Below are 72,089 nucleotides of genomic sequence, written 5' to 3' on the forward strand. Positions count from 1 at the left end.
AATAGTGTAATAATTCAATTTAGGAAAATTTAGATGAGGCGGCTCTTTCAGACATCGTTATAAAATACAGAATATGCAATAAATATGCATGTTGATGAGTATGATTTACACAATCTAAATGCTTTTAAGAGGTTGGCAATATCTAATACTAATGAATGAATCACCTCTTCCCAAGTAGTATTTACAAAGCCAGATCGATAAGTCCACTTTTTGAATTTCCCGCCTGCAAACTGAAACATGTCAATACGCAGTGTTGTTTTATTACTATATCTATACATCAAACAATTGCTAACAATAATTTATTCAAACTGCTTAAGTTATTTAAACAACTTTTTTTATAAACATTGAATATATTGATTAAATCTGAATTAACTATATGTAAAAAAAAACTCGCGTGAAGAACAGCAAGGGCACGGAAGTAAACGTATCAATAGTTTGAGAGCTCAACAAGAATTGAAATTTTTATAAAAAAATTCATGTATCTTATATGAAAAAATAATCTAAATACCTTCAATTTCAAACACATATGTACACTTTTTTCATCAAAACAATTAAAAAACTCAATTAAGATTATTACTTCATCAAAAGGTTTGTGATAATCTTTTCAGAATGTAAATAAATGATTCTGTTAATGTAAAACGGTCGATTAAACTCAAATTCTGGTCCACATTTCTTAGAAGCACATTTTAAGCTTTCTCCAAAGCAACCATGGCATCTTAAATTCAATCAGTCACAAAAATCTATTTCTAATTTATTTTCATAAGATGTTGACGGGATTGCCGCGTCAAACGGGATTGATGTTCTTCGTGGATGAATATCGTTATTTTTCTGCAATTTGTACCCTAGTGTCTCTGGATGGCGATAGACTTGCGGAACCATATCGAAATGGTTTTTTTCGGTGTTCATAGAGAAAAGACTATTGTGCAGATTGGGAAATATAACAATAACCTTTAACGAGGAACATCAATCCAATTTAATACCGCAAGAGGAAAATTACTATAAACCTCCAAGGAAAAAAATATGTCCCCTTAAGATGTCTCGGTATACTTCCGCAATCCCGCTTATATCCAGTGGAGTCAGAGCACTGCATGAAAACGTTAGCCCTCCATGTCTATATCCACTTACAACTAAACCACAAACTGAAAAATCTCACAAGATGCTTCCAAGAAAAAGATTCATCCGATTTAAATCTGACAGACCTACAGCATCCAGCCAAAATTTTCCACAAACTGATATAAATAGAGAAAGATCATCCGTAATTTTACCGACATCGAATCAGTATAAGACACCGATTGAAATAAATGAAAAATACCATTTCGATATGGTTCCGCAAGTCTATCGACTTGACGCGGCAATGCCGTCAACATCTTATGAAAATAAATTAGAAATGGATTTTTGTGACTGCTTGAATTTAAGATGCCATGGTTGCTTTGGAGAATGCTTAAAATTTGCTTCTAAAAAATGTGGACCAGAATCTGAGTTTAATCGACCGTTTTACATTAACAGAATCATTTATTTACATTCTGAAAAGGTTATCACAAACCTTTTGATGAAGTAATAATCTTAATTGTGTTTTTTAATTGTTTTGATGAAAAATGTTTACATATGTGTTTGAAATTGAAGGTATTTAGAATATTTTTTCATAAAAGATATATATGAATTTTTTTATAAAAATTTCAAATCTTGTTGAGCTCCAAAACTATTGATACATTTACCTCCGTGCCCTTGCTGTTCTTTACACGAGTTTTTTTTGACATATAGTTAATCAATATATTCAATGTTTTTAAAAAAAGTTGTTTAAATAACTTAAGTAGTTTGAATAAATTATTGTTAGCAATTTTTTGGTTTATAGATATAGTAATAAAACAACACTGCTTATTGACATGTGCAGTGTTGCCGTTTCAAAAAGTAATGGACTTATCGATCTAACTTTGTAATTACTATTTGGGAAGAGGTAATTCATAGTAATAGATATTGTCAACCTCTTAAAAGAATTTAGCTTGTGTAAATCATACTCATCAATATGCATATTTATTGCATATTCTGTATTTTACATCAGTCTGAAAGATCCGCTTCATCTATATTTTCCTAAATTAAATTATTCCGCTTCCAAGAGTGAGACTCTCTTATAACCAATAAGGAAAATGTTCTAATAATGTCACTGATATTGAGGTTCCAATAAAAAATAAAAACAGGAAACAAACATGAATACTGATGAATTACCCAAAGCAAGGGACCTATTGGGTACTTCATTTTGCAAGGACAAAGAAAAACTACTTTACAAAATAAAAATGCCTTGAATTTATTCGTGAAAGTGGGAACAGATTTTTAAAATTTAAAAGCTTTTTATATTTCCCGGTTCAATTAGTTAGTAATGTTGTTCGACTTCGAGATAATGAAGGAGTTAGAGCGGAAACAAAAATTAAAACAATACATATTTTCTACGAAAGGGGTTTTAGGGATCTCAAATATTTGAGTTTATCTACTCGAAAATAACGTTTCCATCAGGGTTATGTAACAAACAATACCAATTTGTTGGGGTTTATCTAAGAGATACAAAAATTTTAAATCTTTCACAATATCCAGTACAAAATGAGTAATTATTGAACTTACCACTGAATTTGGAAGTTGTTCTAATTCAATCTGAGTAATGATAGATATGTAATCAAATTACATATTTTGTTCAATGCCTTTAGTGAGATTACTACTTTAATCAACTGACGATCTTAAATGAAATTATACTCGGTAATATTTTTTTGTTTTGTACAAAACACATAGAGACTTACGGAGAACATCGAAACAGGTGTCAGACAGTCGAATCACAGTGAGTGTGGTAATAGTACTACATGTCTTGGATTTCTCAATGTGAATATTCTTTTTATCTTCATAGTATCTTTTAAGGACTTCTACTTTTGTAATGTGTTCATTCAACAAATTTTCGGCAGCTGTCTGTATGTCCTCAGTGTCGATTCATTGTACAATCAACATGTATACCATAAGTTTTTACATATAATTATTGTATTTAAATATTCATCTTTATTATTCGATTCACTTTCCCCATTTTGTTTTCTATTTCTATTCGAAGTATTATCTGATGTGGAGTTGTCAGTATTGGTATTCGTTTTCTTAATGCTTCTTTTACATATGTCAATTTGTCACTGTGCAATCCAATCAAACGAAGACTACGGAGAAGAAGAAGAGGAGAAGCAAGAAGTAGAAGAAGAGCAGGAGGACGAAGTATAAGGAGAATAGCAGAAAGATACTTTTGAGTGGCGGTGTCGTGATTTTTAAAAAAATTATCTGTCGGAATTCAAATTTCCGTTCTAATTTTTGATAAAAATTTGTTAATTTTCTCAATAAAGTTTGTTGAAAAAATCCAATTTTTGTAAATTTAAATAAATTTCTAAAAAAATCAAATTATATTGTCTTAAAGCGTCATAAATATGAGTAATTCCATGATTAGTACATTGACCACAGATCAAATCATTTTTATGCCCGTTTCCGTCAATTTGATGCCCAATTCCATTTGGCACAAAAATTTCATAAATATGACTAAATTCATTATTCAACTATCAAGCCGATAATTTTTCTTATGTCCAAGTCAATCAATTTTATTTATTTTTCAATAAATACCAATAAAACAACTTGAAAATAGCAATTTTTTTCGCGTAATTTCGATGCACCAATAAAAGATTCTCAACATTTTTTTCCGCCACAATTAGGGTAGAATATTGTTGCGTATCGTAAAAAGAATAGAAAAGAAAAACAGCAGTGAGCGAAGAATTACTTAAACTAAAAAAATTTGGTTGTTGTAATATACTTGTATTGTCTAAAATTAATATTCATCATAATAGAAGAGTGATAGTAAATTGACGAAAGTTCGACTGGGAAAATGTGAGAACCAACCTGGAAAAATCGGGAGCAGACGAGTACTTGATTTTCAATTTTTACTGAACACCCTATTTCAAGAAAAGTTGTGGATTTAACGGATAAAAGTGTGGACAACTGTTGACTCGTTTTTCCTGAATTCTCTGTATCTGAGTTGAGAAGCTTTGTGCATATCCATGTACTCTGCTTGGAATTGAAGGTAAGGTTATTCCAAGTTTCTCAGACAGAACTAAGACATCGAATGAGAACTCTTACGACAGAATAGAGTGCAGGAAAGCACAAACTTCCTCTACCTTCCGTTGAACTATCAAGAGCTTCTAGAAGAGCGGGGAGTGCAGGAAGTTGTTTCATTAAGGTCAAAACGGCTCCAATCGGAGATATGGGAAGTTGCTGTATACTGCAAGAGGTTACATCTTGTAAATTCTGGTTTGGACTTTCTTAATTATTCCATTCATTTTCATCTGCCATTATTGTGAAAAACTCTATATTCTTTTCGATTCGATTTACTTCAGCGTGAATTCTGAAGCTAGATATACTGTTAAATTTCCTTGGCCGAAACAACTCCCAGTTGCATCTATAATTCCATCTTCTATATGATACGTTTTGGACACAACATGAAACCATCATTTAATAATTGGAATAAGCTTAATTGAGGTATAACCTACGAATCGGTTTTTGTTGGCAAAAACCTTGAGGAAGCCTATGGATATTTAGCGTCAGTATGTGAAGTAACTTTTCTTAATTTCAAAGCTTTCCCATTTTCTGAACAATTCTCGCATCCAATAGCAAACAGAAACATCATCTAAATAGTTTTAGTTTGAAAATAACTAGGTATAAGACATCAATCAATCCAAAATATAAGTCGAATTCACTTTATTTACAATCCAAATTACAAATATAATGATATGAATGTTCACTATCTATGGAAATTTAAATACCCGGATTTGATCGACGGTTATTGAACAAAGTCATGGAACATTCTAATCCCGGAGCTTTTGGCGAACATTATCTAATCCAATTGTATTTCGAACTAGAGTTTCCATAGATAATCCAATTGTTTTATCCTAATTTCACAAAATCTGGTTGCAGTTGTGAAGAATCAGCGATCAATGTCCAATTTGGCGGAGAATTAATTGAACTACTCATATTATTGGTTGTTATACTAATAGATGGAGTATTGTCAATATTCTCAGTAGTTCTAGAATCACTAATTTTATTTATTATTTATTCTGCTACTTTTTAATTTTTTTCTGTATCCTTATATTCTGCTTGATTGCGATTGGTTATTTCTACCAGATCACCAGATGCAGACAAATTTAGAATTTACTATATTTAAAATTGGTATTTTCATCTTACCTCTTCATTCGCAAAGTTATCCTCAAAAGCACTTGATGAAGGACTAGATTTTCCACCACATTCACTTTGTGATTGCTCTTCTTCTAATAGACTTTCCGTTGTTAAATTGATCATTAGAGCTGTACGCAATAGCAGAACATTGTAAAATAAAGTGTTAAGACAAACCTGCTAATTTAAAGAAGACTACACTGTTCATATTCCTTTTATTATTCGAAGTCCAGATGATAATTTTGTTTTTTCTTTTGCTGTAAAAACGAGATATTTTTTATGTAGCATATTTGTCTTCTAAGTAGAAAGGTAGAGGATTAAGTTTTAATAAACGAAAGACAAAGAATTATTTTCTTCTATTTTTTTTCAAAATTTATATATTTTGCTTAGAATAGATCTTTTATTTTAATCATAACAACGTTAAGTTCTGTAGGTAGAATTGGTCACAACATTACGCATGCAAAACGCAAAATTATAAAAGTTTTACATTTGTTTTTCTTATGACGGCGAACCGAGGAGAACTCGTTAGGCTCTACGTGGTTTTTGAGGGAGGAAGTGAAGAAATTAATAGAAAACTACAAACCACTCAAAGTGAAGACAACGAATATTGTGGTAAAAATTGTACTGAAAAGCGAAGAAAAGTTTTATGAGCAACTAAGAAGACTATCAGCACCCGAAAAAGAAGAAGTAGATAGACAGATAGAGGAATGGTTAAAAGATGGAATAATCAAACCGAGTTGTTCGGATTTCGCTAGTCCTATTGTACTAGTGAGAAAAAAGGATGGCCGAACCAGAATTTGTTGCGATTATCGGAAATTAAATAAAAATATAATACGCGATAGATTTCCACTTCCCCTTATTGATGATCTCCTAAACAGCTCACAGAGAGCAAGGATATTCAGCACCCTTGAATTGAAAAATGGATTTTTTCATGTACCTGTTGAAGCAAGCAGCACAAAATATACTTCTTTTGTAACGCCGATTGGTCAGTACGAGTTTATGAAATGTCCATTTGGAATGTGTAGTAGTACAGCAGTTTTCCAACGATTCATCGCTCATGTCTTCAGGGAGTTGACTGCTAGAATGTACGTTATATACTATAGTAAGGGAGCCCAAACGGGGATTTCGGGATTTACTAAAGCGCGGCAGATTAATATACAGGGCGATACCTTGTATCCGGTTAAGTACCTCCACCAAATATGAGCCCCATATATAGGGAAGGATAAGCGATCAGATTAGTAAAAAAAAATTGATCATTAGAAATTCTTGAGCGCGTCAGATTAAGGTAGGGTGAGTTAATTACATGCTAAGAAGTGTATTTTCCACTAATCTGATAATTTGAGAGTGACGTAAAGAAAGGGGAAGGCAGCAAAGTTGTAAAAAAAACATCATCTCGACATTCTCGAGCGTAGCCAACTTTTTTTTTTTATTTTGAAAGAAATAATTCAAGGATAACGAAAAATATATAATCTGACGATTTCCGCAAGCCGAAAAAGAAAAATTTTAAAAATTGAAAAAAAATTTTTTTTTATGAGATTAGGCGAATCCCTTTAGATAATCGTCAGATTATGAGACAGCACGTCTAGAACGCAAAGATGAACAACATATATCTTAATCTGACGCGCTTGAGTTTTTCGAAATGGTCAATTTTTTTTGTACATTATAATAATGGCCGCAAGTTTGCGTCAGATCGAAATCGTCAGATAATTGAATGAGAGCATTTTTTGGTGCACTCAACACCCCCTTAGAAAACCTGACGCGATCGATTAAATTTTTTTTTTCATTTTTAACCCTTACGTACAACCACCCGCATCATGCAAATGATCAGATTAACATACGTACAGTATTAAAAATACGTAGGACATTGATGCTATCAATATCTGACGCGCTCGAGTATGTCCATGCAACAGTATTTTTATACATATTTAAAAATCTATAGCCGCTTTCCCCACCGATGAAAAGGTATATATTATATAACATTTTTTTCTTTTTATCATCTAAGCTTTGCAACCTTATAGGTCTCTATGACGCTCGAATAAATCCCCATTTAGAATCGTAGGCTCCCCTACTACTACATGTTATCATCTTGAGTGCGAACGAAGAGGAGGGGATAGAAAGACTAAAACTTGTATTAAAGACAGCTGCAGAATATGGACTAGAAATAAAAAAGTGCCATTCCAAAGAATATGCAGACTTAAAAAATAATAATAAAAGTCCACGAGATAGGAAATTTTTTAAAGAAAAAAACACAAGGACTAGTAAACAAGGAATTTTACATAGCAAGACTAAAAGACAAAATAGAAACGATTAAAAATAATTGTATACCTTGTATATTATGGAATAAAAAGGAAGGAAAGAAAGAATGAATACTTCATCCTATACAAAAGCTAGAAGGTCAGCTAGATACGTATTATGTCGACCAATTAGGACCAATGAAGTGAAAAAAAATTATCAGCACATTTTTGTGGTAGTTGATGACTTTTCCAAATTTGTGTGGCTTTACCCAACAAAATCAACCACGACGAAAGAAGTGACATGTTGTATTGAAAAATAGCGTAAAATATATCACCTCGTCCTGTACGAAAGAAAGGAATGCTTCATCCTAAAATCAACAAAATCAACCACGACGAACGAAGTGATATGATGTCAGCGTAAAATATTTGGAAGCCCGTCAAGGATAATATCTGACAGAGGATCCGCGTTCCGTTCTGAAAAATTCGAATCATATTGCCGAGAAGAAAATATTAAACATGCGTTAACAACTTGTGGAGTCCCACGAGGTAATGGACAAGTGGAAAGGGTAAATAGGACCCTTATACCAGTCTTAACAAAAATCAGTTTGGAAGAGCCAGGAAAGTGGTACAAATACGTTGACAAAGTACAGACTGCCTCGAATTCGACCTATCAGCGAAACATAAGTACCACACCCTTTGAAGTATATACATCTAATCCAAAATTGAAGAGAAAATTTTTAGATCGTCACAAAATTGTTAAGGTTAAAGAAAATGATAGATATGACGTTGTTAAAATCGGAGATCCCAGAAAACAACCCTAGACAACCAAGAAATTCCTTTAGTTATTTATTGCGTTATGCAGTTCTGTGTTGATACTAGGATGTATTGAAAAATTCTTAGCCTACTATAGAACCAAACAAAATTTCAATGTCAAAATATTTTATTACGCAACCAGACCTCCACCTTTTATTACCTCTTCGTTGGGAGAAAATTTACGACCTATTGAACTTTTTTTCAGTTGAGTGGTCAGTAATGTCGAATAGTAATCTCCAGTTATTGTTCTACCCTTATTAAAAAAATCAATCATGATTACTCCATGGCAATCCCAAAAAACTGGAGCAAGAACTTTTCCTGCACATTTTTGGACACGAAACTCCTTAGGTCTGGGAAAACCAGAGTGTCGCCATTCCATTCATTGTTGTTTTGTTGTCATAAACTGTATCGATATTTTCGAGGACTGACACAGGGCTGGCCTTCCCGATCGGTCATCATCTTACCTCGTAAATCTGCTCACCTCTTAACACTTCTAAATACAGGTACTTGATGATGGCTCCATACTTCAATTTTTCGATTTTCACAATTTCGGTGGACATATTTATTCTTTCAATTTATTGCGTAACTCTGGTTTACGTTTTTGACATTAACATTAACATTGACACTTTTAATAAGTTATTGTTCGGTATGCTATGGTAACGCAATATTTTGGTTATGTATGGAACTGGTCTAGGCTACCAACTTATCAATACATGTCGTATAGTTCAAATCAAGTATAGTTCAAGTTACCTACTCGAAAATAACGTTTTCACCGCTTTAGGGTTATGTAACACACAATACCAATTTGTTGGGGTTTATCTAAGAGATACAAAAATTTTAAATTGTTCACAATATCCAGTACAAAATGAGTAATTATTGAACTTACCACTGAATTTGAAGTTGTTCTAAGTCAGTCTGAGTAATTATAGCTAGTATTTCCTTCAAGAAATAATCCATTGATAATTTGCATTTATTACAAATACCAAAAACAGTTGAATCACCTCTTCCTGTAGTTTTTTGTATCTTTCGACCAAATGGATCAAATTCCATATTTTTTTCAATGCCTCTAGTGAGTTACTAATTCAATCAACTAACCATCTGAAATCACCTTTGCATTGAAAAATTTCACAAATCATGCAACTTGGAATTTCGTCAAAATGGTCCAATTACAACTCTGGTTAGCAAAAAGATATCGAAACAAATTATATATCATTAAAAAATCTACACTCTAGCGATATTTATAAAAAAACAAAAGGTTCCTATCACCTTTACTTTTTTTTAAACGCATAAATTGTTATAATAATATGAATATTGGAAAATTGGATTGGATGTAAGTAATTTACAAAAAGTTTTTGTCATAATAGTATAGCAAGTCAGCAATATATAAAATGAGATCGGGAGTTTTTATGACAGCTATATATGTTATTAAGGAATAGAATACTGTTCCCCTATCGTTCTCTCAACGTTTTTGCTTCTATTAGATTGATTTGATAACAACATACTTTCAACTGGTTGTTGAGGAGCTAAAAAAATAAAACATAAGTGTGTGGGTATTGGTCAGAAGAAACGGCATTACCTCACCCAATTCAAACAAACATGTTTCTTGAATATTCAACAACCCTAAAATTCCTTTTACATGGAGTACAATAAACCATTAAGTTGCATTACAATATATTCGCTAAGCTAAATTCACACTCAACCATGTCATATGCATGCAGGACTTTTCAAGAAAATATTTAAAAAAAGTGTTGTTGGGATTGTTTTATCAAATTTCCAAAAATTTTACCTAAATGATAAAATCACTGCAAAAATCTTCAAAACCGGGTGGATGCGGTTCTCTAGTTGCTACTTCAATAATCTAATTCTTTTGTTGTAACTGGACATTAACAGACATTACAATACAAACTTCCAGGCCCAGTTCAGATCAAGCTACCATAGTGGAATTAGTGAATATGATAAGAGTATGTACAATTCTTTTTTATTAGAGGCCATTTTTGTAACTTAGAAATCACGCTCCTTTACCTAAAAATAAATTATTAGTAAACTACTTCCAATATTGGTGTAGTGCATATACTTGTTAATAAAAAAGATATTCAAATACTTGCCAACATCTTAAAAGCATTCAGCTTGTTTAAGTCATATTCATCAACATAAAACATTGTGGTGTGTACGTGAGCATTTTCAAATACACAAGTAAGTATAGATATATTAAGTTCAAAACTCTGACATCAATAAGATGATGATTATGATGGCAAAATCAGATGAAAGAATACGACATGCAATATCAAATTACTTAGTTAAAGGTGTAGAAAATGTGAGAAATAATTGTACATACCTACTATAAGAATCCAAATTTAAAAAATATATACATTTGCAATCAAAATTTACTTCATTACTTAAACTGTATTCACCTAATTTCACGTATAAAACTTAAACATAAGTGAGTTTTACAACTAGATACAAATTCCGTTAATATCATTATAATGAATTCCGAATTTCTTTTGTTTGGAACTTTGGTTTACTTTGACCTTGGACGAATAAAAAAGATGACATGTTTTAATATAATTGATGCCAACTTACAGTAAACCTCAATGTTGTCAAATTTTACAATTTATTTGTTTATTATCTGGATGCATGTTACGTTTCAAAAATATTTATTTATACATCGTAATATTATTAAAAACCAATGAGAATCTGGCTCTAGTTCTCACTCAATTTGGTTAATTGACAATATTCTCCACAATTGATCTAAACAAAGATGAAGAATATAATTTTGGCGAGAATGTTTATGAAAAAAAAAAGCTAGGCAACATTGCTATATATATATATACATATTTGTTTATGCTTTTGATTTATCTAACATAGAATATTTGAATGAAATAATATCAAATACTAGTTTTATTTGAATACAAATTCACTATAGACATGTACCAACAAATCTTCGATACGACGTTTCGTGCCTTCACGAGGCAAACATATAGGTTTTTAATGAGGGTATGCTTATTTATTATAATTATTAGTCAATTTAAGTCAAAAACAAGATGAATGTATTATATGAAGAAGAGCCAAGATGAGGAAAATGATGCTGAAAACAAAAAACATGAAACAGAAAAGTCAAAAGTGTAAAATGAAGAAAGAAAGAACAAGAAATAAGGAAATGAGAAAGATAAAATTATGCCCCATCGCGTCATTTTACAACAAAAACAATCATAATTCATTAACAAGCTCAAAAAATCTTGACAGCACTTTAAATTCATTTTATTGCACAGAATGTTAAAAAGAAAACTTCAGGTGATAGGATACTCGAATGGATTTCGGCTCTGGAATAAAATTGAAATACATGATATAAAAATAATAACTAGGATATTAAAAGATAATGAAGAAACCAGAAGTCAAAACAAGATGAAAGTAATGTGAAGTAGAGCCAAGATGAGGAAAATGATGTTGAAAACAAAGAACAAGAAACAATAAAGTGAGAAATAATAAAATAAAAATAATATTGAGGACAACAAGGAACAGGAAATAAGGAAATCAAAAACCGTACTTCACAATGAAGCAGGAATGCTTTGTGATCACTTCCCATTTCATCACACAGAATAGCAAATAGTCGGGATTGCTTATGCCATGACTTAATGAAAGTTACAACCTTCAGTTCATAGCACAAGCACAATCAGTCGTCCATCCAATTCTTTTTGTCCGTTTTATTTCGTTATCTGTAATTAAATCTTCGAGATATTTAAAGAATTTTTCCCCTGTTGGTTTTGACGATAAAGACTTGCAAAAAAGCAGTTCTTCTTTTATGCTTTAATTGGGATCGAAACCTAACAAAGGCTAATAGATAAGCTTAGCAAGCAACTTCAGTACTTTCATCAAGTTGATGTGAAAAGTTTGTTTTAAAACTGTAACTGTGAATTTGACCGATTTTTTTTGTTTCCTTTTCAGTGAATGAAACTTCCGATTCTACCCTACAGAGTGTTTTGTTCCTTTTTTAGCTACCAATAACGATAGGCAATATGATGCAATTGTAGCTTGTTTATTTTTCTCACCAGAAATTGATTTTTCATTACTGAGTGTGACTTCAAGAATAAGTTCAAATAAGAGGTGAGAATGCTTATAATTTTAACTGAACTTGAATATTACAATCATACATAATTTCGAATTGTATAGGTATGAAGAAATGAAAAATGGAACCAAAGATACGTACAATATTAAGCTCAAACCTGAATGGATGCAATTATGGAGTGAACGTTTGATAGGATTGCACTGTGACAAATTGAAAAGTGTCAAAGTAGCATTAAGGAAATGAATGGCAATATTGAAAATTCCACATCAGTTAATACTTCGAATGGCTAATGAAGATACTAATAGAAAACAAAATGGGGAAAGTGAATCGAATAATAGAGGTAAATATTTAATTACAATAAATATATGTAAAAACTTATGATATACATGTTGTTTGGTTGTTTGTACAATGAATCAACACTGAGAACATACACACATTTGCCGAAAATTTGTTGAATGAACATATTACAAAAGAAAAAGTCCTTAAAAGATACTATGAAGATAAGAAGAATATTCACATTGAGAAATCCAAGACATGTACTACTATTACCACACTCACTATTACACTGACTGACGCCTGTTCCGATGTTCTCCTATTTTCTGTTAGTATCTATGTGTTTTGTACAAAACAAAAAAATATTACAGAATATAATTTGATTTAAGATCATCAGTTGATTGAATTAGTAAACTCTCTCTCTACTCAATAACAACATTCTGTAGGCTAATGTAAAAGGCTTTTGTTGGGTGACGGGATGGTTAAAAATGTTTTTGATGAATTTAAATTTGAAAAATCTGTCCCCACTTTCATGAATAAATTCGACGCATTTTTTTATTAAATTAGTTTTTCGCTACCACAAAGTCTTTGCAAAATATAGTACCCAATAGGTCGTTTGCTTCGGGTAATTCATCAGTATTCATGTTTGTTTCCTGTTTCTTTTTTATTGGAACTTCAATACCAGTGACATCATGAGAACATTCTTCTTGTTGGTTACAAGAGTCTTACTCTTAGAACCACTTAAAGTTTCAAATGAGTGTAATAATTCAATTTAGGAAAATTTAGATGAAGCGGCTCTTTCAGACATCGTTATAAAATACAGAATATGCAATAAATATTGATGAGTATGATTTACACAAGCTAAATTCTTTTAAGAGGTTGACAATATCTAATACTAATGAATGAATTACCTCTTCCCAAATAGTAATTACAAAGCTAGATCGATAAGTCCATTACTTTTTGAAATGGCACATGTCAATAAGCAGTGTTGTTTTATTACTATATCTGTACACCAAAAAATTGCTAACAATAATTTATTCAAACTGCTTAAGTTATTTAAACAACTTTTTTTATAAACATTGAATATATTGATTAAATCTGAATTAACTATATGTCAAAAAAAAAACTCGCGTGAAGAACAGCAAGGGCACGGAAGTAAACGTATCAATAGTTTGAGAGCTCAACAAGATTTGAAACTTTTATAAAAAAATTCATGTATCTTATATGAAAAAATTATCTAAATACCTTCAATTTCAAACACATATGTAAACATTTTTCATCAAAACAATTAAAAAACACAATTAAGATTATTACTTCATCAAAAGGTTTGTGATAACCTTTTCAGAATGTAAATAAATGATTCTGTTAATGTAAAACGGTCGATTAAACTCAGATTCTGGTCCACATTTTTTAGAAGCACATTTTAAGCATTCTCCAAAGCAACCATGGCATCTTAAATTCAAGCAGTCACAAAAATCCATTCCTAATTTATTTTCATAAGATGTTGACGGGATTGCCGCGTCAAACGGGATTGATGTTCTTCGTGGAAGAATATCGTTATTTTTCTGCAATTTGTACACTAGTGTTTCTGGATGTCGATAGACTTGCGAAACCATATCGAAATGGTTTTTTTCATTTATTTCAATCAGTGTCTTATACCGATTCGATGTCGGTAAAATTGCGGAATCAAGTCGCTATGATCTTTCTCTATTTATATCAGTTTGTGAAAAATTTTGACTGGATGCTGTAGGTCTGACGGATTTAAATCGGATTAATCTTTTTCTTGAAAGCATCTTGTAAAATTTTTCAGTTTGTGGTTTTGTTGTAAGTGAATATAGATATATTTTCGAGATCAAATCTTACTTTCTTCTTTCTTGGAGGGCTTACGTTTTCATTCAATGCTCTGACTGACACTGAAGATTGACGGTATTGCGGAATTATACCGATACATCTTAACTAGACATGATTTTTTCCTTGGAGGTTTATCGTTATTTTCCTAAATAAAAAGTTTATGAAAATAGATAAGCTAGGCAACATCGCTATGTATCTGTATTCGTTTACGATAAAATTGTTGCCTTTGTTCACTAAATACTGAGAAAGCATTTTGAATAGATTTGTTGGAGTGAAATATTTTTGAGTGTTTAGATATTGTTCAAGTGACATATTAGTCTTAGTTTTAAATTTTTAGAAAATCTTTTTATATTTCCCTATTCCAGTCATATGGTTAAGTTAGTTACCTACAAAACTCCACAGAATAGGATACTCAAAAATTGTATATCGACTCTGGAATAAAATTGAAATACATGGAGATGTGGAATTCGGTGAATAATATAAAGTTGAAATCATTACTCGGATGTTGAAAGATATGAAGAAAGCAGTAGTCAAAAACAAGATGAAAGTAATGTGAAGAAGAGCAATGATGAGGAAAATGATGCTGAAAACAAAAAACAAGAAATAGAAAAGTCAAAAATGTAAAATGAAGAAAGAAAGAACAATAAATAAGGAAATGAAAAAGATAAAATTATGCCCCATCTCGACATTTTACAACAAAAACAATCACAATTCATTAACAAGCCCAAACAATCTTGACAGCACTTTCATTCATTTCATCGCACAGAATGGCAAAAAGTCGGGATTGCTTAGGCTTCACTGTATTATCAATCGCCGCTGGCTAATTTCTTTTCCTGTTCAAGGTCAAATGCCTTTAATTTGATAGTTAATCTGCAGTTTTGTCATTTTTCAGTTTTTAGGAAAAAATAGATTAGATAGTTACGAATTTTTATCGTATTCCTACGTCACAATCGTTGTGAAGAAGTGATTCATGAGTAAAAATGCAAATAAAAATTGAAAACATTATTTTTTTGGCCAGCTTATATAATATCAATAAAATACTTTATCAAAATAAAAAACAAACAATATTATTACCTTTGCATAAAAAAGTACCAACTCAATACTCAACAAAAAGTATATCTATCAGTTGTTCTACAGTTTACAGACTAGGTACCTAATCATTATAATTACCTAATTATTATATAATCTTTCTGGCTTTCTGAGTGGCAAATTTATCAATAATTTCCGTTAAACCTATTTTTTCACAGATTTCGAATTTAATTTGAAGAGATATTTTCTTTAAAGAGCCACTCTATTTTTCAGAATACTCGTATTTTTTCTTTGCCTTCATCAGTGTATTGAAATCAGAACTGCTGAGATTTCCTGCAAAGTTTCTAATTTTGTTGGAACCTTAATATCAATGACATTATAAGAACAATTTTCTTGTTGGTTACAAGAGTTATTCATACTTTCAGAAACACTTAAAGTTTCAGGTGAGTGAAATAATTAAATTTCTAAAAATTTGGATGAAGCGGATCTTTCAGACTGATGTAAACTACAAAATCAGCAATAAGTATGCATTAACAACATTTTTCCAACAGACAATAAATACCTTTCAGATGTTGAGTCTAAACACTGCTAAGAAGTACCCGGTTTAATATCCCCAAATTTAACATAACTTTTTGCCCTAAAACAATATTCTCTGTAAATAAGCTGATTCTTTTATCAATTACACATTCTTTTTTAAAAATATTTTTCCAGGATTTTCTTCCATTGAAAATTGTCTGCTTTGAAATAAGATCCACAAATATAAACTTCTTCTGGTAAATCTTTTTCCTGTATTTTCAATGCACCTAGCTACTTTTGTCTTTGCTCTACATTCGTACAAAATCTACAATTTTATATTGTAAAAAGTTAATCGATTTATCAACAAATAAGTTTGCGTTACTCCACTGATACTCCACTCAAACAATGGCAGCCATTTGATCACAAACGAATAAGATACGTTACGATGTTGCCTAGCTTATATTTTTTCATAAACATTCTCACCAAAATTATTTTCTTTAACCTTTAACGAGGAACATCAATCCAATTTAATACCGCAAGAGGAAAATTACTATAAACCTCCAAGGAAAAAAATATGTCCTGTTAAGACGTCTCGGTATACTTCCGCAATCCCGCTAATATCCAGTGGAGTCTGAGCACTGCATGAAAACGTTATTATATTATAACGATATTCTTCCACGAAGAACATCAATCCCGTTTGACGCGGCAATGCCGTCAACATCTTATGAAAATAAATTAGAAATGGATTTTTGTGACTGCTTGAATTTAAGATGCCATGGTTGCTTTGGAGAATGCTTAAAATTTGCTTCTAAAAAATGTGGACCAGAATCTGAGTTTAATCGACCGTTTTACATTAACAGAATCATTTATTTACATTCTGAAAAGGTTATCACAAACCTTTTGATGAAGTAATAATCTTAATTGTGTTTTTTAATTGTTTTGATGAAAAATGTTTACATATGTGTTTGAAATTGAAGGTATTTAGATTATTTTTTCATATAAGATATATATGAATTTTTTTATAAAAATTTCAAATCTTGTTGAGCTCCAAAACTATTGATACATTTACCCTCGTGCCCTTGCTGTTCTTCACGCGAGTTTTTTTTTTGATATATAGTTAATTCAGATTTAATCAATATATTCAATGTTTATAAAAAAAGTTGTTTAAATAACTTAAGCAGTTTGAATAAATTATTGTTAGCAATTTTTTGGTGTATAGATATAGTAATAAAACAACACTGCTTATGGACATGTGCAGTGTTGCCGTTTTAAAAAATGTAATGGACTTATCGATCTAACTTTGTAATTACTATTTGGGTAGAGGTAATTCATTCATTAGTATTAGATATTGTCAACCTATTAAAAGAATTTAGCTTGTGTAAATCATACTCATCAATATGCATATTTATTGCATATTCTGTATTTTACATCAGTCTGAAAGATCCGCTTCATCTATATTTTCCTAAATTGAATTATTACACTTATCTGAAATTTTAAGTGGTTCTAAGAGTAAGACTCTTGTAACCAACAAGAAAAATGTTCTAATAATGTCACTGATATTGAGGTTCCAATAAAAAATAAAAATAGGAAACAAACATGAATACTGATGAATTACCCGAAGCAAGGGACCTATTGTGTACTTCATTTTGCAAGGACAAAGAAAAACTAATTTACAAAATAAAAATGCCTTGAATTTATTCGTGAAAGTTGGAACAGATTTATAAAATTTAAAAGCTTTTTATATTTCCCGGTTCAATTAGTTAGTAATGTTGCTCGACTTCGAGATAATGAAGGAATTAAAGCGGAAACAAAAATTAAAACAATACATATTTTCTACGAAAAGGGTTTTAGGGATCTCAAATATTTGAGTTTATCTACTCGAAAATAACGTTTTCATCACTTTAGGGTTATGTAACACACAATACCAATTTGTTGGGGTTTATCTAAGAGATACAAAAATTTTAAATCTTTCACAATATCCAGTACAAAATGAGTAATTATTGAACTTACCACTGAATTTGGAAGTTGTTCTAATTCAATCTGAGTAATGATAGATATGTAATCAAATTACATATTTTGTTCAATGCCTTTAGTGAGATTACTACTTTAATCAACTGACGATCTTAAATGAAATTATACTCGGTAATATTTTTTTATTTTGTACAAAACACATAGAGACTAACGGAGAACATCGAAACAGGTGTCAGACAGTCCAATCACAGTGAGTGTGGTAATAGTACTACATGTCTTGGATTTCTCAATGTGAATATTCTTCTTACCTTCATAGTATCTTTTAAGGACTTCTACTTTTGTAATATATTCATTCAACAAAATTTCGGCAGCTGTCTGTATGTCCTCAGTGTCGATTCATTATACAATCAACATGTATACCATAAGTTTTTACATATAATTATTGTATTTAAATATTCATCTTTATTATTCGATTCACTTTCCCCATTTTGTTTTCTATTTCTATTCGAAGTATTATCTGATGTGGAGTTGTCAGTATCGGTATTCGTTTTCTTAATGCTTCTTTTACATATGTCAATTTGTCACTGTGCAATCCAATCAATCGAAGACTACGGAGAAGAAGAAGAGGAGAAGCAAGAAGTAGAAGAAGAGAAGGAGGACGAAGTATAAGGAGAATAGCAGAAAGATACTTTTGAGTGGCGGTGTCGTGATTTTTAAAAAAATTATCTGTCGGAATTCAAATTTCCGTTCTAATTTTTGATAAAAATTTGTTAATTTTCTCAATAAAGTTTGTTGAAAAAATCCAATTTTTTAAATTTAAATAAATTTCCAAAAAAATCAAATTATATTGTCTTAAAGCGTCATAAATATGAGTAATTCCATGATTAGTACATTGACCACAGATCAAATCATTTTTATGCCCGTTTCCGTCAATTTGATGCCCAATTCCATTTGGCACAAAAATTTCATAAATATGACTAAATTCATTATTCAACTATCAAGCCGATAATTTTTCTTATGTCCAAGTCAATCAATTTTATTTATTTTTCAATAAATACCAATAAAACAACTTGAAAATAGCAATTTTTTTCGCGTAATTTCGATGCACAAATAAAAGATTTTCAACATTTTTTTCCGCCACAATTAGGGTAGAATATTGTTGCGTATCGTAAAAAGAATAGAAAAGAAAAACAGCAGTGAGCGAAGAATTACTTAAACTAAAAAAATTTGGTTGTTGTAATATACTTGTATTTTCTAAAATTAATATTCATCATAATAGAAGAGTGATAGTAAATTGACGAAAGTTCGACTGGGAAAATGTGAGAACCAACCTGGAAAAATCGGGAGCAGACGAGTACTTGATTTTCAATTTTTAGAATTCAATTCAATTTCAAGAAAAGTTGTGGATTTAACGGATAAAAGTGTGGACAACTGTTGACTCGTTTTTCCTGAATTCTCTGTATCTGAGTTGAGAAGCTTTGTGCATATCCATGTACTCTGCTTGGAATTGAAGGTAAGGTTATTCCAAGTTTCTCAGACAGAACTAAGACATCGAATGAGAACTCTTACGACAGAATAGAGTGCAGGAAAGCACAAACATTACTTTCTCTACCTTCCGTTGAACTATCAAGAGCTTCTAGAAGAGCGGGGAGTGCAGGAAGTTGTTTAATTAAGGTCAAAACGGCTCCAATCGGAGATATGGGAAGTTGCTGTATACTGCAAGAGGTTACATATTGGAAATTCTGGTTTGGACTTTCTTAATTATTCCAGTCATTTTCATCTGCCATTATTGTGAAAAACTCTATATTCTTTTCGATTCGATTTACTTCAGCGTGAATTCTGAAGCTAGATATACTGTTAAATTTCCTTGGCCGAAACAACTCCCAGTTGCATCTATAATTCCATCTTCTATATGATACGTTTTGGACACAACATGAAACCATCATTTAATAATTGGAATAAGCTTAATTGAGGTATAACCTACGAATCGGTTTTTGTTGGCAAAAACCTTGAGGAAGCCTATGGATATTTAGCGTCAGTATGTGAAGTAACTTTTCTTAATTTCAAAACTTTCCCATTTTCTGAACAATTCTCGCATCTAATAGCAAACAGAAACATCATCTAAATAGTTTTAGTTTGAAAATAACTAGGTATAAGACATCAATCAATCCAAAATATAAGTCGAATTCACTTTATTTACAATCCAAATTACAAATATAATGATATGAATGTTCACTATCTATGGAAATTTAAATACCCGGATTTGATCGACGGTTATTGAACAAAGTCATGGAACATTCTAATCCCGGAGCTTTTGGCGAACATTATCTAATCCAATTGTATTTCGAACTAGAGTTTCCATAGATCATCCAATTGTTTTATTCTAATTTCACAAAATCTGGTTGTAATTGTGAAGAATCAGCGTTCATGTCCAATTTGGTGGAGTATCAATTGAACTACTCATATCATTGGTTGTTATACTAATAGATGGAGTATTTTCAAAATTCACAGTAGTTCAAGAATCACTCATTTCATTTATTTATTCTGCCACTTTTTTATTTTATTCTGTATCCTTATATTTTAAAATTTCAGTCACTGTGTGTCCTCAAAAGTATATTCTTCCTCTTCTAAGTCTATCCATTTTTTGATTCTGCTTGATTGCGAATGGTTTTTTCTATCAGATCACCAGATGCAACATTTTCCTACAGACAAATTTAGAAATTACTATACTTAAAATTGGTATTTTCATCCTCAAATCTACTTGATGAAGGACTGGCTTTTCCACTATATTCACTGTGATTGGAATTGGTGCAGAGAATTCCAATGATGAAGTTACCCAATACCAAATGGGCCGCTATGTCAGTAGTAATGAAGCAGTTTGGCGAATATTTTCTTTTCCTATTCATGAGAGACACCCTTCTGTTGTTCACTTAGCTGTGCATTTAGAAAATGGACAAAGATTGTATTTTACAACACAGAACGCAGTACAAAGAGCTGCTCAGCCACCATCTACTACATTAACCAGTTTTTTTGAGACATGCCAAAACGATGATTTCGCACAAACATTGCTATATTCTGAAATGCCAAAATATTATACCTGGAATCAATCCTCAAGGAGATTTATACGACGGAAACAAGGAAAACCAGTTCCAGGATATACAGATGTATATTCCACCGATGCGATTGGCCGGATTTATTCAGTACATCCAAGCAATGATGAATGTTTTTATTTACGACTGCTATTAGTCAATGTACGTGGCGCAACATCATTCCAACAGTTACGAACTGTTGATGGTGAATTGTGTGGATCCTACAGAGAAGCCTGTCAACGTTTGCAATTACTTGAAAATGACGCTCATTGGGATCAAACTCTCAATCAATCGTCCAATGCATGACGCTTTTAACCAAGAGTTGCATCGAGAAAGACTGTATGATCTCAACGCTTTGAAAGAATTAATTCAAACAAATCTTCCACTGTTAAATGAACAACAGAAGTATGTATTTGAAACTCTTATGAAAGTAACAAATGATGAAACTGGAGGGATTTACTTCTTAGATGCACCTGGTGGTACTGGAAAAACTTTTTTGATTTCATTAATATTAGCAACAATTCGCTCACAAAATAAAATTGCACTTGCACTCGCTTCGTCGGGAATCGCAGCAACTTTGCTTGAAGGTGGTCGAACAGCCCATTCAGCACTAAAATTGCCATTAAATATGCAAAGCAATAAAACTCCAACCTGTAACGTTTCGAAGAACTCTGCAATGGCAAAGGTTTTGCAGCAATGTAAATTGATTGTTTGGGATGAATGCACGATGGCACATAAAAAATCTTTGGAGGCTTTAGACAGAACCTTAAAAGATCTACGGAGCAATAATAACCGATTTGGTGGTGCAATGATTTTATTAGCAGGAGATTTTCGTCAAACATTGCCAGTGATTCCACGATCAACGCCAGCTGATGAACTCAATGCATGTCTAAAGTCCTCCAATTTGTGGAAACATGTCAAAGTACTTCATTTAAGCAAGAATATGCGTGTCGAGTTGCAAAATGACCAATCTGGAAACATATTCTCTAAACAACTCATTGACATTGGTAATGGCAAATTACCTATAGACATGTTGACTGGCTGCATTAACTTTCCTCAAAGTTTTTGTCAGTTAACTCAATCAAAAGATGAACTTATTCAGAAGGTGTTTCCAGATGTTTCTCAAAATTACAGAAACCATGATTGGTTGAGCTAACGAGCTATACTGGCTGCAAAAAACATAGATGTAAATGAATTAAATTTCAAAATTCAAGAACAAATTACAGGCGAATTGAGGATATATAAATCAGTTGATTCGGCTACTAATCAAGATGATGTAGTCAACTATCCACCGGAATTTTTAAACTCGCTGGACTTGCCAGGATTGCCACCTCACAATCTTCAATTAAAGGTCGGATCGGTGGTTATAATGTTGCGAAATATCAACCAACCGCGTCTTTGCAACGGTACACGGTTAGCGATAAAAAAATTACTAAACAATGTGATAGAAGCAACTATACTCAAAGGAAAGTATAAAGGAGAAGATGTTCTCATACCGCGCATCCCAATGATTCCGACTGATGTGCCATTTGAGTTTAAACCACTACAGTTTCCAGTGCGGCTTGCTTTTGCTATGACTATAAACAAGTCCCAGGGGCAATCATTAAGTGTTTGTGGTATTAATCTAGAAAACCCATGTTTCTCACATGGTCAATTGTATGTTGCCTGTTCCCGTGTTGGAAAACCATCAGATTTGTTTATCTATGCGCCAGGTAATCAAACAAAAAACATCGTATACCACAAAGCACTACAATGATAATAATAATAATTATTTATGATTCACATGATTAACAATAAAGCGATTACTTACTTTTAAATCCTTATATATGTTTTATTTAATTATTTTTTATTCACAACGCCCTATCACCAGGGTGACGGTTCTGTTCAGGAGAATTTTTTAAAATACGTAGGCACAAAAACTGCCACATTACAAATCTTTTTGACAGGACGAAGTCTGTCGGGTCAGCTAGTAAATCAATATAAATAAGCAAATTGTCAGTATCATATTTTGATGAAGGCCTAAAGAAAGGTCCAAACGTCAAAATTCATCTTTATTTTTAAATTATCAAAAGAAACTAATTTTAAGACAGAAGAGACCTAAAATCAAATATATTTAGATGAATTAATATATCAAAAGGTCTAAGAAATTGAAGAAATTATTGGTTGTTGTACTAATAGATGGAGTATTGTCAGTATTGTCAGTATATATTCTCAGTAGTTCTAGAATCACGAATTCCATTTATTATTTATTCTGCTACTTTTTTATTTTTTTCTGCATCCTTATATTTTAAAATTTTAGTAACTGTTTTAATGATGTCCTCAAAAGTATATTCTTCCTCTTTTAAACCTATCCAAAACTTTATATCTCCATTTTCTGATTCTGCTTGATTGCGATTGGTTTTTTCTATCAGATCACCAGATGCAACATTTTCTTACAGACAAATTAAGAAATTACTATATTTAAAATAGGTATTTTCTCCTTTTCCTTCATTCGCAAAGTTATCCTAAAATCCATTTGATGAAGGACTTGCTTTTCCACTACATTCACTTTGTGATTCCTCTTCAGTCTTGTTATTTGATTCTGAATTTGGACTTGAATCAACAAATTTTCTCACCTTTTCGACTCTTGAATATTCATTAATATTAAGTTATTTATTATGAGTAATGCAGTTCTGTTTTTAAAAGCTTTTGTAAATCAAAACCTGACAAATTTTCCTTAAAGCTTATCCTTATATTCTCATTCAATGACATCAACAATTCTTCTTCTTCTTCTTCTTCCTGCTGTGTATAGGCATCATTGCCTGTTTTTCTTCACGTCATTGCCTCTGCTCAGTCACCTGGGAGGTTGTCACTCCATCTTTTCCTAGGTCTTCCAATGCTTCTTTGTCCTGCTGGATTTGTCCCTTGATATTTTCACAATTCGTTCTTCCGTCATGCGGTCAATGTGCTCATTCCATTTTATCTTTCTATCCAGTACCCAGTCATTGATATTATCTATCCCGCATGTTCGTCTTATGTTTTCACTCCTTTCTCTATCCAGTAGTGTTCTTCCCGCTATTCTTCGAACTATTTTCATTTCTGTAGTCTCCAATATCCGTTTCGTTTTAGAGGTCTCAGGTCGGGTCTCTGCTGCATAGGATAATATAGGTCTGATTGCGGTCTTGTAAATGCGGGCTTTTGCTTCAGTTCGAATGTATTTATTTCGCCAGATTGTGTCATTTAGGTATGCTGCTGCTCTTGAGGCTCTTGTAGCTTGGTTTCTTACTTCCGTCTCCACGTCTCCGTGTCCAGATATTTCGATTCCCAGATATTTAAATTTCATTTCCTGGTGTATTATTTTGTTATCCAACACAAGCTTACATCTGATCGGTGTCTTGGAAGTAACCATCGATTTTGTCTTTGCCGCTGATATTATCATATTGAATTTTTTTGCTGTTTTGTTAAATTGGTACAGTAGCCTTTGCAGATCGTCCTCGTTCTCCGCCAACAGTACCGCATCGTCTGCATAGCACAGGATTTTGACTTCTTTATTTCCCATTTTGTATCCTCTTAGTTTGCGTACTTGTTTTATGATTTCATCCATCACTATGTTAAATAGGAGCGGACTGAGAGAGTCCCCTTGCCTAATGCCCCTATTTGCAGGTATCTGTTCAGTTAGGTCATCATTTATTTTTGCTTGGATTGTATTTTTTGAGTATATATTTTCGATTATTTTAATGACATTATATGGTATCTGTCTATCATAAAGAAGGTGTATTATGTCTTTTAATTGTATTCGATCGAAGGCCTTCTGCAAGTCAATGAAACACATGAAAGCTGGTCGATTATATTCGATCGATTTTTCCGTTATTTGTCTTATGACAAATATTGCGTCCGTGCAGGATCTTCCCGATCTGATACCCTGTTGTTCATCTGCTAGTGAGATATATTCATTTATTTTATTTGTTATTATCTTTGTGGTTAATTTCAGCGTTGTGCATAGTAGATTTATTCCTCTATAGTTCTCGGGCATTTTTTTATCTCCCTTTTTAAATAGTGGAATCGTAATGCTATTTCTCCACTCATCTGGTATTCTGTGATGGGTAAATATTTTTTTGATTAGGGTTGTTAGTTGTTGGTTTAGCTTCTCTTCTCCATATTTAAGTAATTCGTTGGCGATGTTATCCGGACCTGGGCTCTTTCTGTTTTTTAGTTTTTGGAGTGCTGTTTCTATATCTTCCTTTTTTATATTAGTCTCATCACTTATTACTATCTCTGGTGTATTTGGTTCGGTTTCGGTCTCTTCTTCCTTGTATAGTTCCTCTAAATATTTTACCCAAGTATCTCTTTCTAAGTGTCTGGTTCTGATGAGTTCATTTGCTTCTGTTCTCTGATTTCTTATTAATCGCCAGATTTGTTTTTGTAACCCATAGAAGTCGCTTTCCATTCTTTTGGAGAAGGTTTCCCAGTAGTTGTCTTTCATTTGTCTCACTAGTGTTTTTGTATCGTTACGGATTCTCTTGTATTCTTTATATGCTTCTGCCGTTTGTGACGACATGTAGTTTAAGTACGCTTTCTTTTTCTTTTTGCACTGTTCTTTGACCTTGCTGGAGAACCATAATGTTTTGTTCGTTCCTTGTTTTTGTGGTCTTATAGTCCGAGTTCCAAGCGATTCACTTGCTGCTTCTATGATATTTTCTTTTAATCTCTTCCAACTGTTGTTAATATCATCATTTTCTTCTATCGGGTTTTTATCGATTTTCCCTTTTAAACGGTTTTTATATAGTTCTTTTATGGTTGTGTCCCACATGGATTCGATGTTTATTTTTTCTGTGTGTGCTCTTGGTTTTCTATTCCTTCCCAGGTTAAGTTTCATTTTGATTTTTCCCAGAAGCAAACTGTGGTCACTTCCTGCATTCGCGGAGTTTAATGTCCTTACTTCTTGTATCTGTGCGGGGTGTATATGTCTATTGGTTACGATGTAGTCTATTGTTGATTGTTGTCCCCGGGAGTTACGGAAAGTGGATTTGTACTGTGGTTTGAGATCAAAGAAGGTGTTGTTGATTCTTAGATCACATAGTGAACATAGGTTCATCAGCAATTCCCCATTGTCGTTCAATATATTTTCGTTAAAGCGTTGTTTTACGCCTGGTATCACTTCGTTACCAATGCGTGCGTTAAAATCTCCAAGGATTATTATCGATTCATTCTGTGGTAGTGATTCTGTAATATTTTGAAGCTGTTCATAGAAACTTTCTCGCTCTTGTTTTGGCTTATTATCTTCGGGTGCATATATCGATATTATATTTAATAATTGAGTTTCTGTTCGCAGTTTAACGATTAGTATGCGAGATGATGTATATTGACATTCTTCTATGCTGTTTGTGTATTTCTTGTGTATTGCCAGTGCCACTCCTTTCGCACGTTGGTCCTTGCTGACTCCACTGTATATTACCATGTAATCGTCATATATTTGTTGTCCATTTCCCTTTTTCTTGGTTTCTTGAAGGGCGCAGATATCGATGCGGTGGTCTTTTAGTTCTATCATAACTTCTTGCTCTTTGTTGTTAAAAGTTTTTATATTCCAGGTAGCAAATCGCAGAACATCTCTCCTCCTCCAATTCGTTAGCCTTTTTCTCGCATGGGTCGTCGTCTTTAAATCAGTCCTATTCCGAGGCAAATTTGTGGGTCTATGAGCTATATTCGGTTTTACGGTGGATGGGCTGCTAACCCGTTCCACTAACCCTCCTCCTTTTCTCGCGCTTGGGACCGGCAACACAATCGCTAAGCTACTCAATCCACCCAGCGATCATGCAGGCGGAGTTATCAACAATTCTATAACTATATTTAAAAATACATGTTGGTCGCTTTGGATACTTTCACCAGGTCGACTTGAAAAATTGTAAAATTTTTGTCCGTATTTTTGTCCGTACATTGAAATTAGGAGTTACCTACAAAATCATTGAAAAGTTTAATCAAGACAGATAAAGTGGGTTAAGTTAAGTAAATGAATTACAAAAACACCTGCATGAAGATTATTAATAGAAACGAACACTATTATACCAAATAAGAAACAATTTTTCTTTATAGAGAAATTTCTAATTTTAAATTAACTTCTATTAATGTGATTTTTCATTATAAGAAACTTTTTAATTCAGAAAAATGGCAAGTAACAAAAGCAGTTCTATACGAATCCCATAATATTATGGAAAAATTTGCTATTTTTTAAAGAGCATAAACTAGAAAATAACACAAGTAGTCGAATAGTTCAAATCAGGGGCGACAATGGCCTTCCACTTTGGGATTCTCAAATATTTGGGGTTATCTACTCGGAAATAACGTTTTCATCACTATGTTTATGTATGATGTAACACACAATACCTATTTGTTGGGGTTTATCTAAGAGATACAAAAATTTTAAATTGATCACAGTATCCAGTACAAGATGAGTAATTATTGAACTTACCAATGAATTGGAAGTTGTTCTAATTCAGTCTGAGTAATGATAGTCTTTCCTTCAAGAAATAATCCATTGATGATTTGCAGTTATTACAAATACCAAAAACAGTTGATATCTTATGAATCATCTCTCTCTGTAAATTTTTGTATCTTTCGACCAAACGGATCAAATTACATATTTTGTTCGATGCCTTTAGTGAGTTACCAATTCAATCAACTAACCATTTGAAATTAAATTATACACGGTAATATTTTTTGTTTTGTACAAAAGTAGTAGTAGTAGTAAATACACCACACAAATTATCCTCATCGCTTTCCCCCTTATGTTTTCTATTATCATCTTCATTCGCCATTCGAAGTATTATCTGATCTGGAATTGTCATTATTGCCATTCGTTTTCTTTATTTTTCTTTGACACATCTCAATTCGTCAATGTGCAATCCAATCAAATGTTTATTCCATATTTGTATCCATTCAGGTTAAAGATTATTATTGGAGGTATCTTTCGACTCCATTTTCTAATTATTCATACTTATACAATTCGAAATTATGTATTCAGTTCAGAAAAAAATCATGATCATTTACGTTTCAAACGATAAGCATTCTCACATATTTTCACCATCATTTTCCTCATCATGACTCTTCTTCACATTACTTTCATCTTGTTTTTCACTTCTGCTTCCTTCATAATCTTGATTTTCATAATCTTTCAAACTCCGGTTAATTATTTTACCTATATATTCTTCATCAAATTGCACTTCTCTATGTATTCCTATTTTATTGCAGAGCCGATAAACTTCCTATCATCTGAAATTTCATATTTATCTTGTCTATTTTTGAGGGTTTTTGAAGATTTTTGGAATAAAAAAAGATGGATCATAAAACACATTACACTGAACGATGAAGCAAACTTAACGACAGTTTGTTATTGTTTTCCCACAGTCGAAAGCAAACAAGACATTATTCGAACATAGAAGTTATAATGAAAAAGGTAAAAATTGAGTTTTAAAAAATTGATAGAAACATATGATTCCATTATAGCTAGTTTCAAAGAAAGTTAAATATTTTGATATATGTGTATTAAAGTAGTTTTAAAAATAATAAATTGATTCAATAATATATTTTGTTGTTGGACTAAGTGGTTTTTAAAATATGTATTTTGCCAATCTATTACAAGAGTTGAAAATATCCAATAAATCATTAAAAATTAAAACAAATTCAGCTGTAGCACCTGCATTATGGAAATATGTAGTAATATCGGTTCTCGATAAATAAAGAAGGGCATCTGGTGTAGTTTTACTTAAAATTTGGGTTGACAATTTAACTTTAATTTTTTCCTTTTCATAAAAAATTTGTCTTGTTTTAATTTTTGTCCCTAGCCTAAGTCCTTCATTATCTTGAAGCCTTACAAACTCCTCTAAATATCTTCACGCAATGACACTATTGTGTAGAGTTTTGTAAGTAGCTCAATCAATAATTACGAACTAATTTAACCATATGACAAGCATAGGGAAATATAAAAAGCTTTTCTTGGATGATGGGATAGTTAAAAAATGTTTTTAAAGAATTTAAATTTGAAAAATCTGCCGTTAAAGACTTAACCTTTTGCCAATTGACCAACGCACCATCAAATATCATTGACAAAACATTTACCCCACTTTCATGCATAAATTCATCGCACTTTTTTACTAGATTAGCTTTTTCGCTACCACAATGTCTTTGTAAAAAAAGTACCCAAAAGGTCCCTGTTAAAAATAATACTTTTCTGGTTTGTGTTTAAATAATATAGGTATTAGTTTTTTTACTTTCTGGCCTACTGTTAAGATATATGAAAATAAAAAAAAAAAAGAAGTCAGTTAGTGAGAATCATAGAGAATTATCGAGAATTATTCATCATTAAGGTTAAGATGATATATTAACAAGATTTGTATTGTACATGGAGTTGATAAATAAAAAGTGTATAAGAAGAAAGAGTATAAGTTAATTATTTAAAAAACAACAGGTTATGGGCCCAGGTGATTCTGTGGATAATTAAAATATAAAGAAAATGGCTAATTCACAAATAAAAAATATTTATAACATAGAACTATTGAATGGTGAAAATTATTACTCATGGAAATTTAGAGTGAAAATATTACTAGAAGAAAAAGATGTGGCAGAATGGATAGAAAAAGAATTTGTGGAATCAGATTATACAGTAGAAAAAGACAAAAAGGAAGCTATGAAAAAAGATAAGTTATGTAAGTCATTGATAATACAATGTTTGGATGATAAGCAATTAGAATTTGTAACGGAGAAAAATACAGCCTATGGTATGTGGCAAGCTTTAGGAGATATTTATGAAAAAAAAGGATTACCCGGGCAAATGATGCTAAGAATGTTAATGTCATTAAAATTAAAAGAGAATGAAGATTTGGAAGGTTATTTGACAGAATTTGATGATCTTGTTAGGAAGATAAGAGCTACAGGAGCTGTTATGAGTGATGAGGACATTGTATGTATGTTAATGATGGGGATGCCTCCAAGTTTTGAAACAGTTATAACAATATTAGAGAATATGGATCCTAAAGTGTTAACAATAGATTTCGTCAAAAGAAAATTTAGAAGTGAAGTAGAAAGAAGAAAAGCATTAAAATCTGAACAATCAACTTATGAACAAAAATCAGCAGTATTTAATACTACAAATACTAGAAAAATAGTGTGTTTCCGGTGTCATAAGGAAGGACATATGCAAAAAGACTGTAAAGAAAGTGTACCAGGGCAATCAAATTCAAGAGTTGTGCAAGGTGGTTTTACAAGAGGTAGTTTCAGAGGAAATTATAGAGGTGGTTATAGTAGAGGAGGTTTTCGAGGATATGCAACTCCAAGTAGAGGTTTCACTCGAGGTAGAAGTTATCATACAAACTACAGAAATCAGGGAAATCATGTAGAGGTGAACAAGAAACAAAGTTCCGAAGATCAGGAAGAGCAAGATGGAATATGTTTTTTGATGGATGGTAATGAAAGTGAGATTGTAAGTAACGATAATATCTCATTCTATATAGATTCAGGCTGTACAGATCATTTAGTAAATAATAACAAATATTTTTATGAATATTTAGAATTAAAAACACCAATTAACATAGCAGTAGCAAAGAATAATGAATATTTGAGGGCAATAGGTATTGGAAATATTAAAGTTTTGAGTAAAATAAATGGAAAGATCATTGAATGCATAATAAAAAATGCTTTTTACGTTCCAAATTTAAGGAAGAATTTATTATCAGTAAAAAGATTAGAAATGTCTAATGTATCTGTAGTTTTTGAGGGTGGTCAGGTTAGTTTATATAATGAAAATAAATTGATAGGAGTAGGATTTAGAAACAGGCTTTATGAGATTATTTTTGAGTATAAGATAGAAAATCGATGTTTTATGATTGAAAATGATGACAATGAATCAATGATGTGGCATAAAAGATTAGGGCATATGTGTAATGCAAATTTAAAGTTATTAGTTGATAAAAGAATGGTAAAAGGTTTGGAAAATGTAAATGTAAATAAAATTGATTTTTGTGAAGCCTGTGTAAAAGGTAAAATGACAAAACTTAGATTTGAAACAAGATCACATGCAAAAAGATTATTAGAGATTGTTCATACTGATGTTGTTGGACCAATAACGCCACTAAGTCACGATGGGGGTAAATATTTTGTTACATTTGTGGATGATTTTTCTAATTTTTGTACAGTGTATATCATAAAAGGTAAAGATGAGGTGTTTAAGTGTTTTGAAGAATATGTAAATATGGTACAATCAAAATTTAACATAAAATTGGCAGTGCTAAGATGTGACAATGGAGGGGAGTATATTTCCAAAGATATAAAAGATTTATGTAAATCAAATGGAACTGTTTTAGATTATACAATACCATATACGCCACAGCAGAATGGTAAGGCTGAGAGGTTTAATAGAAGTTTGTTGGAAAAGGCAAGAACAATGATAGAAGAAGCCAACCTGCCAAAAACATTTTGGAATGAGAGCATTAGAGTAGCTGCTTATATTTTAAATCGTAGCCCTAGCAAACATTTAGAAAATGTTACACCAGCAGAATTGTGGTATGGTAAAAAACCTGATATAAAAAATATTAAGATATTTGGATGTACAGCATATGCTCATATACAAAAACAATTTAGAGAAAAGTTTGATCCAGTTTCTGAAAAAATGATTTTTATAGGATATACAAATACAGGTTACAGATTGTGGAGTATAAAAGGAAAAAAGGTGATAGTAGCACGAGATGTTATATTTAATGAAACTGATTTTATTTATAAAATAAAAAAAGCAAGTATTGAAATAAATAATAGAGAACAAAACAGTTTAGAAGAAGAACAAATAGATAAAGAAGAAGAAAACGTTGAAATAGAATCCGAAGAAGATGAGAGTAATGATGAAGCTCATAAAAGAAAAAATTTTGAAAGAATAAAAAGGAAAGTCAAAATTCCAGAAAAATATAATGATTATGAATTATATATGGCATTTGATGCAGTATCATTTGTAGAAAAAGTACCAGAGACAGTGGAGGAAATAGATAATAGAAGTGACAAAAATATGTGGATACAGGCTATGAAAAGGGAAATTGATTCAATTGAGAAAAATGAGACATGGAATGAAGTAGAGAAACCGGAAAAAGCAGAAATTTTGACAGCTAAATGGGTATTTGCTAAGAAACCATTAGAAACAATAATGGAAGACAGATACAAAGCGAGATTAGTTGTACGAGGATGTGGACAGAGAAATACTTATGATTATGATGATATATATTCACCTGTGGCAAAAATGACAACAATAAGGACTCTTCTAACAGTGAGCAATCAATATGGATATTATATAAAACAACTTGATGTGAAAACGGCATTTCTAAATGGAGATTTAAAAGAAGAAATATATGTTTATGCGCCAGAGAGGGTAAATTGTAAACCAGGATGTGTTTTAAAATTGAATAAAGCTCTTTATGGCTTAAAACAAGCTGCAAAATGCTGGAACATAAAAATAAATACATATTTATTAAATTTAGGTTTTACAAGATCAGAAACTGATTATTGTCTATATACAAAAGTTGATGAAGATAAACAAATTATGTATTTATTACTCTATGTGGATGATATCATATTAGCAGGGCAAAAATTAAATAAAATTGAAATTTGTAAAAATGATTTAATGAGATGTTTTGATATAAAAGATAAAGGAGATTTAAAGAATTTTCTAGGACTTGAAGTAAATTATATTAAAGAAGAAGGAATCTTGGAATTAAGTCAAAGAAGATATTTACTTGGAATATTAGAAAGATTTAATTTTGATAATTGCAATCCCACAGCAACACCTATAGATCCAAAGTTTAATATTTTTGAAAATAAAGATGATGAATGCACACTACCAGTAAGACAATTAATTGGATGTTTAATGTATCTGATGCTTGGAACAAGACCAGATATCAGTTACTCAGTAAATTATTTAAGTAGATTTCAAGATAAAAATAATAGTTTGGTGTGGACAGGATTAAAAAGAATTTTAAGATATTTAAAAGGAACAGTTGATATGCATTTAAAATTTGAAAGAAAAAATAATGAAAGTTTGTTTGAGTGTTATGTGGATTCTGATTGGGGAAGTGAAGTGGTAGATAGAAAATCAGTGTCAGGATATTTAATTAAATTATTTGGTAATATAGTGATGTGGGTAACAAGAAAACAAAATTGTGTGACTCTTTCAAGCTCAGAAGCTGAGTTAGTGGCATTATGTTCCGCAGTACAAGATTGCTTATGGTTTAAGAAATTATTGTTTGATATGAAAGTCAATATTCAAAATTTTAAAGTATATGAGGACAATCAAGGATGTATAGCTTTGATAAAAAATCCCGAAAATAACAAACGTGTAAAACATATAGATATAAAATACAACTTTGTGTGTGACATTTTAAATACAAAGAAAATGGAATTAACTTTTATTGGAACTAAAAATCAAGTAGCAGACATTTTAACAAAGGGGCTCCACAAAAGACAGTTTTATAAGAATAGAGATTATTTAAATTTATGTTAAGATATTTTGTTTATTATTAATGTTAATAAATGAAAAATCAAAATATAATATTTGAAATTTCATAGAAAAGTATTAAGAGAGGGTGTTAAAAATAATACTTTTCTGGTTTGTGTTTAAATAATATAGGTATTAGTTTTTTTACTTTCTTGCCTACTGTTAAGATATATGAAAATAAAAAAAAAAGAAGAAGTCAGTTAGTGAGAATCATAGAGAATTATCGAGAATTATTCATCATTAAGGTTAAGATGATATATTAACAAGATTTGTATTGTACATGGAGTTGATAAATAAAAAGTGTATAAGAAGAAAGAGTATAAGTTAATTATTTAAAAAACAACAGTCCCTTGCTTCTGTTAATTCATCAGTACTCACATTTGTTCCAATGTCGACATATACTGTAAATTTTTTCCCTCTCCATTCAATTCGTCTTATTTTTGCAATTTCATCCCAAAACCAATTGCATACAATTTCCCTGTCACAAAATTCTTTTGATTTTGGTTTTAGAGCACTTAAAGCTTCTTTGCTCCAGCAATGAATAGTAACTTAATGTTACAGTAAACGATCTTAACTCTGAAGAATCCTTTACTTCTTGCTTCCAGCATTCTTTTCAAAATTTCATTAGTGCTACCTGGAATGGAAGCCTAAAAAAAGTTCATCAAACACCAAATAAGTGTATTTGATTAAAATGAAGCAAAGTAGTTAATAAAATAAATTTATTGATAACCTGTTTATAGAAAATCTATTATTCATGAGAAAATTGTTACTTACCAACAAAATTTTTTCGGCATTTTCATAATTAAATATCTTAGAACAGATACCAGAGATTTTGATGAATTTACTTTAGACTCTAGTCTTTGATCAGGTTGATAGAGTCGCTTAATATTTTTTCTTTGGAGAGCCACTGTATGTTTCAGATTACTCATATTTTTTTTGGCCCCTTCGGTATATCGAAATCAGAACTGCTGAGATTTCCTGCAAATTCCTGTTTTTTTTTGGAACCTCAATACCAATGACATTATAAGATCATTCTCCTTGTTTATTTAAAAGAGTTATTCTCACTTTCAGAAGTTAAAGTTTCAGATGAGTAAAATAATTCAATTTCTGAAAATTTGGATGAAGCGGACTTTCAGACTCTTTCAGACTAATGTAAACTACAAAATATGCAATAAGTATGCATTAACAACATTTTTCGAAGAGACAATAAATACCTTTCAGATGTTGAGTCTAAACACTGCCAAGAAATATCCGGTTTAATAGCTCCAAATTTAACATAACTTTTTGCCTGAAAACAATATTCTCTGTAAATAAGATAATTGAGATAATTCTCTTATCAATTACACATTCTTTTTCAAAAATATTCTTCCATTGAAAATCGTCTCCTTTGAAATGAGAGCAACAAATATAAACTGCTTCCGGTAAATCTTTTTGCTGTATTTTCAATGCAGCTCGTTATGTCTTTGCTCCATCTACGTACGAAATCTACAATTTTATATTGTAAAAAGTTAATCGATTTATTAACAAATAAGTTTGCGTTACGCCACTTATACTCACCTATGGAATGAAAAAAACTAAGGCTAATATGTTACTTGAAAAATATCTAAACACTCTAAAACATTTCTCTTGAACAAATCTGTTTAAATTGCTTTCTCAATATAGTACACAAAGGCATCCATATTATTATATTGGAATTTTGGATTGTGAATGAAGTGAAGTTAACTTATATTTTTGTAAATCTTGTTATTTTCAAACTAAAACTCTTCAGACGTTGTTTCTGTTTGCCAATGAACACAAGAATTGTTCAGGAAATGGGAGAGTTTTGAAATTAAGAAAAATTATCTCGTACACTCAAGCTGAATATCTATAGGTATTGCACCTCAATTAATCTTATTCCAATTATTAAAACGGCGGTTTTATGTGGAGTCCAAATTGTATCACAAAGACGGTGAATTTATAGATGCAACTGGGAGTTGCATCTATAAATGCATAAAATGCATAAATGCAACGAAATATCAGAGTATAACTTTACTTCAGAATTGGCACTGAAGTAAATCGAATAGTGTCAGGAAGTTATCACTGACAAAATTTTAAGTACAGAAAAAGAGTCTTTCACCCGGTTTTTTCAGGTTGATTCTCCCAGTTGAAGTTATATATACACAATCGGGATATTAAAACAGCCAAAGACCTGTGGGACAAACTCAAAAAGTTGTTCGATGATTCTGGATTCACGAGACGCATAAGTTTGTTACGAAGTCTAATATCATTGGGCTTGGAAAACTGTGACTCAATGGTTTGTTATGTGAATCAACTTGTTCAATCAACAGCTCAAAGGATAAAAGGAAGAGGCATTCAGATAAATGAGGAGTGTATTGGATCTCTTTTGCTTGCATTATAGAATCTCCATAACCACCAACGCCATTAAGACGATTCTTTTGGACAAGGGCTCAGAAGTCAAGACCGGCAGTGCATTCGATGTACAGATTAGTAAAGAAGACAGGTGTGTCGATTACGGGACAAGGGCACATAATACAAGGCTTGAAAATGCGATGGGAGAAATAATTGTGGCAAACAATAACAAAGTACCAGTGACATATATTGCAAATGTAAATATTCAAAAAACAATTGGTGAACAACTGCATGATATTGTTATAAAAAATGCTGTTTGTGTTAGAAAAGGGCATATCAATTTTGCAGATTTATAGAAAATGAATTGCGGCATAGCTGATGGACTAATTTGTGAAGGCAAGAGAGAAAAAGGAAACTGCATTGTCTGTTGTGAAGGGAAATAAAGTTGACCATCATTTTGCCATCATATTGGTACAAGGGCCAACAAGTTATTGGAGGTAGTGCATTGAGACATTTGTGGACCCATGGAGGTTACATCCATAGGTAGATCACGATATTTTTTATAATTAGAGGATGATTATAGTAGAATGTGCTTTATTTATTTATTAAAGACAAAAAATGAAGTGATGAAGTATTTTGAAGAATTGAAAACCATGGTAGAAGTGTCAATATTTGTTTTCGTTTCAAACGAATTCGAACTGGCCCAGAAAGAAAGTTCGTTAATGGAATTTGATAATAATGGTAGGTATTTAACTATAAAAATGTTGGGAAAAAGTTGTCACGTGCTCTTGCGTCGCTACGTAACGCTTTATCGCCAAAGCTTTGCTCAGGTATCAGATTGCCGGAGGCGCCAGTTTTTATCGTGGTATGCTCCACTTGTTCCGGGCAGCATCAGTGAGGAAACTAAAATACTCCAAGGTTCTGTATGGTGATGACAAATACGCGGAAGCCAGTTGAATATATTTTACCTACCCTTCTAAATTGGTAACTTGGGTATTAGCTCCTATGTTGAGATTTTGTTTGATTGTTATATTTCTGGAATCTTGAAACCAACAGTATACAGGAACTAATTTTAATGAGTAAATCTATTAACAAATAAATGGAAAATTGAAATATGGTACATATTACTTCTTAACTTAAAAACGTGCTTCTGTAATATAGAATCTTCATCAATGAAATAGTATCACACATCTATATGTTTAATGCGTTTAATCAACAGATTTTTTGTTGGATTTTCTATTTTCCTACTACAAAATCCAACTGAATAAACTGTATCGAGTTTTACTCGATATGTATAATAGACTGTTGACAGTTTCTGTGTATGGAAAACTTATTTTCCCCGTTTTCCTATTATCAAAATTTTCATCATATACCATGGGACCTTCCGTGGGTTTTGTATCATTCATGTAGAATCTCTCAAGTATTTCTTCTATATAATTTTCTTGATCTTGAGCTTGATAAAATCCTTGCTTCTTGTTACTTATTGAGTGCAATCCATATTTCCATATACTTATATTCCATATAAGTGGTGCTTGCTTAAATCCATATAATGACTTTCTCATTCTTCATATTTGATTGCTTTTCTTTTCATATTCTTGAGGAATCTCCATGAATACTTCTTCATTTAAATATCCATGTAAAATATCTGCAATAAATATCTCTTGAATATCTATACCTTTTTCTTGTCGACATCTCCGCACTACTAATCTTGCTTTATAAGTTCCGTCATCTTTTTCTCTTTTCCAAACACCTATCTGTTGGTTAAGATCTTTTTATTCTGTGCCTCTTTCAGTTCAACTATATCCTATGCATTATTTTTCTGTAATGATTCATCACTTCATTTTTCATCACTTTTTAGGGCCACTTCATAGGTAAGTAATTTATAATCTTTATACCTTTTCGGTATCTTTATTGATCTTCTTTTTCTGTTTCAGCGTTATGAGCTTCCTTGTCCCAAATCTAACATCTCTGCTTCGCCGTCATTAATTGATAACTCATAAATATACTCATTTTCATTTTCTTCTTGGCTGTTGCCTATTTCAGTTTCCTGGCCATATTATTGTTCTCCTTTTCCGATTCATTAAAACTCTGCACAAGATTTTGTGTAGAAGTGGCATCTTCTTTTAAAATTTCCCTTTCATGAACTTTTATTTCTTTCTCAATTTCTAGGTCATCAATCATGGATTCTTTGATGTAATTTTAATAATTTTCTTTTATGAGTACCTATAATTTTTTATAGTCATTTTCAAGTTCCCTAAACATAACATCTCTTTGTATATGTATTTTTCATCCCATAGTCTGTATCCGTTTTAAAGTAACTCCCCATTTTAAACGTTTCACTTCTTTCATTCAATTCCTTCAGATATCCTAATATTTTTGGATGAGTATCGCTCCCAAATATTTGTAGAATTAGTAAATCTGTTTTTTTATTTGTTTACATTTCATACGGGGTTTTATTTTGGAATGTTCTTGTAGAATATGCTGATAAAATATATAAAAAAGATATGCTGCTACTCTTGTTACTTCTCCTCAAAACATTTTATCCATTTTAGCATCAAATATAACTGATCTCGCTTTTTCTAGCAAAGTTCGATTTAGGCTTTCAGATGTTCCATTTAACTGTGGTGAATATGGAACTGTTGGATCTATTTTGATTCCCTTTTTGCTTGTATGAGTATTCCGAAATGCTCGTTTCAGCTAAAATAATTTCAGTTATCTGGAACTTCGGTTATACCGGAAGTGAAGTCCAACTTCGTTATTTTAAGAGGAATGGTTTCTATTTAATTTTTGGAATCTATGCGAAATTTCAATTTAATTTATGAGGCATAGTATGCCTAAAGTCCACCATTTTTTAATTATTTCACATTTTCGAAATTTTTGGACATACATAGTTTAAGTGAGTCAGATCTAATAATTTTGGTATTTGAACAAATACTTACAGCTTTTAAAATCGGTATCGGTATAAATTTCGAAAACTTTTTTCAAATGTCAACCCTCATTTTTCTCTGTACCATTGGATTCTTCGCTTTAAATAAAGGGGACTTCGTTATTAAATTCGTATATGTCAAATTAACGGTTTTTGTGGAAATTTGAAAAAAATGTAGTTTGCATGGTTTTTAATTGCTGGTTCTCTGGAGCGAGCAATATAAAAGCTAACATATCAACAAACAAGCAATGAAAACAAAAGTTAACGTTACAAAAATTAAAATATTTAAAACCATTACACTAAAAAGAGAAGAATAAAACTAAAAATTAAACTTAAGTAAATGTTCGGAATGGTTGCCCTCAACTTCCAAACATTTATGGATTCCTCTTAAAAACCCGAAATGCAAAATGCATTCCGAATTTTTTCGTGACAGTCTTCTTTTGTAGTTAGCGGCGAAGCATACACGATATCTTTTATACGACCCCAAAGAAAAAATCTAATGGGGTGATATCCGGAGAACGAGGAGGCCATTAATGCGGTCCATCGTGTGCTATCCATCGGTCCTCAAAATGATTCTGTAAAAAGTTATTTACAAGCGCACTACCGTGTGGTGCGGCTTCGTCATGCTCATACAATAGCTGATTCCAATTCAGATTCAGTGTAAATAATCTAATATTTCTTGTTTTTTTTAAGAATACTGTGAATACTTATTTCTGATTTCACAAATTCTCTTCGCATCGGTTAATGAATTTTCAGGATACGCTCCGAAGTATCTCAAGACTGTAATTTCATTGGCTTCATTGTCTACGACAGGTTTCCACTTACACTGAATTGGAGAATAACCAATTCTGAATATTGCCTTATAAATTTATGTTACCATTTTAATGGATTTTTAAGGTCGTTGTTGAAGAAGTTTGATAGTAATTAAACTATGGTCCGGGGACTTTTTTATTACTAGGAGATTTATGGCGGCTTGGACTCATTTTGTTGTTATTGTTGAAGTGGAAGTTCCATTTAGTAAGGAAAAGTTATATATCGATTTATATTGATTCCATATTCATCTGTTAAAGCATATTTTGTTTGAGTAACATTTTGTGTTTTGCGAATGCTATTGCTTTCTCGCTCTTTTTGTAGTCTTCCATTATCTCGTAGATGTTTTATTAAATTTTCGTGTAAAATAGAACCGTTGATTTGGAGTGTTATATCTATGAAATTGAAAATCATAATACAACTTATTATTATAATTCTAATTTGAAGCTCTTGATTTTGATACGAAATTTTCGTAAAAAGATCATTGCGAAAGGTAGCAAATTAGAGAAAAGTTTTCATGTAAGCAAGTACGTGAAATTGTTTATGGCAATAATCGTAAAATCGATGGATTTATGAGGATTGTGCAGAATATCACAGATATTCATATGGAAGAAACGTATTCTCTCATTAATATGATTAATTTGCGCAGATTTATATATATATATATATATATATATATATATATATATATATATATATATATATATATATATATATTCAAATTTACACAATATGATCATTTTTTTCAATAACTCATAGTTTTATTAGGTTAATCATCCAAATTCAGTTTTAAGTCTTGTCTTTTTTTTAATTTTAATTTCATGAAGTAATAATACTTAATCAATAGTACTAACAAATATTGCTAGTCAATGAGCATGCTTTCTCCGAAATTATAGAAAAAATGGTGATAGTATATATACAATATAGTAAAATATATTTTCCTACGACCACTTATGAAAATGATAGATTGCATACCCATTTTTACCTGAGGGAGTAGCTTATTTCACACATGTACTAAAAAATAAAACATACATGTATTCAAATGCTTCTTTCTCTTAAGTTATATATGGTCTCGAACGATAGAGGGAATACGCGATACAATATGAATCTGGCTGGGTGCCGAAAAGCAAAAGGCAAAATTTAAGAAGAGTGAAGAAATAGACAATATGATTTTTTAAGGTTATACTAGTGTTTACAATGAAAATGGAAAGTGTGTTGTAATTTGTGTTCAAATACATACTAGTCTCTGCAAGATAATTAAGCGTTAAAATTAAGTGTTATTACTATTACCGGATAATGTATAAAGTAGTTGAATGAATATATATTCTCCATAATAAAGGAAAACATTTTTTGTTTTTACAAGTAAGTTAAGATTTTAAAAATTATATACATACATAGATAACTCTGCAATCTAATAGATTGATGACTGTTAATAAAATAATGAATGCTATTGGTAACAAGTAGCACATTCAACAAAGAAGCTGCAAATAGAAACATTGAACATAGTGTTTAACAAAATGCTTAACAACATACTGACACTGCATAACCCAAAAACAATGCAAGTTTGTTTACAGCAACAAGAGGCAATGAACACATGTTAGGGATACCAGCAATAATGCAACATTACAAAATCCACTGCAATTTAGTAATTGTTATAACAACTTTACATTTAAATTTTATAACGTCTCAAAAAAAATGAAAACAAAATCATCAATAATTATTTATTTCTTGTTAGGTATCTAATATAGTTACAAAAAATTCATTGTTCTATTTGTCCTTTTTCTGTTCTTTAGTTATAAAATATTTCATAATCATTCTTTTCGTTTTTTAGAATTTTTCAACTTTTCAGCACACGTGTGTATATACTTTTCAACATATGTGTGATATTATTTAATTGACTTTCTTATTTAAAAAATACGTTTTTTAAGAATTTTTACGTGGTCGTAGGAAAAATAGTGTGTAAAACTTGTTGGGAAGTGCATTTCGCTCTCTTCACTTTAGATAGAAATAAAAAAATTAATAATAAAGTGTTACTCCAGCCGAGACAATTAGCAATTCATGTTACAATAAATTGGCTCAACAGGCTTGAGAGGTTGAGGCAAGTGTATAATAAGAGATGAGGAGCATAACCTAGCAGTTTTGTGAGCATGTTGAATAAATACACGTGGTGTAATAAGATCAATTTAGTTTTATTTAAAAGCGCTCGGATATCATACATGTAATACAAACAATTGATAAAGTTAAATTTGTTTTTAATTTTCAATTCATAAAAGGCGGACCTTTAAAATATTAGTCGTAACGATTATTTCTAAAGAATTGACAATAATTTCGATTTGATAAATATGAATATTGTTGTTGACGTTTTATAGATACAAGCAGTCTGAACAGTATTAATTTAGGGGACAGATATTTTGTGGAACGTAAAGGGAGATGTCAGAACTTTCTTTTTATGTTAGGTTGAGAGTAACACTTGTTAATTAAAACTTTTTAATCATACTAACCTTATTTTTAAGGTCGCTAAAAACTCAGATTCAGACGTTGCTCATGAGCTGGAGCTCAATTTACCCAACACGGGAGAACATTATTTTACAATCGCACAAACTTTAATTGGATTTGTGAAGAAATTCACGTTTAAAAAAGAAGATTCTGATTATGCAAATATCAATTACTTTCTCTTACCTATGTATTCGGCCGTAGTTAACATGGAGATACTATTTTATTAATTTGGAATAGTTAATCAAGCGAAATTGGAATTAACTAATGACGATATTAACATGTTAAAGATGTTGTTTGTTTTTGTTGACCAATACTATTTAGAATATGAGACCTGTTTTCCTGATGCTGTGTTCAATTCTATGGCAGTTGTACGTTAGTATTGCGCGCTTAACGCTTTTGAATATATTAATTATTGGCGATCAATTTTAAAAGATCCATTTACTACGAAAAAACCCAACACTGCAATATCGTACTCCACACACTTTTCTCGGCCAACGCCACTTTTAGCTAGAGAGATGATACCTATTGAAGTAGGTAGTCCATTGCAACCGAAATTAATCAACGGTAGAAGAAATAAAATGATAGGAATCACAGTAGCTATTTTCAGATCATCTAGAATTATTCCGAAATTTCCACTACGAAAATGGTGATTCGATAAATTTAGGAGAGGCATCTTCCGAAACAATTCCGATAGATTTCAAAGGAGCTTATTTGAAAAAATTGACAATATGGGGATGTAATGTATTAGATATGTTTGAATTTTTGTTTGCAGATTGTCATACAGTATCCTGTTGATCTAATGTGGATTCAGCGAATGTGAATAACGTTTTTGAATTAGATTATTATCATATTGCTGGAATTATGATCATCAATGATGCCACCGGCTTAAAAGGACAATCCGCCAGCATATCTATATCATATTAGTTAACCCCAGAAGAATGATCCGAGGATTTTTTTTCTTCATTATCAAGCTTTATATATTTTCAATCGATAATAAAATGTATCAATCTATCAAATTTTCGATTTTTTTTACAATCCTTCATTCCAATATAATCAATTTCAAATATATAAATATCTTTGCAGTCGTCTGTTCTTTCTCTTCAGTTATTTCCACTCTATTTAAAACCAATGTTACCAATCATATCCGTCATATCCTTCTTATTCTAATACCGTCCTTCATTTGCACAATGCTATTTGCTTCCTTTCTGCACACATGCTCCAACTACCTGGCTCTTTCATTTTCAAACTTTCCACTATTTTCCGGAGAACTTTCCTTACTTATCTTAACAAATACTTCTATTTTTTCAGCACTCGGCAAACTTTGTTTCTTTGGAGGTTGCTGTTTTTGCTTTAAAAATATTATTTGAGAACGCCATTATTTTGCTACTCGATTTTCTATCGATTTAGTCCCATCATCCGTATTCGTTATAAGCACACCTAAAGTTTGTTCTTGGTAGCAGCACTGGAACTGAAGCAGTGAAGGCCTGTTCGTGAGTGTATAAGGTTTGTTCTTGGTATCTGCACTGGAGCTGGACCAGTGCAGGCCAGTTCATGAGTATATAACTGCCAGTGCAGCTATCAAGAACAAATCTCTAGATAGTCGAAGAACTCAATCGTCAATTGCCGTTGCACTTCCATATATTTATTATTTTCGCCATTCTTCCTAAAGCCAAATCTTTTTGATTCCTGTACCAATCAATTATAGACTTTTCCCATTCCCTATAGGATCTGGCTAATAAAATTTTCATTATTTCTTTATTGTTCTTATTAACAGGCAACAAAGAATTTTATTACGTATGATTGCCCAATCACCAGCTTTGGTTAATAATTTACTAATATACTATATTCGCCTTTATTTATATATCTCTGAAAAGTTCAAACTTTTTTCTCTTTCTCAACATATTCTTCATTTTTTTTTTCAACACACTCCTGAAGACGATGCTCTTGTATTTCTAAGTCGAAGCAGTCTTCCGCCAATCCGTTGACGAACCGTGCGAACTCTACTTAGCCTTAATCCTTGATTAGTTTGAAGCGGTTGCCACCTAAGTGTTCTTTTAATTTAAGAAGAGGTGAAAATCACTGTAGGCTAAATCCGAACTGTATGGGAGATAAGGAATAACAGTACACCACATCAAATTTCTAAACAAACTCTTGTATTGGACGAGTGAACGCTTAGTGGAATGCACCGTGTGTAGACCTCGAGGAAACCCTAAAAACACTTTCGGAATTTTATTACAACACCTGTATGCATACTGATGATCATGTATTTTACTCTAAAACGTTTTTGAATTTTACTTGGATACTAAGAAATCGAAAGAATATCTCGATGATATATTTAATCTGAATTTCTGATATTTCCACTGAGGAGGATTTTATAACATCGATGAAATGATTAAATATGCAAAAAGCACAATGTCAATGTGCTCCATTCGATATATTTCTACTTCAAATTTCTATAATCAAAGTATAATTCAAAAATCTTTTCATATATTGAATTCAGCCTACAGATTCCAGGTATTAGTTTTCGTTCTTCTTTGAACTTTTTTCAAAGTCAAATATGATATACCTATCCACAGTAGTTTATTACCGTTTCCCAGAAGCAACTCGATATTCACACATTGGCGTTGAAAAATGTGATTTTATAATTAGGGTATGCTAAATATTTTGTAAAAACAAGCAGTGATAATTGTATGATTAACATATTTCACATTTATACAAAGTGGCTACTTTAAGATGTTGGCAATACTCTGTCCTCTTCCAATATGTATCGTTAAAAAAAGAAACATGTGTCGAATGGTAAAAATAAAATAAAACATAAACGTTATTTAGACCTACGCTAGTGCATCTTATTCTTGAAATCTTTCAACTGTCTTAATAATTTTACTACCACGTTTCCTACGTTGAGTATTACTTCACCCTACCGGGTAGGTCACAAGCAGCACAGCCACGTACTATATCAAAATATGTTGCAATAGAATATAACATACAGAACTAGAATATTCAATAATTGTAAGTAGTTAGTTCTTTCTGATACTTAAGATTATTAACATCTTTAATTATTTTCACCAGCACACCCTTCCCTAATCCATTATAATCTTTATCATTGATAGCTTTTTTGTTCCTTATTTGTAAACCAAACTCCGCCTGGTGTGTTTCGGTGTGGTGGATTGAGTAGCCCACTGGACACAACTGCCGGTCCCAAGCCCGGGTAAAGGAGGAGGGTCAAGTCGATAGGCCAGCCCCCTATCACTTGGAAAAAACTTCTTTTGGCTAAAAATCCGAAAACTAGGCCTCGGAATATGGATGATCAAAATGGAAAACGACAATGGCAACGAAAACGGACTATGATTTGTGGAACATGGAATATACAGGGAATTAGAACGAAGGTAGATGACATTTTACAAGAAATTAAAAAACATAAACTGGACTTTATTGCTCTCTCTGAAACAAAGAAAAAAGGACAAGGTACACAAACACTCGGGGAATATATCCATATATACAGCGGCGTTAACAAAGAAGAACATGCAAAAAGGGGTATATCGCTCCTTATACATGAGAAGTATAAGAAGAACGTCTCCAGCTGGGAAGCAATAAGCGATAGAACAATAAAAGTTAATGTCAATTTAAAAGGCTGCAAAATAACAATAATTGCTACTTATGGACCTAATGAAGACGCACGGGTAGATGAAAAAGAAAAGTATTATGAAACGCTAAATGAGCTAATATCTCAGACAGGTAACGATCGAGAAATCATAATACTGGGAGACCTAAATGCTAGAACTGGCAAAGAAACGAAGCATGAGATAATAGGGCCCTACGGTGAAAATACCAGGAATGATAATGGCTCCAGGTTGATAGATGTCTGTCAACATAACTTACTAAGAATAATGAATGGGTATTTTAAACATAAGGAAATACACACATATACATGGACGCAAATAACTAGAAATCTAAGATCAATAATCGACTATCTTATAATGAAACAAAAAACGAAGATAAAAGTGCACAATGTCAGAGTATATCGATCCGCAGAATGTGGAAGTGACCATCATCTGATAAAAGCTAAGTTAATAATGCCAATAATCAAAGACAACAAACAAAAGAATCAACTGCAAAACAGTAAAGATTTAACAGATATAGATATACCAAACTATAATATAGAAAGCCTTATGAACGAGAGCACAAAATTATTATACCAACAAAGACTGGACCAAAACCTCCCACAGGAGTACGAACAAGAACCAACAGACAATCTTACCAAAGTAGTAATTGACAGCATACACAAAGCAGCCAAAGAAGCCTTAGGATATAAAGAAATGAGAAAGAGAACACGAAATTATTGGTGGACTGAACAACTGCAAAATTTAAAAGAACAAAAACAACGATTGTATCATACCTGGCTAAGCACTAAAAAAGCAGAACATAGGGAACAATATAGTGAAGCTGTATCAAAATTTAAAACCGCTGCGATAGAGGCCAAAAACCTCAGCTGGGAAAATAAATGCAAGGAATTGGATACCTATTTAGGAGGACGCCAATCCAGGGAATCGTGGAGATTTATAGATAATGTTAGATCTGGCAGAAAAGAAAATATCCCAATAGGCACCATATCACCAAATAAATGGCAAGACTATTACCGCTCATTACTCAGAGAACAGAGATCTGAATATAGTAACATGCCGGCTGAAGACATACGGATTACAGGTGAACCAATAAAAATCAACGTAGAAAAAACAAAGAAAGCTATAACACTACTTAAAAATGGGCGCGCTCCTGGTCCAGAGGGAATACCTGCAGAATTAATAAAAGCAGGAACAAATAGGCTGTTTAATATCCTAACAGAAATTATCAATAGACATTTAAATGGAGAACCAATACCGCAAACGTGGAAAGAAGGATGGATCACGTCCATATACAAGAAAGGAAATAAGGAAGACTGCAATAATTATAGGGGCATTACAGTGACTAGTACGCTCAGTAGGTTATACGGAAAAATAATAAAGGAGATCATTTGTGAAGAATATCACCCATACGAATCCGAGGAACAAAACGGCTTCAGAGCAGGTCGATCGACGATAGATAGTATTTTCTGTCTATCACAAATAATCGAAAAGAGAACCGTAAGATCACAAGAAGTGCACCTACTATTGGTAGACTTGAAGAAAGCGTATGACACAGTACCTGTCTCAAAATTATGGGAGGTTCTGGAAAGAACGAGCATAAATACCACTCTAATAAAGGCTATAAAAGAACTATACAGAGACACAACAGCAAAAATAAAAATAGGTAACAAGGTGACAGACGGCTTCAAAACAACCAAAGGCTTGCGACAAGGGTGTTGTTTATCCCCAACTCTGTTCAACATATACATAGATGAAGCCCTAAGAGTTTGGAAGAAAAAATGTAAAGGAATGGGACTAACTATTGGGGAGAGCACCTTGTATACACTGCACTATGCCGATGACCAGGTAGTGGTAGCACAGGAAAAAGAAGATCTGGAGTACATGTCTAGAAAACTTATAGAAGAATACCAAAAATGGGGTCTACAGGTTAGCACGGAGAAGACACAATACATATGTATAGGATCAGAAGATTCACCTGGGGATTTAGATCTAGAGGGAAAAATAATTAAAAACTGTAAGGAATGCATATACCTAGGTGTAAAACTAACAACAACAGGACGAAACGAGGAAACAATTAGGGACAGAATAACCAAAGGAAGAAAAGTAATAAGAGCCCTGAACTCAGTGCTGTGGCAAAAGAATATTAGACCAGAAACAAAAAAGAGAATATACAACGCCATTTTACAACCAATAATTACATATAGCTCCGAGGTTTGGCAACTTACAGAAAAGCAAAAAAATAACTTAAATGCAGTGGAAATGGATTTCTGGAGGAGAGCAGCAAGAATATCTAGAACGGAACATATAAGAAACGAGGAAATAAGAAGACAATTGAAAGTAGAAAGAACTTTAGTAGAAGATATAGAAAAGAAACAGTTGATTTGGTACGGACACGTTAAGAGAATGGGAAGAGAACGACTACCAAGAATAATATTAGAATGGACCCCCACAGAAAAAAGAAAGAGGGGAAGACCACCTAGAACATGGCTACAAGGAATCACTAGAGCAATGTCCGAAAGGAACCTAGCAGTCGACGACTGGCAAGATAGACAGGCCTGGAGATTAGGAACCCAAAGGCGTATAACGCTATAAAAGGGGATATATATATATTTGTAAACCATATCTAGAAATAATCTTTTCCTATTGCAGCATATCTCGATGTAGAACGTGGCTGCGTTGTTTGTTGTCTAGCCAGTACGATTTCCCACCATAGGGAACGCGGTAGTAGAATTATTAAGACATTTGACAAAAATTCATAATAACGTTTCTGTAAATAAATATAGTAAAGAATTCTTTAAATGGTTCATATACAAATTTTTAGTTCTATTTCATTAATTTTAATACAATATTTCTTTTTTGATTTTTTTATTTTGATATTCTTGATGTAGGTGATCTATTGATCAATATAATTATGCAAATTGGCGGAAGTAACATGTTATTACAAACAAAAATAAAAAAAATATCACGAAAGACATATAAGAAGTTGGATGATATAATATATAATATAAATAAAACAATCAATTAATAATTTAAATCTCTTAATTTGAAAATGTAGAAGAATCATTATTTTCTTGTGCTACTCACACGTGCTTCTTTTCTTTCCATAATTTAAGTTTCCTCTTCCATTAATATTTTTTCATATTTTTTTTTACTTCTATCAGTGGCTTGGAGTTTTTGAATCTTTCCCAAAATTGGTACTGAGAACTCTTTTTGTTATCATTATCAAGAATCAACCAGAATAAGAAAAATATTACAATTGTAAATAATAAATGTCACCGATTAAAAATAATAAAAATAATTGTTGAATTGAATAATTGAAATAAAAATTCTATAAATGATCTAATTTATTTGTTGTGCAATTAGGGGTTGATAACTTTTTCTTCTAATATGTATTGAAGTGATCTACTGCTATTTCCAATGCAACAGCTATTTGTTTCTATTTTACTTCAACCCTAAACTTCCAATTATTGAAGTTTTCTTAGGGTAACTCAACCACGTGTTCATAATTTTTAAAATATTGTTGAATTAAAGTTACTGTTCTTTTTTCTTCTTTACAATTGTGAATATTCACTAACAACTTAAACTTCTCATTAGCTGGAATTTGGTGTAGTACAACCTGTATTATGATAGATCGTATATGTGTCCATTTCATATATGTAAAACTCCTATATGGACAATATTCATTTTTACTCTCGTTCGCGACACTTTGTCTACAGTACGCATGCTTAAGAATGCGCAAAATCGAGCTGGAACCCCGGATGATAGAGAAATCGTTGCCATTCTTCTTTATTTAGAACAACTTCCACTTATCGAAACTGTCAATACAGAAATATTACACATATGAGCCATTTATAACTCCAAAAAATTATTTTTCGTTAAGTCATAATCTTTTATGTATAATCTTATGCTAGAAACAAATCTGGACCTGTATCGAAAAAATGTTATACCTAGTAATTTAGTAAAAAGTACAAAATTAGAATAATACATTTCCAGTACTTCATGTTTTTTCTTAGTCAAAAATTTTTTTTAGTTACCTACAATCAGACTTTTTTGTTACGTTGTTTGAATGAAAACATTAAATGTCACAGTAACTTTATTAAGAATTTGTTTATAATAAGAAAAACTAAAAGTATGAATAACATTAATCCAAGTTTAAATGGAACAAAAGCAACAATTTTGTATTTCTACATCATTGATTTTTCGTTCTGTATCTTTGTTATAACTTGTGTCCTTAATCCTTGTATCTTAATTTTGCATAATCGCAAATGTGTTTCATGAGTCTCGCAACCTTCTTAATCGCTTGTAGATTGTCTGGATCTACCTCATCATCTGCGTGATTATATGATTTTCCAGTTTCGTTTTCCATTTGTTCCGTCTTATTAATTTTGTTTTCTTGAGGAATAATTTGTTCATTCGATCTATTTATTTTTTTACCAATCTCTACATTTTGTTGAGAAAATTCAGCTGAAACATTGTAACTGGTGGTATTCATCTTTGTTGAAATGTCAGATTCAACGTTTGGAAGTAACTTTGCTTTTTTTGGCATATGTATACTGTTTATGATTTGTAAATTCATAATAACGTTAGTACAGTAATATTTGGCCGGACGGAGAACTAAAAATTGATATAATAGTGTACGTTCCAACAAGTCAGTGTAATTTGATTATCGAACAAACAATGAATTCAAATATTCAATATTCCAAGAAGCATTTGATCTAATTTCGGATTGTTTTTAGATCCAAATTGATTAATTTCACTATAATTATAAAAATTATCATAGTTTTAATCCCAATTGTAAGTGCAAGGGAAAATGTTGGTGTAGCGTGAGACTATAAAGTGTGTTCATTTTGACAATAGTTTAGTAATTCATCATTTGAGTAAATCAGTAGAAATTTATTTTAAACAGACTTATTAGGTATCCAGTAAATCCAATATGTAAAGTTAAGTTTCAAATATAAGGGATTTGAGATAATATTCAAGTAATATTTTCAAGTTCTAAAACAGTCTCAAACATCGATGTCATAATTCGATGGAAATGCTAAATAGACTACATACACTGCAAATTCCAGCTATGTCGCTATGCGTTTGCGTGCTTTTAAACGTATTTTTAAATTAATGTTAATAATGAGATGTTTTCCTTATCTGTCAGTTGATAAATTAGAAGATAAAAAATATAAGAAAAATCCGTAGATGTGTGACTAACTAAGAAAAACACATTTTTTGCCAAAAATCCATATTATTCAAATGTGTAATCTTCTTCAAGAGCAAAACAATAATTCCAACGCTTCTCTAACTTCTTGGTGCCGTTCTTGTAAAAAGCTTTCTCATGCTTAAATGCTCATGCATAATTATAAACATATTGCCTTCTAATATGTTTAAGGCATCGGTTATCTCACGCACTTTCACTTTACGATTAGATAGAACCAACTTTTTTGATGTTTTCTGGAGTAACCATCTCAATTGGACGACCACAACGTTCACCACGATCGGTGTCTGAACGACCAAGTTTAAATTCAGCAAACCAATAACAAATGGCTCTTTTATAGGTATATTTGGAAGAAGACAAAATATAAAAAGAGCAAAGGTTGTGGCGTTTTTTCCGGGAGATCTATGTTCATCAATCAGCATCTGTGGACTGAAGAAACTATGGCAAATTTGTTAGCTTATTTTCCTTTATATATGATTGTTGTTGATTAGTGTCCAAGAAACCCTTTTCAGAGGACAAAGAAACCTTGATAAACAACATTTGTGGTGAGAAGGGTTAATTGCTTTTTATACCTTGAAGCATCGTTAGCTACAAATAATGGTAAATAATGTTCCAATCTTTCAGATTTCTCGAAACTATAACTCGAAGAAGATCACCATCAGTTGATTGAGAATCCTAGCCTACAACGAGATTTAGATCAAAGTTACCGAGCACCCATTCTTAGAATTTTGCAATAAAACTGTTTCTTCCATTTTTTTTCCAGTCAAAGTGAAATTAGAAAAATTTTAGCTATTTTCTATTCAAGTGCGAAGTTGATAAACGAAAAATACATAGAAACTATTTGAAGGATAATTTGTTTAGGAATTTTTGTTTTTTTATTTCTATTAATTTTTCAAAGTTTTGGATTTGTTTTCGTTGCTAACGCCCATAGTTTTTTTTGTTTCATAATTGAAACATGAACATCAAATAAAAACAAATGGAATGTAACAGGAATTATAATTACATTTTGATTACAATAGAAAAAACTAGCAATAGGAATTATTCTGATATAGACTTTTTTAATAAACTCAATATGGAACAATAAAAATAAGTTGAATATTGATATGATATGAGTATTAACAACAACATCATTTAATTTTTATTTTATGTTTATGTGACATCTTGTTGTGAAGTTCATCTTTGCATCTAGCTAGTAAAATTAGCAAAGGTGAGATATGAGTCTTGCAACCTTCTGTATCTCTCGATAATTGTCTTCGAGTAACTAATTCCTTGCGGGATTATCATACGTTTGTCCAATTTTGCCATCCTTCTGGTCGATAATATCTAGTTTTTCTATTTGTTTCGTCATCTCAATTTTTTTTTCGATCCATTTATTTCTTTACCAAACTCTGCCTTTATTGAATTGCTAGATTTAGCGTTTGAACGTGAAATTTCTACTATTTTTGGCATATTGATGTTGACTATGATTTCATGTTCACAATAACGTAAACAGATGTAGTGCTCAAAGTAAAAGACTGTTGCGCTCCCATGCATGCAATCCGATGTATCATAAAGGAACAAAGCATATAGATGTACGACATCATCTTTTGTAAGGAAAACAATATTAAATAAGGTTATAAAGATGAAGTATTTATCAACTGATGTAATGCCATTAGATGTTTTAACGAAGAGTCTATTTTCTGAAAAGCATTTCAGGCTGATAAATTTACTTGAATTTTGTTGATTAGTGAGGATATTAGTATATGTTTATGTTTGGATATCAAACAAAAGTTTGGTATTAATAAATAATGTTTTTATTTTATTAGCTGGTATCACTGTTAAAAAAAATGTGAAGTAATGTCATGTTGTGTTAATAAAAAGTTGTATCAGTCTTTTGATGATTACCTGAAAGGAAAACACGTCGCCTTTTATTCCACTAAAATATTAAATTATTTTAATTAATATAAGAGTAAACTTAATGGAAAAGTGGATTGAGGGTAAACCACCGAAACTAAGTGTATTTGGCTCATAAGCTTATGCCAAAAAATTTAAAAAATACCTCAGAATTTGACTAGAGAAATAAAAAACTTCAGGTGATAGGATACTCGAATAGATATCGGCTCTGGAATAAAATTGAAATACTCCAATAAACATTTTCTGTAACTTATGGTGATTTCTAGTTATATAAATACTATATAAAAGTAATGAAATTATATAAAAAGGTTACGAAGTTTTGTAAGATCACCTTTTAGTAACACAGTTATAATACGGTTTTATAAAATTTCTGTAACTTGTGGGTATATAAAGAAGTGGTATAACTGTTTCCATCACCATTTAATAAAACATGTAGTAACTGTTACCAATGTGTTTATAACAAATTTATATAAGGTTTTCCGTTACCTAGATTATATAACTATATAGGCTCTGAGTTATATAATAGTGTTTCTAAACACAATTTAAAAAATTGGGGATTATTAGTGTTTGTATATCCTATTAAAAAACTTTTGGTAACCAAGTTAGGGACAACAATTTCTTTTATATACATCGGTTACCTTAAGTAAAATAAATTGCCCTTATATATCTATATAAACTTATTACAGATGACTATTGACAAAATGGTTGCCGGTGTCGATTGTCGAATAAGAATATATTATTAAGATACAAAGTTAATACTAACAGTACTAACACCAGCTGTTTGTGAGTAGTGAGCAGCAGCAGTGTAATAAACATTAATTTATTATTGTAAAATATCGCTATGTTACAATATTGGAAAAAAATAAAGCACAGCTCTGCGTTTCGGCGGAAAGTGACAAAAAATTTTAAACGAATCGTAAATTGTGTACCGGTTACTGCTACTGTTAGACAGATAAATAATGAATTTTTTCCGCCACCAGATATTCCTCAAATTACAGAACAAAATTATAGCAGTCCAACGCCAACGACGGCAGAAAATGATCTTACTACTACTACTACATTAAGGCTGCTTCTCAACTATTACTTTTAGATCATTATTATTTTCATTTCTTTGCTGTGTTTGTTGACCAAAAACTGCCTCTGTGGCCTTCTGTAAAAATATTGGTATATATTGAGCCCTAAGTGTAGGTAACTTGTTTTAGTAAACATCTAAGAAATTTAAATATTTGGTAGGTTTAGAAATCCGCACATGCATGTAACCACTTTTAAGTAGGTAATAGATTAAAGTTCTGATGTACACCCTCATACATCTTCATTTTTAACACCGAAAAGCACTGATTGTTTTTAGTATGCAGTGGGATCAGGTTTGGATAAAAACCTGCATAATACATAATACATAAGACATTTGAATGTCTTTTTAAATATTTAAAACTTATACTTAATACAAACGTTTTATTCTTAGTTAAATTAAGGTTATGTTTTATATCAAACATGTGTTAACCATTGTCAAACTTGAAATGTTCTTTAAAACTCAGCTGCTCTCGCGTCAGTTATTGAAAACGCGATGCGCGGGTTGCCTAACTTTAAGTATATAACAACACTTTCAGTAACGTGTGTTACTTTTAATTATATACGAGATCCTTGGAGGCTTTAAGTTTTATTTTAACACTACTAGTAACTCTAAACACTACTATATAACCCACAAAGTTATATATCATTACTATCAGTTATATAAGATCACAAGTGATTTTTAGGTTTCCATTATTTGTAAAATTACTATACAATGATTCCGCCATGATTGTTTATTCAAATTAAAAAGGACGATTCATTATGCCTTCAAAAAACGAAAATTAACTTTATTTGAACCAAAATTAATATCACCCTGTTAAATAGTGGTTATACGAATATCTTTGGCCACATTATTTAGCATCTATGTTGAAAATAAAATAAAAAATAATTTTTTTTATGAAAAAAATTATTTATCGTTGGATATTTGAAAGGCCCGTGCGTTTTTTCAAGGCATCTTGTCCATGTTAGCAGTAAAAACCGTTTCCCTCGTGAAATTTAAGTCACTGCAATGCTAAAAACGCCTATAGGTAACGTGTATATAATATATATTTATCTGCCATCTTATAAATTTTTATTTTGCTGATAATAACCCAATGAGAAAAAGAGCGATGTAATAAAGTTAACAAGTCCAAGTGAGAGAAAACATATATTTCACAGGGAGAACAGTAACAGAAATTGGTAACAGAAATATTATCAAAACCATTGTAGGCAATGTTTATAAAGGTAACAGTAACATATATAAAGCTACATTTGACCACTAAAAGGCTCCGTGGATTTTTAAGTAGTTATATAGTGGTTGCCAAAATGTTTTCGTTACTTTTGGTTAAAACACCTAAGTTTATATAGCGTTACTAACCTAAGTTTTCCGTAACCTTTATATACTTCCCATTTAAGCTCTTTAAGGGGCTTATACGAGTAACAGAAATATCACGGTTACTATCATATATACTGTTATGGTATGAATATATCCAAAATAAATTATTAAATAATAATAAGATATAAATAAAGCAATAAGTTCAGTTCTGTTATTCGGTTACTTAGAGCAGTTTATCACAATAAAATAAATAACATTCTTTATATTAAGTTTTGGCAAACACTATATTCTAAATTATTATTTAATTTTGACAAATCCTGTATAATCAAAGAATTTAATCCATAAATTGACAGATAAAAACAGGAGCACCAACTTCAAAAATTTGTGTGACATACCAACATAAATTTTAAGGTTATAAATGATAAAATATAAAAATTTTGACAACTGCAATGATAAAATTAATAACATAGGAATGAAATAAATACAACAAAGAAATTATAGAATAATATTATTTGAATAAAGTCACAATAATTTAAAAATTTAGAAATGACAATTTAGTAACTATATATATATAGTAAATAAATATCATTGGTTAAAAAAAAAATGAAGAAGAGAATCAACAACGAGAAATTTTTTTTTGCAAGAGAAAAAAGAGTAAAATAATTTTAATTGAAATTTAAAAAAAATTAAAATCTTGATAAAAAAGGCATAAAATATTCAAAGGATTGATAATTAATAATTGTATAAGTGTAGTAATAAGAAATTAGTGAAAACAATTAAATAAAGTGAAATAAGTGAGAATACTCACAAAGGGACAATTTCCAAGATAAAGAAGTTGTGAAAAGGAAAAGAACAGGAGTGGAACTACAGCGGAGTATCTGTTTATTCTGCAAGGCCGTAACAATTTCCAATTTAAAAAAAAAAAATTAAAAATACAACATAACAAACACTTAAGGTACTGTTCTATTAAGTTTAAGTATTTCTTTTAGTATATAATATTTGAGTTCACATTTCCATATAATTTAGTTTTATGAGTGTAATTATGAGTATGAATGAATGAATGAATGTTTGTAAAATAAAATAATTGTAATAGCTAGTTAAGAAATTGTATATTTTGAATATTTTATTCATTATAAAGAACAGACCCGGTCTTAAAACTATTATAATCTGACCTTATAACCATAACAATTTATCGCAATAAAATTTTTTAATTTGACCTCACAATATAATACCCTGAGAATAAAAAAAATAATAATAACATAATAAAATAAAGAAATTCAAATAATTATTAATGGCGCCCAAATTAAAATCTGATTTTATTTAAAATAAAATTTATAAAAATAAACATTACACACTATAATACCATAACAATACATTTATGTTGAGTTGATATAATATTTACGGCAACTGTTATATAACAAAAAATGTTTATTGGGACATAATATAAAAATAATAACTCGGATATTAAAAGATAATGAAGAAAGCAGAAGTCAAAAACAAGATGAAGATAATATGAAAAAGAGCCACGCTGAGGAAAATGATGTTGAAAACAAAGAACAAGAAACAATAAAGTGAAAAGTGTAAAATAATGTTGAAGACAACAAGGAACAGGAAATAAGGAAATCGAAAACAAAAAAATTCTGACCTATTGTGATTTTCCAACAAAAACAATCTCAACTCATCAAGAAGCTTGAACAATCTTGACTACACTTTACTTCTTCAGAGCCACCGTACTTCACAATGGCGAAAGTCGGGATCGCTTAAGCCGTGACTTAATGAAATTTACAACCTTCACTTGATAGCACGCGCACCCTCAGACGTCAGTCCCATACTAACAAAGGCTAATAGATTAGCTTAGCAAGCAACTTCGGTAATTTCATCAAGTTGAAGTGAAAAGTTTGTTTTAAAACTGTAACTGTGAATTTGACCGTATTTTTTTTATTTCCTTTTCAGTGAATAAAAATTCAGATATTATTTGGGCTGATGGTAAAATATAATTCTACCCTACAGAGTGAGTTGTTCCATTTTTAGCTATCAAAAAGAATAGTCGATAAGATGCAATTGTAGCTTATCTATTTTGCTCACCAGAAATTGATGTTTTCATTACTGAGTGTGACTTTAAGAATAAGTTCGAATAAGAGGTGTGAATGCTTATCATTTGAACTGAACTTGAATGTTACAATCATACATAATTTCGAATTGTATAGGTATGAAGAAATGGAAAATGGAACCGAAGATATCTACAATATTAAACTCAAACCTGAATGGATGCAATTATGAAATGAACGTAATATAATACTAATGAATGAATCACCTCTTCCCAAATAGTATTTACAAAGCCGGATCGATAAGTCCATCACTTTTTGAATTTCTCGCCTTCCAACTGAAATGGCAACACTGCACATGTCAATATACAAAGTTGTTATATTACTATATCTATACACCAAAAAATTCCGAACAATAATTTACTCAAATTGCTTAAGTTATGTAAATTATTAGTTTTGGAGCTCAACAAGATTAGAAATTTTTATAAAAAAATCAAGTATATCTTATATGAAAGAATAATCTAAAAACAGATTCATAATGATTTTAATTATATTACGATTTATAAATAAATATTTGTGAAACGTAACATGCGTCCAGATAATAAACATTAATTGTAAAATTTGACAACATTGAGGTTTACTGTCAGACCACAAGTTTACTAAAATCGAGTAAAAATGAGACGGCAACTGAAATAAATGAAGAAAGACCATTTCGATTCCATGCTACCAGTCTAACAACATTCATAGACTATTGTGAAGTAAAGACTATTGTGCAGATTGGCAAATATAACGATAACCTTCAACGAGGAACATCAATCCAATTTAATACCAATCCAATTTTGACATGTGCAGTGTTGCCGTTTCCGTTGGGAGGCGGGAAATTCGAAAAGTGATGGACTTATCGATCTGGCTTTGTAATTACTATTTGGGAAGAGGTGATTCATTCATTAGTATTAGATATTGTCAACCTCTTAAAAGCATTTAGCTTGTGTAAATCATACTCATCAATATGCATATTTATTGCATATGCTGTATTTTACATCAGTCTGAATGAGCCGCTTCATCTAAATTTTTCTAAATTTGAATTATTACACTCATCTGAAACTTTAAGTGCTTTTAAGAGTAAGACTCTCTTATAACCAATAAGAAAAATGTTCTAATAATGTCACTGATATTGAGGTTCCAAGGGACCTATTGGATATATCATTTTGCAAGGACAAGGAAAAATTAATTTACAAAATCACACGTTAAAAACTGAACATTTGATTAAGAAAATTATCGAATTAATATCGCGTTGTTAATAATCATCCGATTTATCGCTTAGTGACTTTTTTTGCCAAACAAGAGATGCGAGATCACCAAAAAAAGCTTTCAAAGACTTTCGAAACTGTAGTTTTGGAATATTTGCTTCAGATAAGCTATAAAAAATTTTGATTAGATTGTCACGAAATAATCGAAAAGTTACTTTACATATCCACACTGTAGTGAATTTTATATTCGAATTTTTGTCATTTTCCAAGGTTTTACACTAATATTTATTCGTTTCCTAAAAATAATTCTTAACGTCAAAGCAAAGTGATTTCGAAATCTAAATTTGTATTTACATTAGTTATCTCGATATCCGGAAAGCCACCATCCGGACTCCGAGAGTCCGTGGAGGATTTCAATATATTTATATGGCCTGTAGACTTTTATTCCATTTTTGGGGGAATCCATTTATTTTTATTAACATTTTTAGACCGCGCAATTCGATTCAAACAGTGTCTAATTGAATCTGACACCGCTCAGACGTATAAAAAAGAAGGATATCTCGAGGTTATAATATGTATGTTGGATACAAATAATCAATTGTAAAAAACGAAATGTTTTTTTGAGGTTATGTTAGTTAAATTTGACATTAACGTCATTCGTTTGTCAAATATTGATATAAATTGAAAACCGATATGTCTAGGTTGAGAAAAGAGAAGCGTTGCTTTTACGATGCAATTAAACCGGGTCCTTTGAGTTATAAAAGCAAAATTATGGAAAATTTGAGAAATAAGACACCCGCTACGGATAGTAATACCGATTGTAGTAGCGTCCTAACGAGTTCGAGCGCTCGAGATAATTCCAAACCAACACCCGAAGCTACCAAAGAAGAAAACTTTGAACAACGAAGAATGAAGAAATTTAAAATGCAATCTGACGGTGTTATTACATCTATTAATTGCGATACGTCCGAAGATGATTGAATTTTCTTATAAAAAAGACAATGTTACGGATAAAACTAAGAATAGCGAAAGAGTTTTGTTAATTGAAGCACAAAATGTAGATATTCAGAATCATTATTATACAATTTCTTAAACTATTACGATTATTTGTATTTACTACCAACTCCTGGAGTTTCTTTTCAAGCCCTTTTCAAGGTAAGTTCATCCTCAAACTTAAGCTTATTTACCAATACCTTCCATTTGTACCTATCCTTAGTTATTAGCCCCTAGTTTCTCATCCCTTTTCTTTCCGAATCAATCTTCACATCATCTAATATCTTTAGATCATTATTGTCGATCATCCAACTTTTATTTTCATTCTTTTTTTTTTGATTGTTTACAGCCCATCAAAAAAAAAATTCACATCAGTTAAATTTGATGACATAACCTATTTCGTATTTTCCAAAATTTGAAAAAAACTCGAGGGGGTACATGATAGATTTTTGTTAAAAATGGTTGAAATATTGCTAATATCTTTTTGTTAAGAAATGTTTAAACAATGCGCTGGCTTGAACTACAACTTTTCTTGTACAGATTTACATCTTGTACTATAATCATTTAATTCCACTTAGAAAATCGATTACTTAAGTAGAACGCTACTCACGTGTATTTTCTAGTTGTAAGGTATGGCGCGATGCAGATTGAAAAAGTATATGTCATTGCAACTAGTGTATATCGTCTTTTGCTGACTGAAAAGGCGGTTCGAAAACGTGATAAAACTCTATGTTTATATATCAACGTCCTTGAATTTCTTTTCTAAACTTTAGAAGAAAATATTCTTAAATATAACATCCTAAGAATTGAATTACAACGTTAGATAGTCAACCAGAACGTTCATAGACGGATTTAGCAAAAAAAAATTACCAAACCTGAAATATAACTTTAAGGAAACCATTAATGTATCAAATACCCTGGAAATCTGGGCAAAACATCAAGCATTTCTCAATCAAGCAGCGATTAGAGCTCTAATATCTAAACTACTACCCTGCGATGGATTATTATTATTATTATTATTATTATTATTATTATTATTATTATTATTATTCCCTATTAGAGGGTAACGAAATAGCTAACAGGATATATATATATATATATATATATATATATATATACATATATATACATATATATACATACATATACACAGGTAGTAGTAGAAGCTAACATCGCTATTCAAAGAATAGCTGAATAGATGCATTTGAAAAAAACTTGATCTTGCACCTGAAAAAACAGAGGCGGTACTTTTGGGTGATCGAAAGGAAGCAAGAAGACTCACCATCGAAGTCTTGAATAACGAAATCACTACAAAACCGCAAATTAAATATTTGGGTGTAACCCTAGACACAGGTGCTACAATGAAAAAACATATCGAAATCGTCTGCAAGAAAGCAGAAGCATCTGCTTTGTCTCTAAGTAGAATAATGCCGCAAAAAAATGGGCCTACAGCAAGTAAAAGAAAAATGTTATGTGCAGTAACTCACTCTATTTTGTTATATGCGTCTCCCGTATGGTATGAAACGCTGAAATATGCCAAATACAGGGATATTTGCCAAAAAGTGCAAAGAAAGTTAGCTTTGAGAGTATGTAGTGCTTTCCGCACAGTCTCCACAAACGCGCTGTTAGTGATTTCAGAAATAATACCTATAGAACTGCAGGCTGAGGAACGATACAAAACAAAAGGCAAACAAAGAAATGAGAAGATAGAGATACGTACTGAAATATTAAATCGGTGGCAGGACAAATGGGAACAAGCAGTAACTGGACAATGGACTAGAAGACTGATTCCAAATATTAGAACGTGGGTAAACAGAAAACATGGAGAGGTGAAATACTATCTTAGTCAAATGTTAACAGGACATGGCTGTTTTGAAGCATACTTCCACAGGTTTAAAATCAGTAATACAACGGAATGCACGTACTATAGCCAAATGGATGACGCGGAACACACATTTTTCGTATGTGCAAAATGGAACCCACAGCGAATTGAAGTTGAACAATGTGTAGGAGAAACACTTACTCCAGATAATATTTTACACCATATGTTACAGGATGAAAAAAAATGGAACATAGTATCGGTTATGATCCAGAAAATAATAGAGACAAAAGAAGAAGATAGAAGTAAGCACAGATTAAAATAAGTGTAAAGCAACGCTCGGAATGCTGAAGTAATACTTAACGGTAGTTCCAGCACTCTTCTCAGCAGGTGAATCCACGTATGAGTGGGAAGAGTTTAGTCGGTCGGCAGTACAACAGCCAATAGCCAACCCGACACTATCTAGGCACAATATTGATCAGCCTAGATGTCTGAGAGCAGATTCGTAATCCCCTCCTTTAAAATATATATATATATATATATATATATATATATATATATATATATATATATATATATATATATATTATTGGGATGAATTTTACATTTTACGAATAGCATTTGTCAAATCGTTAAGTAAACAAAGCGGCATTTCAATTCGCTAAAGCTGACTATATATATATATATATATATATATATATATATATATATATATATATATATATATATATATCCATACGGGGTATAATATTGATTTGCATATAACATTCGGAGCTGAAACGAAACACGAAAATTTTAAAACAATCACCATGTTATTCAAAAATTCGTTCGTACCTTCGTAATATTTGGAAAATGAACGTAAACCACTGAAGAGTCACGCAAAGCGACTCTATTAGTTATTTCTCTTATCAAAAAGTGAAAAGCAATCTACTCACCAATTGGTTTCAAAGAAGAATCTACCAAAATTGTTACAAAACCAAAGGAAAACCACCTCTACATCGATGGAATGAAAGTCTTAACTTCAAAACAGAACCATGTTTTAAATAAAACTGTTTACTTATGTAAATTGCGAGAAGAAAAGATGAACCCTTTTTGATCTTGAAGTTCTGTTCGGGAAAGGCGTGCCTTGGTAGCTGATTCCTCGGAATTGCACTTCTCCATTAATAGTAATATACCTGTCGAATAAGTCTTGGAACATCTGCTCTAGGTAGGGATTTTGTTGAATAAAGTTGTTCGAATCTGGACCTCGTAGAATCAATATGGATTTTTGATCTTGAAGAAGACTTTGTAAAGCTTCCTCAGCTAAATCGACAACATTCACAAATACACTGATTGATTCGCGTTTCTATAACCATGTTGTCTTCAAAAACTGCATGTAAACATTTCAGTGGATTATCATTATAACAATCGTCGTTTTATATAAATTCCTTTCATACAATATATTTATTTTCGTAATCACATCGTCAATTGTTTTTTTGGTAACATATTCTGCGAGTCCAGATTGAAAGGGTTAAAAAAAAGTTATTTTCTGACGTATATTCCATATATCTTACGATAAAACGGAAATGGTCTGGAAGGGATACGAGACTTCGTTGTAATGCGGCCATTTTACGGTTTTCCGATGACGATGATCCCCTTAAACGGCCGTGGCGACGGGTATAACTTCTAACCTACGTAATCTTCTGGAAGAACTGGGACAGTGTTTAGTTGAAATTGCAATGAAAAAATATACACATGACCCATTTCGTTGAACTACAAACTGAAAACGCGCGAGAAAGACTCTTTAAGTAAATAAAAAAGAAATAAAAAACTTTAAACCAAAGAAAAAAAATTACGAAAGTATGGTCAAATCGTTTGACATAGATAAATCAACAACAACCAAAGAAAATAAAACATTTTGGATGGGCTATACCCCCCACTAAAATCCTCCAATCATATTAGAATAAAACACTACAATATGTTATGCGTAGTGAATAACTCTCAAAACAAACTTTATTAAAAACGTCAGCCCAACTTTATTGGGATACATAAATGATAATTATACGTTAGCCCAACTTTCTGGGGATACATAAATGATAGTTATACTTTAGCCCAACTTTATTGGGATACATAAATGATAGTTTTACTTTAGCCCAACTTTATTGGGATACTTAAATGATAGTTATACTTTAGCCCAACTATATTGGGATACATAAATGATAGTTATACGTTAGCCCAACTTTCTGGGGATACATAAATGATAGTTATACTTTAGCCCAACTTTATTGGGATACATAAATGATAGTTATACTTTAGCCCAACTTTATTGGGATACATAAATGATAGTTATACGTTAGCCCAACTAGGTTTGAATCACAGTCCCACAAAGTTTAGGACACTTGGTCCAAGTCTGGGCCTATACTGGACCCATCTTAAAATCCCAGATGGGAAACAATAAGATGCTTTGAATATGGAGCTCCTCGAGGAAGTCTTGAAATTAAAATTTGTTATAATACACGTATATAGAAACGAAATTTTATAATAAAACTGAATTTGCTTTACAAACAATTTCGTATTGAAACACGAGAGAATTCTCTTACGAATTTATCCTTGGAGAAACGGGAAACTACACACAAACTCGATATTCCTTGGGGATAAACAAAATTTTCGCAAGTTATTATGAAATGTTGAATTTCTGTTACAAACCTCTAGCGAATGCCACTTTGTTTGCTTAACGATTTGACAAGTGCTATTCGTAAAATAAATGTAAAATTCATTCCATTAATATATATATATATATATATATATATATATATATATATATATATATATATATATATATATATATATATATATTTTCGTTTACCATACTTTTGAATAATCAACTGATTCTGAGAATTAAATATTTCGATGTTTACCTGGACAAGTTGTTTACTATTTAGTTCGAAGTGAAGCGTCAAATATCTTTTGAGATTTTCGTTATTGCACGAACAGTTTTATAAATTCAAAACCCAGTTTGTTTTTTCTTAATTCTTTTTCGCACGATTTATAAGTTATTTTATCACAATTCTGTATCTCATTCTAACCAATGATAAGTATTTTCCCCATAAAATCCTCAGATTTCGTTAAAACTACGCGTCGATGAACCACAAATACACAATCTGATGATGAATTGTTCGTAACATCCATTATACATCTATCAGCATTGATTATTTCGTCAATAATCTCAAATTTATATATTCTCAAACTGATTTATTTCAAAAAAGAATGTCCACTTCGGATAAGATCTCAGAAAAAATATAAAAGCTCCTTAATAATATTTTTTATCGTGAAACAAGTTAATTAAAGATCAAACAACTTGAGGTAGACAATCCAATCAACAAGTTTTTTACCCGTTTATTGTATTTATTTTTGGAAAAAACTCACATGCGCAGATATTCATTTATTCATTTTCCTTTTCTAATTATGGTAAACGAAGCTGTGTTTAAGAAAACTTTCTGAAAGGATGAGATCTGATATCATTCTCTCTAATTAATTAAAAGTCCAATTTCAAGCATTAATTCGAGATAAATTGTACAGTCCAATAGCTCAACTGTCCTCGTTATCAAAAATAAAGATTAATAACGTCATAAGCCCGAATTCAGTATCAAAACGGATCGTGCTGAACAACGCGGGGTGATTTAATTATTGAGTTAACCTCAAATCAAAAGTTCGTAGGTTTAGATAAGTTCCGCAGATTTTTTTACAAATAAAGTTTATTCTACCAAACATCCGTACGAAAAATATTTTTTTAATCTGTTATAAGAGAAATAACTAATTGAGTCGCTTTGCGTGACTCTTCAGTGGTTTACGTTCATTTTCCAAATATTACGAAGGTACGAACGAATTTTTGAATAACATGGTGATTGTTTTAAAATTTCCGAATGTTATATGCAAATCAATATTATACCCCGTATGGATTTATATATATATATATATATATATATATATATATATATATATATATATATATATATATATATATATATATATATATATATATATATATATATATATATATATATATATATATATATATATATATATATATATATAGTCAGCTTTAGCGAATTGAAATGCCGCTTTGTTTACTTAACGATTTGAAAAATGCTATTCGTAAAATGTAAAATTCATTCCAATAATATATAAATATATATATGTATATATATATATATATATATATATATATATATATATATATATATATGTATATATATATATATATATATATATATATATATATATATATATATATATATATATATATATATATCTATATATATATATCCTGTTAGCTATTTCGATACCCTCTAATAGGGAATAATAATAATTATAATAATAATAATAATAATCCATCGCAGGGAAGTAGTTTAGATATTAGAGCTCTAATCGCTGCTTGATTGAGAAATGCTTGATGTTTTCTAAAAGATGTTTCCTAAAAGTCATATTTCAGGTTTGTTTATTTTTTTTGCTAAATCCGTCTCTGAACTTTCTGGTTGACTATCTAACGTTGTAATTCAATCCTTAGGATGTTTTATTTAAGAATATTTTCTTCTAAAGTTTAGTAAAGAAATTCAAGGGCGTTGATATATAAACATAAAGTTTTATAACGTTTTCGAACCGCCTTTTCAGTGAGCAAAAGACGATGTAGACTAGCTTCAATTTTACATCATGACATATACTTTTACAATTTGCATCGTGCTATACCATACTACTACTACTACTTCTAGAAAATACACGTGAGTAGCGTTCAACTTAGATAATCGATTTTCTAAATGGAATTGAATGATTATAGTACAAGGTTTAAATCTGTACAAGAAAAGTTGTAGTTCAAGCAAGAGCATTGTTTGAACATTTCTCAACAAAAATATATTAGTAATATTTCAACCATTTTTCATACTTATTTGATGCAGTTTAAGCAAAATTTTTATGTCGATTCGCACTTAGTCCATTACTAAACTTCTAATATGAAAAAATAATCAAGACAGTGGGTTTTAAACAACAGAAATGCTCAAGAAGGCGGTTTACCAATCACCTTATTAATCAGATTTAGCCTTCGGCGACATAAACTATATTAAAATTTGGATCTAAAACGACGTATTAGTTGATAAACAAATAATAAATGATTGTGTTGTTTGTTGTTGGAGACGTTGATGGATTTTGATAGGAAAATAATAATTAGAGTAGAGGATAGATGTTTTAGTATGATTTGAAGTAAAGCAGATGTTTATAGAAAAACGTCCGTGGAACTGATCAAATTAAATACGTATATGTTTTAATCATCAGTTGTAGTAATTACAGAAAAATAAAAACTATAAGAGCCTCTGCATTGATTTAGAGATGTAATGTTTGTAAATTTATTAAAATATTACAAATTATTTTCAAAAAAAAATTGAAACAACTTAAACGATATTGAAGAAAAATGAAAATAAAAAAGTTGAGAGTGTTTTTATGTGAAAAACTAATTTGATTTACATACATATATGAAAAAGTCTAAACAAACATGTTTTTTTGATATTGAAATTACATAAATACTTCTATAAATTAATTGTTTCTCATTGTAATTAAATTAAATTAAATTAAAAATCCCTTTTTCAGATGAGAAAAATACTGAAACCATCTGTTCAAATTTCACTTGTAAAATATTTGTTTGTAGTGACTTTGATTCAACAATTTTACCAAGTCTTTACGATCCCAAAACGAAGTAGAATTTATTCAGGGTCTTATTCGGCAAGTGGTAGCTTTTATACTTTAGATTCCTCCGCCAGGATCTCAGCACTTCTTTTTTTCTATTTGTATATTTACATTTACTATATTCGAGTTTATTTGTTCAGCAGCGAAATTGAGATGTACTTGTACAGAATATAATTTTTTTTCCTTTACAGAACGGTAAAAAAATGAAAAGATATAACTAAATAACGAAAATTTTAGACTATGATATGAAGTTGGAAACAAGTTTGTAATTGCCCTGAAAACATACTTCGTTCCTTAAACTTAATTTTAGGTCTAACTATTTACCTATGTTTTACCCCAAACGTCTCTTAACCACGTCAATTAGGAAGTTTTCACACCAAATAGTTTCCAAAAAAAACCAACAAAACTAGTTGAGTTCCAACTAAAAATTCCAAGTTCATCTACGATTTTTTTCTTAGGATTCTGGTCTGAATAATTACATCAAAAAAAATTTAAGATAATTCTTATAAACTCTTTGTATAGATACATGTTTAAATGAGTGACTTTTGAAGTATATTTTAAAAATTTTCGAACCCCAACAAATCAATTTTTACCTCACGTTATTAATTATTGGAAAACAAATTTCAAACACCTGTTCCCTGTAAAATTAGCCGTCTAGATGTGAAATAAAAATGTACGGCCGGATCCATTGTATTTGTGAATGTGTGTGAGCAATTCTAAAACATTGCGGTGGCCTTTGAATTTTTTTTTTTATTTCAAGGGTACTTCTGAATAGAAGAGAGCAAATTTAATGCATAAATTTGCCGTATTTGCACAATGCAAATGTAAAAAAGGGGTATTATCATGTCCATTATATTAACATACGCGATTCCAGGTAATTGAAAGACAAAAAAAAAATACAAATTTGAATCGAAATCCACACATGAACGTCGAATCTAACTTCAATATTATAATTACATTAAAATCCTCGATCATTTCCTTCAACAACTTCGGGTTTTTCGTTTTTTCCCGCTAGTTTATAACTCCTACTTTCCTAAAGACTTCTTGCTTAATCATTTCTTCCAAGAACTGCAGTTTCAGTTTCTCTGATTGCATCATATCGTACTGTATATTGTATAAGGACACAGAAATACGCATTTGAAATTTTAGATGGAGAAATCAAGATCAAATGGTTCGAAAAGTATTTGTCAATGTTTCCAAACATAAATCTAAATCTCCACGTCTGAATAGGATTCATGGAATGTTATTTGTGGTCAGTACTGCTGTAGAAAGTGGAAATTTGGATCTGGATTGCTCAAACGATCAAAAAATTTGAGACGCGGCTCTATAGACGCATCTTGAAGACACCTTGGACTGACTAGATCACCAACGACGAAGTGCTAAGACGCATTAGTCGCAACAGAAAGCTGTTGACAATTATTAAGATTGCGTACGCCATTGAAACAACTGTCATAAATAAAAAAGAAGAAGAAGATTGCAGAAAAATAAAGAAATAGAAGAAGAACTGGGAGGAGGAAATGTGAGGTATACAAAAGACTAAAATAGGAAATACCTAGAGAAATCGAATTGAGGGAGAAGACAGGACCAAAAAAAACTGTAGCAAAAGCCACAAGGGGAGTAATCCACCCCAATAAAAAGATAGATAAGTATTGTTCCTTTTATAGACAAGGAGTTTGTGGACGTTGTTAGGATTTGACGAGATTGGTTTATAGCTTGGAAACCTCATACATGCCCTAACCTAACATTTTCTTTACTTATTTTTTGATGAAAGAAATTCAAAATTTCTCTCATCTCAAATTCGGCATGACACCATTTTTAATTAATAACGACTGCTTTATTCGATATTATTCCAAAGAGCAGACTGATGTAAAAGCAGACATAATTTATTAGATGTATATGCAGCAAATGTCGCTATTAGTTTTCTTTGTTTATCACATGAAAACAACTCAAATTTTAAAACTACTCGGACCACCAAACGTCTTTTTTCGTAAATACAAACATTAGCTATTATAGAATAGATTTCATTAATGTTTGGCTTTTGAAAGACCTTCAATAATATTGATAATGATTATCCATTGAGGAAAAGTCTTCTCGCCATACTAAGAAAGCAAGAAGACTTAAACATTATCCTAATTGATACCATTAACTCCCAGGATACTTCCCAGGAGCTTGCCTGTATTTTATACAAACTGGATTATAGCTCTAAACGAATTATCCTTTTTTGAACGAGAACAGATTTGTTTTATTCGATGATTTTTCCAAAAACGTCTCTCCATACTAAAGAGGAACAGTCTTTTTTGGGTACATATAGCATTTAGTAGGACAAACAAGATTGTTCTCCATAAACAGAAACTAAGAACACAAGACGACTTAAATATTGTCTAGGTGAATATATGAAAATAAGTGTTCGGAATATCTATTTTTAAAAAGGAAATGTCTTGGTTGCGAAATATCAAACAACGGACATACCTACACGATATAAAGTTTTTAATACAGACGAAATAATAGAAAAATATCAACGCAAACATCCATTAATGGATAGTATTACAAAAATAATGATCCAAATCGCTAAAACCTGCTGGAACCGATGTAAGACACCATCAAATATACCCAGGATACTTCTCAGAAGCTTGGCTATAGAACACGGACACCAGATTTTAGATCTAAACTAATTATCTCTTTTTAGATGAAACCAGATTTGTTTTATTCGATGATAGTAGTTTGAAGTGGTCTAAGGCATTCAGAAAGACTAGATTTTTTTAGTTCCATACTAAAGAGGAACAGTCTTTTTTGGGTACATATAGGATTTGGTGAGACAAACAAGTTTGTTTTCCATAAACAGACACTAAGAACACAAGAAGATTTAAATACTATCCTAATTGATACAATTAACTATCTGGTGTTCCAGATCGACCATTTTTGTCCATATTAAAAAGGAACAGACTTAAACATTATCCTAATTGATACCGTTCACTACTCGTTGATCCAGATCATCCATTTCTGCAATTTTTTTGTCGCTGAAATTCGCTGTCGCGAGAAATTTCTCGAAAACAATTTAAGGTAATAGACGAATATTTATCAGTTATCGTACTTTATACAAAATGATTTTTTCTAAACATATAACCGAGCTAGAAGTTTCACCACAACAAAGTACAATCAGTATATTTACCTTATAACGACTACAACAACAAGTTAATAATTAAGACGAAGGAAGGCATCTTCATGTTGCACGCTGCTGTAAACGGAGAAAGCAATACGTCCCTCTATTCATACAAATTCGTTCGACTGTGATATCAACAATGCAAATGGCAGAGTGGTTCTCCGTCAACCGGAAAATACACAACACGTGAATGAGAAATGCACTAAACAGGACCTATTCGTATATTCAAAAGGAGACAAGAAAACGAAGGATCCCTCAAATGGTAAACTGTAAAACGTCATTGTCATTTTATAGTTTTGAAAATCAATTAATAAAATTACAAACAATAATGATAAAATTATTTATAATAAAACTTCGTATACGAAAAAAATCTACATATGATATCAATTGTATTAAAATATTTCGATTGAGTATTAAAATTCTGGTAATACTTGAAGAAATTAACACTAAAGACTTTAATTAGGTGCTAATATAAAGGATGTACATCGCATTTTATAATTTTAACCCAAAGTTCGTTACGACAAGTCCTTTAAGACATTTGTCTTTGGATTTAGATACAAGAAACTGTCGCACTGTATTTCTGGATTGTCAATTACTAATTTAGAAACCTCATCTATCATTAATATTTTTTCAAGATCATTTCTCCATTTTGTTAAGTATAGTATCAATTACTTCATCATAATTTTTATTTTAATCTTAATTTGCGTCCTATATTTCCTTTACTGGCTTTGTTAATTTCTTTATTTGTAAATACTTACTTATTCTATTGTTAATCGTGAAAATTATACGAGGTTAGATAGATAGTTCAGTTTTTTGAATTTTTTCCCTTTCGAATTACGACATCTCGTGTATAAATATAAAAATGAAGGAAAAAGAAAGTATCCGCTATGTTAATTTGAATATTTTCCGTGGTATTCGATTCGGAATTCGAAACATCATTTCGTGACTTACGGATTTGGGATGTTTAGTATTTTCTCTTATGGGTACATTAGTTTGTTGGTTACCATTCAGAACAGAAAAGGCCATAGAAATTAATTAATTAATTAATTAATAACGACTTTATTAACCTTAAAATATTTACTATAACTGACTTATTAAGCTAAAATATTACTATTTTTCACCAAATATTACTTTCACTTCACCAATTTACTTTTTTACTTCACTATGTGAGTCTTCACTTAATAAAAATAAATTATTTGTAAATTACTTCCAGTATTGGTGTAGTGCCTATACTTGTTATTAAAAAAGATAATCAAATACTTGCCAACATCTTAGAAGCATTTAGCTTGTTTAAATCATATTCATCAACATAAAATATTGTGATGTGCAGGTGAGCATTTTCAAATACACATGTACGTATAGGTATATTTAGGGTTGATATCTCTAAATTTTGGAAAACAGGACAAAACGCGTGAAAACCCCGGATTTTAGAGTCCGAAAGCCGGACATGTCAACAAGATCTTTTAAACATATTCAATGTAAAAAAAAACAGTTAAAAATGTTATAAATCACCTTTTTTACTCATTCATTATTTTAACAAAACAGAATCATATTACAAATTGACAAATTGTTAATATAAATTAGCTTTTTTAATTCTTGAAATAAGAAAACAAAACCTTATTAAAATATTAAACAAAAACATATATTTAATGAATTAAAATCTTAAAAGTACCTACTTAGACCATTCTAGTATTCAGTCTTACAATTTTTGAGGTAACTCTTTTAGCTATAGTTCTATAATTATTATCTGTTTTACTTTTTATCAGCAGTCATTTATATAACAAAACATACTTATTCTAGCAGAATATAAACCAAATGCGGTCTTATTAAATATTAAACAACAAAACAGAA

Source organism: Diorhabda carinulata, chromosome Y, assembly GCF_026250575.1.
Source record: "Diorhabda carinulata isolate Delta chromosome Y, icDioCari1.1, whole genome shotgun sequence".
Lineage (NCBI taxonomy): Eukaryota > Metazoa > Arthropoda > Insecta > Coleoptera > Chrysomelidae > Diorhabda > Diorhabda carinulata.